The sequence below is a fragment of the Phyllobates terribilis genome, unplaced genomic scaffold, assembly GCF_046119375.1.
Source record: "Phyllobates terribilis strain yellow unplaced genomic scaffold, ASM4611937v1 Scaffold_766__1_contigs__length_700159, whole genome shotgun sequence".
In the NCBI taxonomy this organism is placed as follows: Eukaryota; Metazoa; Chordata; class Amphibia; order Anura; family Dendrobatidae; genus Phyllobates; species Phyllobates terribilis.
In genome coordinates, this window is record NW_027363526.1 from 525,569 (window position 1) to 597,657 (window position 72,089).

A 72,089-nucleotide genomic window follows, 5' to 3' on the forward strand; every position below is an offset into this window, starting at 1 on the left:
TCACCTGAAAAAAACACAATCAGACTGCAGATATGGGGATAATCTCCAGATTAACCCTGCTCTGAACTTTATTTCTCCCGGCATCCATTGGATTCAGTCACCGCTCTGTGTATAGTGAGAAGTGGCAGCAAACACTCCCCCTGCACTGACTTACAGCAGCTCAGCAGTAGGGCCGGCTGTCAATCACTGCCGGGGACGAGGTTACAGCCGCCGCTCTCTATACAGAGAACGGTGACTGAACCCGCGCCGGCGCCGCCCGTGACTGAAACCAGAATGCTAAAAGGAGGAATAAAGATCATTTCCTCATGACAGTAGGGGTCTAAGTGCTGGGCAGGTTGAGAACGCTATTAATCTGCAGATTAACCCCATATATGCAGAAAAATAGCTTCTTTCATGTCACAGGTTCCCTTTAAGGAAAGAAAAAGTAATATTACATCAGTTGAGACCCTAGAAAGACCTAGGTGCATTCTGACCATAGGAAGAATCACCAAATACCAAGGTTCAGGAAGAACCAAATAGAGGACAATATACAGTAGGTACAGAAAGTATTCAGACCCCTTTAAATTTTTCACTCTTTGTTTCATTGCAGCCATTTGGTAAATTCTAAAAAGTTCCTTTTTTTCTCATTAAAGTGCACTCTGCATTCCATCTTGACTGAAAAAAAAACAGAAATGTAGAAATTTTTGCAAATTTATTAAACAAGAAAAACTGAAATATCACATGGTCATAAATATTCAGCCCCTTTGCTCGGTATTGAGTAGAAGCACCCTTTTGAGCTAGTACAGCCATGAGTCTTCTTGGGAATGATGCAACAAGTTTTTCACACCTGGATTTGGGGATCCTCTGCCATTCTTCCTTTCTCCAGTTCTGTCAGGTTGGATGGTGAACGTTAGTAGACAGCCATTTTCAGGTCTCTCCAGAGATGCTCAATTGGGTTTAGGCCAGAGCTCTGGCTGGACCAGTCAAGAATGGTCACAGAGTTGTTCTGAAGCCACGCCTTTGTCATTATAGCTGTGTGCTTAGGGTCATTGTCTTGTTCGAAGGTGAACCTTCGGCCAAGTCTGAGGTCCAAAGCACTCTGGTAGAGGTTTTCATCCAGGATATCTCTGTACTTGGCCACATTCATGTTTCCTTCAATTGCAACCAGTCGTCATGTCCCTGCAGCTGAAAAAGACCCCCATAGCATGATGCTGCCACCACCATGTTTCACTGTTGGGATTGTATTGGGCAGGTGATGAGCAGTGCCTGGTTTTCTCCACACATACCGCTTAGAATTATCACCAAAAAGTTCTATCTTCGTCTCATCGGTCCAGAGAATCTTATTTCTCATAGTCTGGAGTCCTTCATGTGTTTTTCAGCAAACTCTATGCAGGCTTTCATATTTCTTGCACTGAGGAGAGGCTTCCATCGGGCCATTCTGCCAAAAAGGCCCAACTGGTGGAGGGCTACAGTGATAGTTGACTTTGTGGAACTTTCTCCCATCTCCCTACTGCATCTCTGGAGCTCAGCCACAGTGATTTTGGGGTTCTTCTTTACCTTTCTCACCAAGGCTCTTCTCCCATGATTGCTCTGTTTGGCTGGACGGCCAGGTCTAGGAAGACTTCTGATGGTTCCAAACTTCTTCCATTTAAAGATTATGGAGGCCACTTTGCTTTTAGGAACCTTGGGTAATGCAGAAATTCATTTGCAACCTTAGCCAGATCTGTGTCTTGCCACAATTCTGTCTCTGAGCTCCTTGGGCAGTTCCTTTGAGCTCATGATTCTCATTTGGTCTGACATGCACTGTGAGCTGTGAGGTCTTATACAGACAGGTGTGTGCCTTTTCAAATCAAGTCCTATCAGTTTAATTAAACACAGCTGGACTCCAATGAAGAAGTAGAACCATCTCAAGGAGGATCACAAGGAAATGGACAGCATGTGACTTAAATATGAGTGTCTGAGCAAAGGGTCTGAATACTTATGACCATATGATATTTCAGTTTTTATTTTTTAATAAATTTGCAAAAATGTCTATGTAGCGCCCCGAGGGTTCGGCCGCTACAGGGGTATTGCACCTCAGACCAGAGGTGTGATATTCCACTCCCAGGTAAGGATGGAGTATGGACCAGGGCTCAGTTAGCTGCATACAGCACACACACACCATTTCCGAGGGACAGCTCAACGGTGCTCCCACTAGACAGAAGTGCAGGCACGCCCGACTATGTCCCTGCCTGGAGTGGGGAGGGGGGTGGAACACCCAGTGCTGTAGGGGCAGATAGGGGTTGGTTCCTGAGCGTAGGAAGGAGCTCATTGGTTGCTGGTCACCTGGGCTCATGGTCAGAGGGAGGTATAAAAGGTGGGCACCATCTTAGATCTAGGTTCGTTCAACCAGAGGAGAAGACCGGGAGTGGAGGCTCTGTAGGAGCTCCACTCTGGAGCGGGCCTAGAGAGAGGCCGAGGGAGAGAGAGAGAGGAGGTGAAAGGGAGCTGTGATTAAGTCTCATCCCAGCTCCATGAGAAAGGAACAGAAAGGAACAGAGAAAGAGAAGAAGAGAGAGAGAAACAGAAGGGCTCAGGAACAAGAAGGTGGAAGGGACCCTAAGAACCCACGAGAATCCAGGGTGAAGGGTCAGGCAGATTAAGGGTACCGGATCCCAAGTTGGTGGAGGAGAAACTACCCTCAGCCAAAGACCGGTCGTCGTGATCATTTATTGGTGCTACACCTCATCAAACCTGCTAGGAAGGCACCATATAGGACAGCGGAGGACGGGGCCACGTTTAACCGCACAGGTCCACGGCAGCTGGACAAAAGCGGGTCACTGGTGAGGCAGGCCAGAGAAAGGATTAAAGGGGGTCCTGTGCCATGCTCCTGAACTGCCTGGGAGTTGACCGAGCCCCTCACCTGGTGGACGCAGCACGGCTCGGGCGGTCAGTGCCGAAGGAAGTGACCCGAAACAAACGAACTGTGAGTAAAGACCCTGGACTGTAACTTGTTGTCCGTGTGCTCCTTCGCTCCTCCGGCACTACCGGTACTGGGACTCTCACCACCATCACCCCCTACATCCACTACACTGCCCTGGGGCCGCACTCTTCCCGTGGGGAATCACACCATCCCAGCTGCACACATCATCAGCCCCAGCGGTCTGCCTTGCAGTGGCGGTACCTAATGACCGCAAATCCACGGGTGGCGTAGTCGGACATCATCTGAAGCACGTAGCAGACTACCATTGGTCTGACCACCCTGAGCCGCGGGATCGGGCCGCCACTACTACCCCCATCGTCTCCCTATCGCCCGGATCCGCGTGCCCCACGGCCCAGGGGGCGAGTCAGCTTTGGTGTATTTCGTGCCCGCTAACAACGGGTACTGCGCGCCTGAAAAGAGACTGTTTAGTTGTACTAAAGATGGCGCCCGCCCTAGAAGAACGAGCGCCATAATGTGCGCGCCAAAAGACCACAGGAGGCCGCCTCCCATCGTGGGCCGAGTCCCAGAATGGCGCCAAAGAGGAAGGGGCTGCCCCTGAGAGTGATTGTCAGCAGAATACCCCAGGACCACCCCCCATGGGGGCGGAAAGAGAAGAAAACTGCGGGGCAGGGGGTGGTCTGGATCAGTTTGGCCAGGCCACACCCAGAGATGGAGAAAGAAATCAGCTCCAGTACTTTGGCTAGGGGCCTGCTGCAAGCTACACCACCATGCAGCCTCACCGAGCTGCTAGCCCATCTCCCCAAGGAGGACCCCGAATATACGCTGGAGGAGCTGGACCGGAGGATGGTCCGGGCGCAGCAGGACGTGATCGCCGGGTGGAAAGAGGAAGTGGCTCGGCGGGCTGTGGCCCTGCAGCAGGAGGCGCCAGCGACATCCAGCGGTACACCAGCCACCGAGGGCAGTGAAGACAGAGCGGAGGCTGAAGACGACGCCGCGGAGGAAGCCGCGACAGCAGAGGCAGGTAACGGAGACGCCCCTACCCCGAACCCTGGGGCCGCTGATCTGCCCCTGCACCCCGCTGCGGAGCCCAACACACCTGGACCCGCCGTCGACACTGTGCCTCCACCGCCATCAACCGGCCTCCAGGCCGTCGACACTGCCAGTGAGCCCCGCCCCACGCCGTGCCCTCTGACCCCGGGCGTGCTCGGCCAACCGCCATCGCAGGCCCGGCCGCAAGGCCCAGCGCCCCCGGGCGCCGCTGCCCTGACGGAACCCCCTGCACCCGCTGTACCACCCCTGGGAGCAACAAGGAAACAACCAGCACGGGCCTGGTCGCAAGGCCACGTGCCCCCGGGCGCCGCCAACCCGCTTGCACCCCCTGCTGCTGCAGTACCACCACTGGGCGCAGATCTCTTCGCCCAACACACCAGTCCGGATGGGCTGTCTTTCATCTGGCCCCCCGAATTTGTCAACCCCCGCTTTCGGAGGAGCCCGCCCGCGGAGGTTGAAGTACCATCTGAGCCCCTTATACCTGCTCCGGCGCCTCAGGAAATACCCCAGCTACCATTGGAGGACGCCCAGTTTGAATGGGACCCCACCGGGGAGGACCTAATGGGGTTCACAAGGGAGACACGAGCGGGCGCAGCCGAACGGCGGGAGGCCTGCCGCCAACAGCTGGAAATGTTTGAGAAGGAGCAGCGAGAGCGGCGGGTGAAGCAAGAGAAGCTGCAGGTCCAGAGCGCGGAGCAGAAAATGAAGGCCCGGCGAGATCCCCGAACTGCCCGCAGTCCCCGAGTCACCGGGACTGTTGTGAAGTTCCAGATGGAGCGCGGCTGGGGTTTCATCCGAGACCCTGAGACCATCAGCGATGTATTTGTGACAAGGAGGGATGTGGAGAGTCACCTGCCGGAAGGCCATCGTGGGCGGGATCTATTTCCAGGTGATATGGTGTCTTACACCCGACACCAAGGCGTGAAGGGATGGTACGCCCTCCACGTCCACAGAGTAGTAGAGGAGGAGGAACAGCACTACTCGGACGCTGAGTACCCAGAGGACCCGGATGGGCCTGAAGACAACGAGAAGGAGCAAGGCGCATATGGAGGACGACGATAGAAAGTAAGAAGAAGCGCCAATGTAAATAGTTACCCGTCAGGGTACAAAGGAACTGTGTGGGACTGTTTTAAATTGAGTGTGGTCCCCGTTGGGACTGATATAGGACTGTTTGACTGTTACCCTATCCCCTAAGTAACCAGGCTGAGGACTGAGAACAGCCATCCCTCTTCCCTTTACCAGGCTGAAGACTGTGAGTAGCCATTTCCCTTCCCAAAACTGGCCGAGGACTGAGAGCGGCCAATCCCCTTGTATATAGTTGCGCTTCCTAAAGCGCCCCCTACTGGTTTTATAAAAAGACTGCAACGTCTACCTCAAGACAAGTTTACTGGACTGTTGCACCTTTAAGAAGAAAGAACACCTGGTCGCAAGTTGCACCGCGACCATGAACCAAGAATTCAAGAATGTGCTTTACTTAAAAATGTTTTATATGAAGAGTTTAATATGCTGCTAGAAAATGTTTTACATAATCTTGAAACCGTTTTATATGATAAGTGACAAAAGAGTTCCAGAAGTATTAGCATGTGTTTTATAATAGTATAATAGTGTGACAAGAAAAGAAAAGTGTGTCCCATAAAGGAAGTTGAACAATGTCGTCCGTTTCTAAATGTAAAAAGTTATTAAAAAAGTTTTGCATGTCCTGTAATCAACTGTTTTTGCTCTTTTCCAGCCCGAGGACGTGCTGTGCTTTACCAGGGGGGAATGTAGCGACCCGAGGGTTCAGCCGCTACAGGGGTATTGCACCTCAGACCAGAGGTGTGATATTCCACTCCCAGGTAAGGATGGAGTATGGACCAGGGCTCAGTTAGCTGCATACAGCACACACACCCCATTTCCGAGGGACAGCTCAACGGTGCTCCCACTAGACAGAAGTGCAGGCACGACCGACTATGTCCCTGCCTGGAGTGGGGAGGGGGGTGGAACACCCAGTGCTGTAGGGGCAGATAGGGGTTGGTTCCTGAGCGTAGGAAGGAGCTCATTGGTTGCTGGTCACCTGGGCTCATGGTCAGAGGGAGGTATAAAAGGTGGGCACCATCTTAGATCTAGGTTCGTTCAGCCAGAGGAGAAGACCGGGAGTGGAGGCTCTGTAGGAGCTCCACTCTGGAGCGGGCCTAGAGAGAGGCCGAGGGAGAGAGAGAGAGGAGGTGAAAGGGAGCTGTGATTAAGTCTCATCCCAGCTCCACGAGAAAGGAACAGAAAGGAACAGAGAAAGAGAAGAAGAGAGAGAGAAACAGAAGGGCTCAGGAACAAGAAGGTGGAAGGGACCCTAAGAACCCACGAGAATCCAGGGTGAAGGGTCAGGCAGATTAAGGGTACCGGATCCCAAGTTGGTGGAGGAGAAACTACCCTCAGCCAAAGACCGGTCGTCGTGATCATTTATTGGTGCGACACCTCATCAAACCTGCTAGGAAGGCACCATATAGGACAGCGGAGGACGGGGCCCACGTTTAACCGCACAGATCCACGGCAGCTGGACAAAAGCGAGTCACTGGTGAGGCAGGCCAGAGAAAAGATTAAAGGGGGTCCTGTGCCATGCTCCTGAACTGCCTGGGAGTTGACCGAGCCCCTCACCTGGTGGACGCAGCACGGCTCGGGTAGTCACTGCCGACGGAAGTGACCCGGAACAAACGAACTGTGAGTAAAGACCCTGGACTGTAACTTGTTGTCCGTGTGCTCCTTCGCTCCTCCGGCACTACCGGTACTGGGACTCTCACCACCATCACCCCCTACATCCACTACACTGCCCTGGGGCCGCACTCTTCCCGTGGGGAGTCACACCATCCCAGCTGCACACATCATCAGCCCCAGCGGTCTGCCTTGCAGCGGCGGTACCTAATGACCGCAAATCCACGGGTGGCGTAGTCGGACATCATCTGAAGCACGTAGCAGACTACCATTGGTCTGACCACCCTGAGCCGCGGGACCGGGCCGCCACTACTACCCCCATCGTCTCCCTATCGCCCGGATCCGCGTGCCCCACGGCCCAGGGGGCGAGTCATCTATATTTCTGTTTTTTTTCAATCAAGATGGGGTGCAGAGTGTACTTTAATGAGAAAAAAAATGAACATTTTAGAATTTACCAAATGGCTACAATGAAAAAAAGTGACAAATTTAAAGGGGTCTGAATACTTTCCATACCCACGGTATTTGTTTGCACTTAGCAGTGAGAGATGTCACCAGTAGCAGAAGAGGAAGGATTGTGAAATCTGGAGACAGATCCACTTTAACCATTCACATACACATACATGAAACCAAGTAAATTTAAAGGGGTTGTCTGGTCAAAAGTGATAAGTCTGCAGTCACTCTATGTGACTTCAGACTTATGAATCCCAACCCCCAGCACAGGCACTGTGCGATGCGGGGATTTGCCAGTATGAGACCTGGTAATGGAGGGTATGCATGTGTTATACATACCCTTGGCCAGTGGACAGGCCTCACTCTCCATACACTTGTATTGAGCGAGGCTGCGTCTTCTAGTCGAAGCTCCTACTGGCAATCCACGGCACTAGACAGGGCCTGACCTCGCTCCATACAAGTGAACGAAGCGAGGCGGCGCTGACTGGCCAGGGGTATGTGTAACACATACATAGCCTCCGGTCCCGGGTCTCATATCGGCAAATCCCCATAGCGCAAAGTGCCTGTGCTAGGGGGATTCATGAGTCTGCAGTCACACAGTGTGACTGCAGACTTATCCATTTTGACCGGACAACCCCTGCAACATTTAGAACTTCAGGATATATGAGAAAAGAGGACAGCTTCTTGAGTAATAAATTACAAAGAGAAGAAAAAGTAACAGCACTGAAGGGGTTCACTATAAAGGGATGCTCATGTACAGTACCAATAAAAAGTTTGAACACAACAGTTGATGAAATAGTTTACCTTCATTTTATTGGAATGGGCTCATAGGTCGATTCACGGGTCACTCCCGGTCATGTCTCATGAGTAGTGTTGAGCATTCCGATACTGAAAAATCGGGTATAGACCGATATTCGCGGTATCGGAGTTCCGATACTGAGTTCCGATACTTTTAGAATATCGAATACCGGAATTGGAAGTTCCCATAATGCCTGCGCTCTGCAGTGTGTCTGAAGGATGACAAGCTGGATGGCAGCGTTCAGCTTACTGTACTTGTCATTTAGTGTAAAGGATTTATTAAAAAAAATAATAGTGTTTTCATGCACCGTCTCTTAAAAAAAAGCCGGCCGGCAATTCAGCAGCGGTACCCGACAATTTAGAATAGAAAGAATAGAGCATCACACATAGATTAGATACATAGAAACATGTCAGTCACATATATAAGAAGTACAGTGACAGTGTTGCTTACTGTACTTGTCATTTAGTGTAAAGGATTTATTTAAAAAAATAATAGTGTTTTCATGCACCGTCTCTTTAAAAAAGCCGGCCGGCAATTCAGCATCTGTACTCGACAATTTAAAATAGAAAGAATAGAGCATCACACATAGATTAGATACATAGAAACATGTCAGTCACATATATAAGAAGTACAGTGACAGTGTTGCTTACTGTACTTGTCATTTAGTGTAAAGGATTTATTTAAAAAAAATAATAGTGTTTTCATGCACCGTCTCTTTAAAAAAGCCGGCCGGCAATTCAGCAGCGGTACCCGACAATTTACAACAGAAAGAATAGAGCATCACACATAGATTAGAGAGATAGAAACATGTCAGTCACATATATAAGAAGTACAGCGACAGTGTTGCTTACTGTACTTGTCATTTAGTGTTAAAATAAAGGATTTATTTAAAAAAAAATTGGGGTGGGGTTCCCCGTAATTTTAGGCTCTAGCGGAGGTTAAGCAGACAGCTGGGGCAGATGTTTGAAGCCTGGGAAGGGGGTAATACCCACGGAGCTTCCCAGGCTACTAATATCAGCCCCCAGCTGAATACCTAGCCTTTACTAGCTATTAAAATGGGGGACCCCCCAAAAAAATGACTTGGGTTCCCCCCTATTTTAATAGCTAGCAAAGGCTAGGCAGACAGCTGGGGGCTGATATTAATAGCTCAGGAAGGGTGCCATGAATATTGGCCCCCTCCCAGGCTAGAAACACCAGCCGTCAGCCGCCTCAGAAATGGCGCATCCATAGGATGCGCCAATTCTGGCACTTAGCCTCGCTCTTCCCACTGCCCTGTAGCGGTGGCAGTGGGGTAATAGGGCTGGGGTTGATGTCAGCTTATAATGCCAGCTGACATCAAGCCCAGGTTAGTAATGGAGCATAGTCAAAGTAAAAAAAAAACCACAAACACCCTGAATAAAGTCCTTTAATTGAAATAAAGATGCAATTCTTTATTGTTCTAAATTAAACCATACTTACCATCACGCCCATTCCGGCTGAAGCCAACGATCTCCTGCAATAAAAGTAAAATAATAAAGCACATCATCCTTACCTTTCCATGGTTCCCACGACAGCTTCAGCTCTGCTACATTCACATGACAGGCTGGATCGCTGCAGAAAGCTGCCATCCAGCTTACCATGCAGCAGACACTGAGAAGCGCAGGCATGCTTGCGCTCCTCAGTGTCTGGCTGTGACGGCATCCAGATGAGCCGAGTTCATGTCCAATGAACTCAGCTCATCTCATGCACGTCACCGACAGCGTGGGAGAATTCTCCTGCTGAAGCGCTGAGTGCAGGAGAATTTTCCCACGCTATCAGTGACGTGCATGACGTGAGCTGAGTTCATTGGACATGAGCTCACCTCATGCACGTCACTGACAGCGTGGGAAAATTCTCCTGCACTCAGCGCTTCAGAGTGAGAATTTTCCCACGCTGTCAGTGACGTGCATGTCCAATGAACTCAGCTCAACTCATGCAGCGTGGGAGAATTCTGACGCTGAAGCGCTGAGTGCATGAGAATTTTCCCACGCCGTCAGTGACGTGCATGAGGTGAGCTGAGTTCATTGGACATGACCTCGGCTCATCTTTATGCCGTCACAGCCAGACACTGACGAGCGCAAGCATGCCTGAGCTTCTCAGTGTCTGCGTCATGGCAAGCTGGATGGCAGCTTTCGGCTGCGATCCAGCCTGTCATGTGAATGTAGCAGAGCTGAAGCTGTCCTGGGAACCATGGAAAGGTAACGGTGATGTTGCTTTATTATTTTACTTTTATTGCAGGAGATCGTTGGCTTCAGCTGGAATGGGCGTGATGGTAAGTATGGTTTAATTTAGAACAATAAAGAATTGTGTGTTTATTTCAATTAAAGGACTTTATTCTGGGTGTTGTGTTTTTTGAAATACTTTACTAGAAATTCATGGCGGTCATGTCTAATATTGGCATGACCCCATGAATTTCAGGCTTAGGGCCAGCTGATAATACCAAGCTGGCCCTAACCCCTTTATTACCCAGTGAGCCACCGCACCAGGGCCCTGGATGAGTTGGGTACAGCGCCAGAAGATGACGCTTCTATGAACGCGCCATTTTCCGGGGGTGGCTGCGGACTGCAATTTGCAGCGGGGGGGGGGGGGGGGGGGCAGAAAGCTTGGGCCTCCCTGCACTGCAGATTCCAGCCCCCAGCTGCCTAGTTGTACCTGGCTGGACACAAAAATAGTGCGAAGCACCACATATTTTTTTTTTAATTATTTCATGAAATTCATGAAACAATTAAGAAAAAAAGGGCTTAACTATATTGTTGTGTCCGGCCAGGTACAAATAGGCAGCTGGTGGTTGGGGGCAGCCCGTTCCTGCCTGCTGTACCTGGCTGGACACAAATATAGTGCGAAGCCCCATGTCAATTTTGAAAAAATTATTTCAGGAAATTCATGAAATAATTTAAACAAAAAAATACGTGGGGCTTCGCCCTATTTTTGTGTCCAGCCAGGTACAACTAGGCAGCTGGGGGCTGGTATCCGCAGCGCTGGGAGGCCCAATCTTTCTGCCTCCTCCCCCCCCACTGCAAATTGCAGTTCACAGTCACCTCGGAAAATGGCGCGTTCATAGAAGCGCCATCTTCTGGCGCTGTACTCAACTCATCCAGGGCCCTGGTGCGGTGGCTCACTGGGTAATAAAGGAGTTAGGGCCAGTTTGGCATTATCAGTTGGCCCTAAGCCCGAAATTCATGGGGTCACGCCACTATTAGACATGACCGCCATGAATTTCTAGTAAAGTATTTAAAAAAAACACAACACCCAGAAAAAAGTCCTTTAATTGAAATAAACACACAATTCTTTATTGTTCTACATTAAGCCATACATACCATCACGCCCATTCCAGCTGAAGCCAACGATCTCCTGCAATAAAAGAAAAATAATAAAGCAACATCATCCTTACCTTTCCATGGTTCCCACGACAGCTTCAGCTCTGCTACATCGAGATGACAGGCTGGACCGCAGCAGAAAGCTGCCATCAAGCCTGTCATCCCGCAGACACTGAGAAGAGCAGGCATGCTTGCGCTCTGCAGTGTCTGGCTGTGACGGCATCCAGATGAGCCGAGGTCATGTCCAATGAACTCAGCTCACCTCATGCACGTCACTGACAGCGTGGGAAAATTCTGCTGCGCTATGCGCTTCAGCGTGAGAATTCTCTCATGCTCACCGCATGCGCAGGAGAATTCTCCCACGCTGTCAGTAACGTGCATGAGGTGAGCTGAGTTCATTGTCGGCTCATCTGGATGCCGTCACAGCCAGAAACTGAGGAGCGCAAGCATACTTGCGCTTCTCAGTGTCTGCGGTATGTCAGGCTGGATGGCAGCTTTCTGCTGCGGTCCAGCCCGTCATCTCGATGTAGCAGAGCTGGAGCTGTCCTGGGAACCATGGAAAAGTAAGGATGATGTTGCATTATTATTTTTCTTTTATTGCAGGAGATCGTTGGCTTCAGCTGGAATGGGCGTGATGGTAAGTATGGTTTAATTTAGAACAATAAAGAATTGTGTGTTTATTTCAATTAAAGGACTTTATTCTGGGTGTTTGTGTTTTTTTGTAACTTTGACTATGGGGTTAGCAATGGGGGTGTCTTATAGACGCCTCTCCATTACTAACCTGGGCTTGATGTCAGCTGGCATTATAAGCTGACATCAACCCCAGCCCTATTACCCCACTGCCACCGCTACAGGGCAGTGGGAAGAGCGAGGCTAAGTGTCAGAATTGGCGCATCCTATGGATGCGCCATTTCTGGGGGCGGCTGACGGCTGGTGTTTCTAGCCTGGGAGGGTGCCAATATTCATGGCACCCTTCCTGGGCTATTAATATCAGCCCCCAGCTGTCTGCCTAGCCTTTGCTAGTTATTAAAATAAGGGGGACCCCACGTCATTTTTTTGGGGGGGTCCCCATTTTAATAGCTAGTAAAGGCTAGGTATTCAGCTGGGGGCTGATATTAGTAGCCTGGGAAGCTCCATGGGTATTACCCCCTTCCCAGACTTCAAACATCTGCCCCAGCCGTCTGCTTAACCTCCGCTAGAGCCTAAAATTACAGGGAACCCCAAGCCAATTTTTTTTTTAATAAATCCTTTATTTTAACACTAAATGACAAGTACAGTAACCAACACTGTCTCTGTACTTAGAAACATGTCAGTCACATACATAATATCTATCTAATCTATGTGTAATGCTCTATCTTTCTGTTCTAAATTGTCGGGTACCGCTGCTGAATTGCCGGCCGGCTTTTTTAAAGAGACCGTGCATGAAAACACTATTATCTTTTTAAATAAATCCTTTACACTAAATGACAAGTACAGTAAGCAACACTGTCACTGTACTTCTTACATATGTGACTGACATGTTTCTATCTATCTAATCTATGTGTGAAGCTCTATTCTTTCTATTATAAATTGTCGGGTACCGGTGTATGCCGCTGCTGAATTGCCGGCTTTTCATGTTTCACTGTGAGCACTGTTCCCATCGATTTGGGCAACCCCCTCCCCCAATACATTCTACATTATTGTTAGTTGTTTTCCTTCATGTGGAATTAACCTACAAGGAAAGAAAGGGTTTATTTTCATTCCGATATTTGTGTCCCATTGACTTGCATTGGTTTCCGGATTCGGAATCGGCGATATCCGATACTTTTTGAGTATCGGCCCGATCCAATCCGATCCGATATTTCCTGATATCGGAAGGTATCACTCAACACTACTCATGAGCGATGACATTACTAAGTTACTGACGTTATCGGTTGTGAGACATAACCGGGAGTGACCTATGAAGCATGGTTCTCAAAACGACGCTCCATAGCTTGCTGTACAGAATCGTTAGATGTCGTGGGAACCCCAATGGGTCACGTCGCAGGTGCAGAGATTGTAATTTAAAAATAAATTGGCGAATGAGCGAGAGTTTCTTCCTTTTATTTATTTAACTTTCCTTTTATGTCTTTCAGGTTCCCATTTTTGGACTTCTTCTGATTGGCTGGATTACGTTGGATCTTCATGGGTTTTTTTTTGCTTTTTAATAAATAGGTGAACGAGGTGTGGGGGAGTGTTCTTTAAAATAAACTATGTTTTCCTGTGTGTGTGTGTGTGTGCTTTTGTTTTTTTTTTATTACTGGGTTAGTAATGGGGATGTCTGATAGACACCACTCCATTACTAACCCTTGGTTTTGATGCCAGCTGACATTACAAGGCTTAAAATGACGAATCCCGTCACTCACGTGGTTGATGAAAAGTTCTTTTTAATGGAGGTCCACATACAAAACATTTCAGCCCATCCCAGACTTTTGTCAATCATTACATTACAAAGCTGACATCAACCTGATAAAACTACTACCCCAATTGCCACTGCACCATCGCAATCAGGAAAAGCCAGCAAAGAGCCTGAGTTGGCGCATCTCATTGATGCGCCAATTCTGGGGTAACTGCAGGCTTTTATTTTTAGGCTGGGAAAGGGCCAATATCTATGGACCTTCCTATCTTGTTAATACAAGAGCACACCTCTGTTCTTTACAAAGGCTGGTTATAAAAAGTAGGGGGGAACCCACATCATTTTTTTTATATGCATGTGTTTTTGGGTGCATTTGCGCTGTGAAAACACACGTTACAAAGTGTGTTCTTTTTTTACTGCAGTGCTGTGGGAAAGTTCTCACCGCACATGCGTTAATGTCAGTGAGGTGAACAGAGTTCATTGGATAAGGACTCCGATGACCTTTCTGCCAGCACACTGAGGTGCGCAAGCTTGCACAGCTAATTGTCTCTGCAGGATGGCAGACTGTATAGTCGTATCTTGCGACAATACAGCCTGCCATCTTGATGTAGCAGACCTAGACCTGTCGCGCAACAAATGGATGATTTTATTCACGTCAGGGACAGGTGAGGATGATGATGCTTTATTATTTTATTTCAATTGACATCGGCTTCAATGGAATGGGTGTTATGTTATTAGTTAAATTTAGATTTATTAAAGGAGTCTGTGTGTTTCTTTCAAATAAATTAACTGATTCTGGGTATTTAAAAATTGAACGGCACTCGCAAGGTCCGAGAGCCGTGTGATTTTATTTTTCTCGCACCCATTGACTTGCGATTTTTTTTCTAAGTCCGATTTCAGCTGTGAAAAAAATTACAGATGAGCGGTAACTCATAGATTAATATTGGTCAAAGTAGAATCCAATTTTTTATCGGATTGCACTCGTTCGTTTTCCTTGAAAATGAATGTGAGATAAAACATTTCCCTGCCTGTTTTTAAAAAATGTTTTACCTCAAAGAAAGAATTTTTTGTGATCCAGTCCTGTAATGTCTGTAGACTCTTTTGCGTCTCCCCCTTCCCAGGAGCTGTGGAATTATCTGTCCATGTCCCTGCACCGTCAGACAAAGCCATTACACAGTACACAGCAGGGGCCCATTTATAAGATTATCTCAGCACAGGAACATTTTATTTAAACACATCCAATTGTGGAATTTATTATTATCAAGATCTATTGATTAAAATGAACTTTGCGGGTAAACCCTTTAAGTTTTACTTTGGCTGTGTTCACACATGTTGTGTTTTTCAGCTTCAGAAAACTGCATCAAAGCACAATCTCTGGCAGGAAATTAGCTGCGTCAAAAACGTTTTGCTGCGTTTTTTGATGCATTTTTTGTGAGTTTTTTCAGCGATTTTTTTCACTGTCCTGTCTCTATTTATGCATGTACATAAAGTTCTGTTAAAAAAGAACCCCATTCTATTTCACCATCAAAAACGCTGCTGCAAATTTTGGTGCATTTTTTCAGCGTTTTTTTCACCACTGTATAAGGATGTGATTTTCCTCCAAAATATCAGTAATTAATGGGGGCACTCTCCTACACCTCTACTGAGGTCCGATATTAACTATTAACATCAAACTTGACTATTAATAATTAATTTCCACTAACGTTATCTGTGCCTTATACTATATACCAACTGAGACAAAACCGTGTGCTAATAAAAGGTATTTATTACACAAAAGTCTACAGTTAATATACTACTAGGTATCACACTAACACAGTACACAAAACGGATTCACAATTCCCAATTACCTAATATATTTTCCACCCACGTTTGCTAATCACTCATGCAATATCGGCCCACCCAAATATACCAACTTTGCCTATATATATCTATCAATATCTAGGAGGGTTAGTACAGGGTATGTAGGGCTAGTAAGTAAAGAAGTTACAGGGGAAGAGAGATACTCAGCCATGTGTTGTTATGTCCATCTTCAAGAGTCTAAGGGGCCTTAGCACATGTGCATTCTGGGTTTTTAAGTCCAGCCAGTGTCCAGCTTCATGTCACAGGAAATGATGTATTATTCCCCGCCCACTGGCTAAGATCTTTGTTCATGTCCAACCATACTCGCAAAACCTGATTTAGCACATGGCTGGACATTCTATTGAAACCTCCTCCAGCAGCAAACAGACTGAAACACATGGGGAGATGTGGGGCCAATATATACATGTATACTTATCTGCAAGCATGGCTAGCATGCAGATACGTATATACATGTACAACCTGGGACACTTCCCTTTACAACCACCCATTATTTCCCATGGGTGAAAAAACACTGACAAAAATGCTGAAAGAAGTGACATGCTCTATTTTCCAAAAACCCAACCAAGGCACAAAATACACAACAACAAAAAAGCATGATGTGTGAACAGAGAATTCTGGTTTCTCATAGACTTTGCTGGTACTGCAAAACACAACTGAAAATTTGCATAAAAATCTGCAGCAAAAAATGCTAAAAAAACACAACATGTGTGAACATAGCTTTTAAGTGAAGTTTAACTTGAACTTATTATATGTTGTCAAAATTACTCATAAAACGTCACTTTCAAAAGCCACAAAAGACGACGGAGGGGTTTCCTCATTTCTTATGAATTTCTTTCTGTAGAAACATACAAATCAAGGTCTGTGTTAAGAGTCAAAGTGAAAAGAAAAATACTATTTTAAATGATAAAACCATCAAGGTAGAGGGAGTTGTACTTGCAAATGTGGAGTGAAGAAATGTTCATTGTTCTCATGGGTCTTAATTCACCAACAACTACTTGGATATTGCATTTTACCTAACCAGGAGGGTGTCAAAAAGGGCAGATAGACACCTACACCATCACAAGACCCTACAATTACCATGAAAGGCAGCACCCACCACTTCCTCACTGATACCTCAGATGACGCTCCTAGATAAGAGCAGTCTATGCGGTATGCAATGTATCGTCCTTCAGGGAGCACTTCTTCCCAGACCATTTCAAGGTCTCTATCATATCCAACTCCTTTTGAGTACCAGCCTACTGCTCCAATCATGCATTCCCCGTCACCTCTTTTGCCATACTTACGGATGCAAAGTCTGCTTCCAATATCACGGGCTGGAGTGACTTGTAAGTTTCGTAATAGTGAGATCACAGATGTCTGTGGAAGCACCGTGTAAAGCATGTTACACAAGTCTTGAATGGTAGCTCAAAAAAAGATGAAGAAGCATCGACTTCAATATCATCATAAGAAGCGTCGACACAAGTTTGCAAAAAGGTATGAAAAGTGAACTGTAGAAGATAGGAAACGGGTGGTTTGGAGCTATGGGACAAAAGTCAATAGACTAGGCTATGATGGATGAAAATGGGTCTGGAAGAAACAAAGGAAAATGGGGCTAAAGGATGGAGAAATTGAAGGAACTGTCAAGTTCGGTGAAGGAAGCCTGATGATATGGGGTTGTTTCACAGCTAAAGGCGTTGGATACTTTACCAGAATCGATGGTGGTCTCAATGCTGAGCTATATGTGAGTATCCTACAAGACAAATTACTTTGTACACTCGAGTACCATCGGTATGAAAAGGACAACATAGTGTTCCAGCAGGACAACGACCCAAAGCATATGTTGAGATTGGCAAATAAATGGTTCAATGACAATGAAGTCGAAGTGCTGGATTGGCCCCCACAGACCTCAGACCTTAATCCAATTTAACACTTGTGGGTAGAATGGAATAAAAAACTATATACATATCCAAGCGAGTCGAAGAGCATGCACCAACTGGGAACATGTAAAAGAGACCCGGAATTAGATGTCGGTCAAGACATGTTTGAATCTGATCGAGAGCATGCCCAGAAGGATTCAGGCAGTGTTGAAAGCTAAAGGTGGATTTACAAAATACTAATAAAATAATAAAAAATTGTATTTAGATTTTTAGGAGCAAAACAGTAACAGTGCAGTGACATGACAAGAATCTGCATAATTAATCATATGCCAAATAGTTGCAACTCAAGTTTATATATGAGATAGACAAGATGATTGTCTATAAAATGAGGGTAGTCTCACAATAAAATAAGTAGTGGATGGTGAGATATGGAGCCTGAAAGTCAAAAGTTCAAAAGATTGATACTCTTTTGCTCTTCACTGTATTCATGTGCAGTTGGTGGTTCTGGCGATGTATTCAATTAATAATGATGGTCCCAGTGCTATATTCAATTACCGATTATGGTTCTAATAATGAATTAGTGTATTAATGGTTATTTTGGTGCTGTATCTAAGTACTGATGAGGATGCTGGTGCCATTCATGTACTGATGGAATGTTCTGGTGATGTATTCATTTAATGATCATGGATCTGGTGCGGTCTTCCCTCATTAAACACAAATTAAACAATTAAAGAAAATTTGGTATGTCCACATCCTTAAAAGTCTGATCTATCAAAATATAAAAAGAACTAACATATGCAGTAAAGAGAAAAAAAAATAGAAGAACTACTTTTTTTTGTCACCACACCTCTTACAGCAAAAAGCCATCCAAATGTATGCACCCTGAATTGATAGCAATAAATATTTCAACTTACTGTGCAAAAAACAGCCCTCACATAGCTTCATAGATATATTTTTATTGTTCTAACAGGTCCTTAAAAAAGCATCACAAGCTAAATGTTGGGTTTTTTTTTACAAAAATAAGAATCTCTGAAAGTTTGGGATTACTGTAATCACAAAGACCTGGAGAATCATGTTCACACGTCACTTTTACCACATAATGAATATCTTAAAAGCAAAACCTAAAAAACAATGATGGGATTGTGTTTATTCACTGCAGGTATACCATGAACTGCTGGGAGGGGTGCCACTTGAATTTTCGCCTTGGGCACCAAAAAAAAAAGCTAGAATCAGGCCTGTCCCCACAGATGTTAGGAAGCTAACCGATTCAAGCCAAAATCACCGGGTTTAGCCAACTTCTATCTCATGAGTCTGAGGGCATTTAGAATTAAATAACTTTTTGATCGCTGGGCATCAAAACAGCTCAGACCCCAAGTGATAAAGTCACAATATGATGCTGTTTTTCAGTTACAGTATGGTGGTTCTAAAATCATGTTATAAAAGTATAATTTAGTAACTATATGGCAGTATTAGTTACGGTATTAACCACACATGGTATAGAGAGATTCAGTAATGCTATGGTGGTATATGGTGGTACTGTTCAATCAATACAATCAGTATAGTTGAGGATTTCTGTCCTTTAACCCTTTCACGACGTTGGGATTTTCCGTTTTTCGCTCCCCTTTTTCCCAGAGGCATAACTTTTTTATTTTTTAATATGTCCCTGTGATGGTTTATTTTTTCTGGGACGAATAGTAATTTTGAACGACATCATTGGTTTTACAATGTCGTGTACTGGAGAAAAAGGAAAAAATTCAAAAGTGCGTCAAAATTGCAAAAAAAGTATAATTCTACACTTGTCTCTTGGTTGTTTTTTTTTTTTACCATGTTCACTAAATGCTAAAACTGACCTGCAATTATGATTCTCCAGGTCATTATGTGTTTGCAGATACCAAACATGAATAGGTTATTTTTTTTAAAGTGGTGAAATAAATTCTAAAGTTTGTAAAAAAAATTATAATGGCGCCATATTCCGAGACCCGTAGCGTCTCCCTTTTTCAGGATCTGGGGCTGGGTGAGGGCTTATTTTTCGCACGCTGAGCTGAAGGTTTTATTGATAATATTTTTAGGTAGATATATATATATATATGTTTTAATCGCTTGTGATTGCGTTTTATTGCGATGTTGCAGCGACCAAAAAAACTTAATTCTGGTGTTTTGATTTTTTTTCTCGTTACACCGTTTACCATTTGGATTAATTCTTTTTATATCTTGATAGATCGGGCGATTCAGAATGCAGCAATATACAGTTATATGAAAAAGTTTGGGCACCCCTATTAATCTTAAGCTTAATGTTTTATAAAAATTGGTGTTTTTGCAACAGCTATTTCAGTTTGATATATGTAATAACTGTTGGACACAGTAATGTTTCTGCCTTGAAATGAGGTTTATTGTACTAACAGAAAATGTGCAATCTGCATTCAAACAAAATTTGACAGGTGCATAAGTATGGGCACCCTTATCATTTTCTTGTTTTAAACACTCCTACCTACTTTTTACTGACTTACTAAAGCACTTTTTTTGGTTTTGTAACCTCATTGAGCTTTGAACTTCATAGCCAGGTGTATGCAATCATGAGAAAAGCTACTTAAAGTGGCCACTTGCAAGTTGTTCTCCTGTTTGAATCTCCTCTGAAGAGTGGCATCATGGGCTCCTCAAAACAACTGTCAAATGATCTGAAAACAAAGATTATTCAACATAGTTATTCAGGGGAAGGATACAAAAAGCTGTCTCAGAGATTTAACCTGTCAGTTTCCACTGTGAGGAACATAGTAAGGAAATGGAAGAACACAGGGACAGTTCTTGTTAAGGCCAGAAGTGGCAGGCCAAGAAAAACATCAGAAAAGCAGAGGAGAAGAATGGTGATATCAGTCAAGGACAATCCTCAGACCACCTCCAGAGAGCTGCAGCATCAAATTGCTGCAGATGGTGTCACTGTGCATCGGTCAACTATACAACGCACTTTGCACAAGGAGAAGCTGTATGGGAGAGTGATGCGAAAGAAGCCGTTTCTACAAGCACGCCACAAACAGAGTCGGCTGAGGTATGCAAAAGCACATTTGGAGAAGCCAATTTCTTTTTGGAAGAAGGTCCTGTGGACTGATGAAACCAAGATTGAGTTGTTTGGTCATACAAAAAGGCGTTATGCATGGCGGCAAAAAACCACAGCATTCCAAGAAAAATACTTGCTACCCACAGTAAAATTTGGTGGAGGTTCCATCATGCTTTGGGGCTGTGTGGCCAATGCCGGCACCGGGAATCTTGTTAAAGTTGAGGGACGCATGGATTCCACTCAGTATCAGCAGATTCTTGACAATAATGTTCAAGAATCAGTGATAAAGTTGAAGTTACGCAGGGGATGGATCTTTCAGCAAGACAATGATCCAAAACACCGCTCCAAATCTACTCAGGCATTCATGCAGAGGAACAATTACAATGTTCTGGAATGGCCATCCCAGTCCCCAGACCTGAATATCATTGAACATCTGTGGGATCATTTGAAGAAGGCTGTCGATGCTCGGCGACCATCAAACTTAACTGAACTGGAATTGTTTTGTAAAGAGGAATGGTCAAAAATACCTTCATCCAGGATCCAGGAACTCATTAAAAGCTACAGGAAGCGACTAGAGGCTGTTATTTTTGCAAAAAGAGGATCTACTAAATATTAATGTCACTTTTCTGGTGAGGTGCCCATACTTATGCACCTGTCAAATTTTGTTTGAATGCAGATTGCACATTTTCTGTTAGTACAATAAACCTCATTTCAAGGCAGAAACATTACTGTGTCCAACAGTTATTACATATATCAAACTGAAATAGCTCTTGCAAAAACACCAATTTTTAAAAAACATTAAGCTTAAGATTAATAGGGGTGCCCAAACTTTTTCATATAACTGTACATCCCTGGTACTAAGAATGTTAAGGCGGATGCCTTGTCTCGCAGTTTTTCTCCCATAGTCGGTGCTGAGAAAGAGGAGAACATTTTACAAGAAGGTGTTGTGATAGCTGCTTTGGACTCCGTTTTGGAAAATGAGATTCTTAAAGCACAGGAGAATGCCCCTTCTAACACTCCTCATGGGAGGTTGTTTGTGCCTGGGACCTTTAGGAGAGATTTGTTTGTTGAGTGTCACGAATCTCGGTTGGCAGGTCATCCCGGAATCTCTGAGACCAAGAGACTTGTGGGTCGCAGTTTTTGGTGGCCTGGATGGCAGAAGGAAGTCATTAAGTGGGTGCGTCAATGTACTATATGTGCTAGATCTAAGTCCTCACATACTCCTGCTGCGGGGTTGCTTTGTCCTTTGGAGGTTCCCAGTGCTCCTTGGACACATTTGGCTATGGACTTTATAACTGACCTTCCCCCCTCTGAGGGTTTTACTGTCATCTGGGTGGTCGTGGACCGTTTTAGCAAGATGTGTCACTTGGTTCCCTTTGTCAAACTGCCCTGCGCTAAAACTCTCGCTAAGGCCTTTGTCAAGGAAATTGTCAGACTTCATGGCGTTCCTACTGACATTGTTTCTGATAGGGGTCCTCAGTTCGTGGCTCGTTTTTGGCGTGCCTTTTGTGACAGGTTGGGAGTTCATTTATCGTTCTCGTCCGGATATCATCCTGAATCTAATGGCCAGACAGAAAGGAAAAACCAGGATGTTGAGCAGTTCTTGCGTTGTTTTGTGACAGACAATCAAGAGGGGTGGTCTGAGTTTCTGCCACTTGCTGAATTTGCTCTGAACAATCATACATCTTCTTCTGCTGGTTGTTCGCCTTTTTTTTGTTGTTCTGGGAGACATCCGTCGTTTGGGTCGTTCTCCAAGTTGGGATCTGCCGTGCCTGAGGAGGAGAATTTTTCCGGTGATTTGGAGAGAGTTTGGACGGATGTGCGTGGTAATCTTCAGGAGGCCAACAGAAAATCGAAGGACTACTTTGATAGGAAACGACAGGAGGTTTTGTTCGCTGTTGGTGACATGGTTTGGTTGTCCTCTAGGAATCTGCGGTTGAGGATTCCTTCTAAGAAATTGGGTCCCAAGTTTGTAGGGCCCTTTAAGGTGCTTCAGGTTGTCAACCAATCTACTGTTAGGTTGGAGGTTCCTACCTCCTGGAGAATTAATCCGGTATTTCATGTCTCTCTGTTGAAAAAAGCTGTTGTTTCGGATTGTGACGCCTCTGCCTCTGTTCCTCCGGTGGTGGAGGACGGGGAATATGAAATTTCTCGCATCCTTAACTCTAGACTGTATAGAGGTAGTTTGCAGTATCTAGTGGCCTGGAAAGGTTTCGGACCCGAGGATAACTCTTGGGTGAGGTCGGATGATGTTTCCGCGTCCAGACTTATCAGAGCGTTTCACAGGAGATTTCCTGATAAGCCTGGTCCTAGGGGATCCGGAGGATCCTCTTAGAAGGGGGGGTACTGTTAGAACCTTGCTCTTAGTTTTTTTTTCCTTTGCTGGTCACATGACCTTGTTGGCCTATTTAAGCCTGCTCCGCCCTTCTGGCTTTGCTGGACTTCATTGTATATCTACTTTCTAGCTAGCCTGTGCTCTGTGTCTTGCTCTGTTAGTTTGCTTGGTCTACTGACCTCTATGTTCTATATATTTTGTTTGTTCGTCTGTCTGCTACTATTTCTGTTAGGAGGTGTCCCATATTCCTCCCAGTCCTTAGTACTTGTAGGGATTCCTTCCCCACATCTATAGGTCTCCGTACAGACTAGCTTAGGACTTTAGCAGGTCTGATCGCAGGATCAGGTCCCCTGTTACATCGTAGGGATTAAGCTGAGTTCTATCGTAGGGACAGATCTCCTCTCTTTCCTTAGCTCTGGTAGCAGAACATAACACATGCTCACTCATCAGGTCTTATGAGTGGAGGCTGACCTGAATATCAATGGGCGTGTTGAAGCTGGTACTCAACAACTGCCCTCTGCTGCCCACAAATCATTCCCAACATATGCAACCAATGTGTGGTGACATCACTTACCAGTTGGTGAGCTGGAAGCTGCAAACGCTGCTTAAGTACGGCAAGGGCTGCGGAAACTGTTGCTGACTTTCTGAAATGGGCACACATGTGCGTACTTTCACAAGCAGCTCAGGCAGATCCAGGTAGGTTTTGCAAAACTGCTGAACTACTATGTTGAGCATATGGGCCAGGCATGGTATGTGTGCGAGGTTGCCAAGCCTCAGAGCAGCCACCAGGTTCCGGCCATTGTTACACACGACCATGCCTGGCTGTAGGTTCAGTGGTGAGAACCACAGATCATCCTGCTGTTACAGCTTTCAACAACTCTGCAGAGGTGTGTGCTTGTCAACTAAGCATACTGTCCAGCTCATTGTTATTGTAACCCCAAAAAGATACAGCAAATTATGTGCTCTCAAATCCAAATGACCCAATCCCTTCTGAGCCCCACAGTGTGACTAAACCACATATAGCATCCATGTTTTTGGCAGGGGTATAATTTACAAAATTGGGTCACTGGAGTTGGAATTCTTCTCTTCTAATACTTAGGGGCTTTGTACATGAAGTAAGCAAACAATTCAAAGAATATCAGCGCTCGAAGAGGCAAATAGCGCTCCTTCTCTTCCGATTCTCACCGTGTGGCTATGCAGTACTGTACAGCCACATCTGGGGTATTGCCACATTCAGCAGAAATAGTGTGACAAATTTTGGTGCCAATTTTACCCATTTCCTCTTTTTAAAATGTAAAATCTGGGGTTGAAACAAAATTTTTGTGTTAAAAATGTTATTATTCTTTCTTCACCACCGAACGGTATAAATTTTTGTGAGGCTCATATGGCGTCAATATGATCAGTGCACCCCTAGATGAAATAATTGAAAAGTGTAGCATGTAAAATGACATCACTTATAGGGTTGTTCTACTGTTCTGACACCTCAGGGGCTCTGCCAATGTGACATGGCACCCTCAAACTATTCCAGCAAAATCTGTTGTGCAATTTCTCATGCATGTGCCAATATGGCGCTCCTTCCCTTCTGAGCTTTGCACCTTGCCTCAAAAGTAGTTTTGCCCCGCACATGGGGTATTGGCAAATGCATGAGAAATTGCACAGCAAATTTAGGGTCCATTTTCTCCTGCTACCCTTGTGAATAAAAAAATTGGGGCTAAAAGATAATTTTTGTGGAAAAAATTTGATTTTATTTATTTTCTCTGTTCTACGTCATAAACTTCTGTGAAGCATCTGGGGGTTCAAGGTGCTCACCACACATCTTCATAAGTTCCTTGTGGGGTTTAGTTTCCAAAATGGGGTCAACTGTGGGGGCTATGCACTGTTTAAGCACATAAGGGGCAATCCAAGTGCACCATGGCGTCCACTCTCAATTCCAGCAAATTTTGCATTCAAAAAGTCAAATGTTGCTCCTTCCTTTCCGATCCCTGCAGCGTACTCAGGAAAAATTGCACAACAATTTTTGGGGTACATTATCTCTTGTTACAATGTTAAAATAAAAAGATTGGGTCTAATGTATTTTTTTTGTGAAAGAGTAAAAAGTTAATTTTTTCCTTCCACATTGCTTCAGTTCCTGTGAAGCACCTGAAGGGTTAATAAACTTCTTGAATGTGGTTTTGAGCACCTTGAGGGGTGCAGTTTTTAGAATGCTGTCACTTTTGGGTATTTCTGTCATACAAACCTCTCAAACTCACTTTAAATGAGATGCGGTCCCTAAAAAAATAGTTTTATAAATTTTGTTGGAAAAATTAGAAATCGCTCATCAACTTTTAACCCTTATAACTTCCTAACAAAAAAAAAATTCTATTTCAAAAATTGTGCTGATGTAAAGTAGACATATGGGAAATGCTATTTATTAACTATTTTGCATGACACAAGGGCTCTTTCACACGTCAGTGTCTCCAGTGTGTGTAGTGACAGCTTTCACACGCATCGGAGACACATACACAAGCAGATGACCAAATGAATGGGTCTGCGCACATGTCAGTGTTTCCACAGACCGTGACCGTGGTCAAAACACATTGACATGTCCGTTTTTTTTCGCGCTGCACAGACCACAAAACGTCCCACACTGATAAGGATGACATCAGTACTGGCGCCTGGGAATCAGTGTACAGTTAGTGCTATTCTCAAGCACCGGATGCTGAATGCTGTCCTCATCATAGTTCCCTGCTTGTGCTGCGAGATACGCCAGCAGGGGACAATGATGAGTGTAGTATTCTGTTCCCTCTGTGTCCTGGTGTAAAAAATAAAATAAAAAATCCTTATACTCACAGAGATGTCCCCCACTGTAATTCATGTGTCCGCTCATGCCAAGGAGTCAAGGTAAATGACTCGCTCCAGTGAGCAGGCCCCGGTCCTTAAGGGGTTAAAGGGAATCTGTCACCAGTAGGGATGAGCGAGCACTAAAATGCTCATTGCTCGGGTTCAGCAAATTGTAATGCTCAGGAGCTTGACCCGGGCAATGGGTCCAATGTATGTCTATGGGAAACTGAAGCATTTTTCCAGAGGTCTGCAGGGAGCCTAAAAATTCCCCAAATCTATGGGAACAGCATGGGGAAGACCCCTGGAAGCATCTCTGACTCCCAGGTTACTGCTGTGAACAATGTTGTCAGAGTATTTTGCCACTTTTACAGGGTCACAATAAAACATACAAAAACTAAACCAAAGTGGATTTTCATGGGAAAAATGTTAAAGATCATCCTTTCCATTATAATGACTTGTATATAAAGTAAAATACACTGCTCAAAAAAATAAAGGGAACACTCAAATAACACATCCTAGATCCGAATGAATGAAATATTCTCATTGAATACTTTGTTCTGTACAAAGTTGAATGTGCTAACAACAAAATCACACAAAAATCACCAATGGAAATCAAATTTATTAACCAATGGCGGCATGGATTTCGAGTCACCCCCAAAATTAAAGTGGAAAAACACACTATAGGCTTATCCGACTTTGATGTAATGTCCTTAAAACAAGTCAAAATGAGGCTCAGTATTGTGTGTGGCCTCCACTTGCCTGTGTGACCTCCCTACAACACCTGGGCATGCTCCTGATGAGGTTGCGGTTGGTCTCCTGTGGGATCTCCCCCCAGACCTGGACTAAAGCATCCGCCAACTCCTGGACAGTCTGTGGTGCAACGTGACATTGGTGCATGGAGCGAGACATTATGTACCAGATGTACTCAATCGGATTCAGGTCTGGGGAACAGGCGGGCCAGTCCATAGCTTCAATACCTTCATCTTGCAGGAACTGCTGACACACTCCAGCCACATGAGGTCTGGCATTGTCCTGCATTAGGAGGAACCCAGGGCCAACCTCACCAGCATATGGTCTCACAAGGGTTCTTCATCATCCACCACCTCGTCTTCGATTTCCGCACTCTGGTCCTCCTGCTGACTTTCTGGCAATTGTGTCTCATCATCATCCTCCTCTTGTGACAGTAATTGCACTCTCCCACCGTCGCCTTCGTGTGACCGTGGCTGCTTAAATATGTGGGCATCGCTACATGCGATCTCCTCTTGCCCGCTTGAAGCTGGCCGGAAGAGAGGCCCGAATCTATAAATGGAAAAGTGAACAGCTCTTCAGAGTGTCCAAGTGTGAGATCATTTGTCTTCGGTCACTCGGCATGGTGGGAGGAAGGAGGATCAGGGTGAGGAATTTGCGGTCTCACTACTGAGACTTGACCATGTGGAAGAGAGGATGGTGGTGGTGGCAAAGTCACTGAAAGCATTATCTGCTATCCAACCAACAACCTTTTGACACTGCTCTGGGTTCAATAGTGGAGTGCTGCAGTACCCTAGTAATTGGGACAGGAAGGTCGGGAAACAAGATTCATATCCCGTGAACTTTTCCACATTTTTTTCACATCTCCCCCACAAAATTAAATATATTTTATTTGCATTTTATATGCTATACCAACACAAAGTAGAAAGTATTTGTGAAGTGCAAGGGAATGTGCACACGTTAAGTATTTGGAGCAGAAATTTCTGCACCTCTTGGCAGGAAAGACACGTCATCAAAGACTTGCTTTTTTGCGGTGTTTTTTACATGAATTTTTTGGTGCAGATTTTTTCCAAACTCAGTAGAATGAGTGAAATCTGCAGCAAAAAGCTGAAAGAATTGACATGCTGCAGATTTAAATCTGCCCCGATCTCTGCAAGTCACAAATACGGTGGCATGTAAAAGTTTGGGCACCACTGGTCAAAATTACTGTTTTTGTGAACAGTTAAGCAAGTTGAAGATGAAATGATCTCTAAAATGCCTAAAGTTAAAGATGATGGATTTCCTTTGTTTTTTAGGCAAAATATATATTATCATATTTTACATTTTAAAAATTACAAAAAGGTAAATGGTCCAATGTAAAAGTTAGGGCACTCTGAATGGTTAGTACCTAGTAGCACCCCCTTTTGCAAGTATCACAGCTTGAAAACGCTTTTTGTAGCCAGTTAAGAGTCTTTCAATTCTTGTTTGAGGGATTTTCATCAATTCTTCCTTGGAAAATTCTTCCAGTTCTGTGAGATTCCTGGGTTGTCTTGCCTGCACTGCTATTTTAAGGTCTAACCACATATTTTCAATGATGTTCAGATCAGGGGATTGTGATACCTTCAGCTTGCGCCTTTTGAGGTAGTCTATTATGGATTTTACCCTGTGTTTAGAATCATTATCCATTTGTAGAAGAAATCCTCTTTTCAACTTTAGCTTTATTACAAATGGTGTTATGTTTGCATCATGAATTTGTTGAAATTTCATTGAATCCATTTTTCCCTCTAACCGTGAACTGTTCCTCGTACCATTGGTGTATGGTGCACAGGGCAGTAGTCATGGGTGAGGGGCTGCTGTGTTCACACACCCTGGCACCCTACAAATAAACAGTGTCCTGATTCACCTGTGCTATGCGTGTGGTGCGTAACACTCACATTTTGGTCACAGGCCTCTGCTGTCTCCGGTTCTTCAACTTCAGAAACCTTCGCACACACATTAGGGGACATCAAATTCATATTATAATAAAGAAGTTTCCTTAACTCTCCATTTTCATCATATTGAAACAGTATTGGGCACAAACTTTTCTGTTTTCAAAGTCCATAGCACAGCACGTTCTGATGTCCACTGTTCGCTTGCCCTGAGCTAACCCTTTCCTGTCTGGCATCTCTGACCTCTGGGAATCTCTGACCGGTTCTGCATCTTTCATGAGTCCAGTCCCAAGTCCCCTAGGCATTTACCCCTACGACTGCCTCTCATAGGAAGATATTCAGACACACTTCTCAGTGCCTCAGTTCGATTGCAGGCCCCCGGATGTTCCAGGAATGTCCGCTCTAAATTTATGGCTGACGTTCTCTTGCTGCTAAACAACCCGTGTTCCTCGTGCCCTCAGACCTCCAAATACTGCTCTCTCCATTTAATCTCCTACTCTTGACTGTGTAACATTGCACCAGGTGGTAGTTGTAGGCACGTGTCATGACTTTGACACTCCGGCATGCTACTGAAAACAGTGGTCTGTTTCCAGTGTGTCTGTTGCTGTTGTGGCTGTGGACACTTCTTGCCCACTCTGGTCTGCCTTAGCGTGGCTGTGATTTCCCGCGACCCCACAAATGGGAGACCACCACAGTGTACAGGAACATTTTAAACTTTACACAAAGTACAGCAGGAGACATCTTTCTTTAGGTTGCAGTACAGAGACAAACTATTGGAATTAGTAGCTTTCAAGCTTCCTAGACAGCCTCTTTGGCTGCTTCTTCCTACTTTCTCAAGCTTAAGCCACATTCAAGAACCACGTAAAGAAAGAGTCTGTGGCTAACTTCTTAACTGTATGTGCCCCCAATCTCGCTAACTAGTCTCTTCTTAGACCCACAGCTCTCAAGCTTTGGCTGACCCTTAGCATTCACGGAGTCCCATAGGATCTCTCCTAAGTTGCTGAATCAGAGTTCACTTCCCCAACTCGCCTACAAGGAGTATTCCACAGTCACCACTCAAGCTCTTCTTAGTCGCTTTCCTTCTCTGTCTGTCTGCTTCTCTGTTTTCCTCTTCCACACATACACTCACCGCTGCAGATCACCTTGACCAGAGGGTGTCCTGACTTCTTTCCTTGTCTGCGTTCACTCTTAGGCTATGTGCACACTGTACATTTTTTATGTGTTTTTGCAGCGTTTTTTCCATGCGGAAATGCACCAAAAGTGCTAGGTAATCGGTGTGCCAGCTAATGCAACGACAATCCTGTCAGAATTATCACTGCGTATAGATTGGCAGCTTGTCAATTCTTTGTGCGTTTTTGCGGCATTGTTCACCCATAGACTTGAATTGAGTCAGTCAAGTCCGCAGCAAAAATGCAGGTATAAAAATATTTGTGGATTTGCTGCGGAGGTTTGCTTCATATTTGACTGACTCAATTTAAGTCAATGAGTCAAAACTGTGGCATAAAAGCACAAAGAATTGCCTGGGGGAGGCTACTCCTCCCATGATCCGACGGCCGCTCCCGTTGACAATAGCGTGATCAGGTGCGGCTGAGGGGATGAGTAGTCTGTGTAAAAAAATAAAATAAATCAATATTAAAATAAAAACACCTGTCTGCTATACCCAGGGTGTACTACGGCAATCTGATCATCCGGCGATACACTGACGGGAGCGTGATCGCTCCCGGCAGTGTACAGCGCTGCTGGAACTGAGTTCACCGGAGTTCATCAGCTGAAAACCAGCTGACGAGCTCCGGAGACCTCACTTGTGGCACCGATGCTGCGTGTGAATTTTGTCACGCAACACTGATGCAGTAAGTGAGGTCACTGGAGCTCTCAGCTAATCATCGGCTGATTGAACTCCAGCGACCTCTATCCTGCAGCACAGCAATGTACACTGTGAATACACTCCTGTCAGTGTATTGCAGCGCTGTCTTCTACAACAGCCACATTGGTGATTGCTCATGTGGCTGCTGTAGAAGTGACCCGGATCATTGTGGGACACTGTTGATTACATCATCATGGCGGGTTAGGGTGTTTTTTTATTTTTGCTTTCTTACAGGAGATGAGGGCATCAGCAATTAGGAGTTAAGTGAGTATACAGTGTTTTTTTATTTTTAAATAAAAGATTAAAAACCGTGTGGAATTTTATTTAAAATAAAAGACTTCATTCTGGCCGTGTCTATTTAAAAAATGTCAAAAACTGTACTACGGGGTTATTAAGGGGGTGTCTTATAGACACCATCCATTATTAACCTGGGCTTCATGTCAGCTGCCAATACACGGCCTACATGAACCTCAACCATATTACTACACTTGCCACCGCACCAGGGCAAGTTGGCGAGCATAGACTAAGCGCCAGATTTGGTGCATCTCATGGACGTGTCAGTAGTGGGGCTGCTGAGAGCTGATATTATTAGCCTCAGCGGGGACTAGTATACATGGCCCCTTCTCTCGCTATTAAAATCAGCTCACAGCTGTCTGCTGGTTAGATTCTATAGGGGTACCCTATGTCAATTTTATTCTGGGGTCCTCTGTAATCTAGCCAGTAAAGACGGATTTTGGTAAGACCTTACCTGTAAAATCCTTTTCAGCGAAGGAAGGAAGGGAGACACAGATCCATTACTAGTGGATAGGCGGAGCCCCACAGGATAGTTCACCTCAGATTTATAAAAAGTGACGACCGGCCCCTCCAGCTTAGGCTCCTCCTACTCCCATGTTCTTCAGTCCGTACACAAGCTAAGGAAGAGCAGACAACACCAGCGGAACAACACCACCCCTTCCGAAAATTCAGAAATGCAAGAGAACAGGTTATGCATATAACAGAAAAAAAACACACAGTCCCAGGCACTACTCACTGGACCTGACAACTGCGATGAGCTGGCAATACTGGAACAGAGCCCTAGCGCGCCGACCCCAGCCCAGATGACCGCCATCAGAGAGGAGTCGCGCCGCATCTGGAAAACAATAATGCACTTCTGCCATGGGAGGGTGCTGTGTCTCCCTTCCTTCCTTCGCTGAAAAGGATTTTACAGGTAAGGTCTTACCAAAATCCGTCTTTCAGCAGCAGAAGGGAAGGAAGGGAGACACAGATTCATTACTAGTGGGACGTCCCAAAGCAGTCCAGAACTCAAGGGTGGGAAACAGTGGCAGAATCGCCAACACCCCAACAACTTAGTAAAGCGAGCAACAAGCGCCAAAACTAGATAAAGAGATAACCTAAACCACCGCCGCCTGCAGGACCCTGCGTCCCAAGGCCGCATCGGCGGAAGCACTCACGTCCACTTTATAAAATTTAGTAAAGGTGTGAATGGAGCGCCAGGTAGCCGCCCGGCAGAGCTGCGCTGCCGAGGCCCCCTGATGAAAAGCCCACGACGAACCAACAGCTCTCGTGGAATGAGCTCGAACCTTAACCGGACAAGGCTTGCCCTTGAGCCGGTACGCTTCCAGGATAGCCGAATGTATCCACTAAGCTATAGTGTCCTTGGAGGCCCGCTGACCACGCCGACGACCAGCAGAAATCACAAAAAGAGAGTCCGACTTCCGAAACCGTTGTGTGATTGAAAGATAGAACTTCAAAGCCCGCACCAAATCCAACGAGTGCAAGGCTCGCTCCTTTGGACTTTTCGGATTCGGACAGAGGGAGGGCAACACGATGTCCTGATTGACGTGGAAACGCGACACCACTTTAGGCAGAAAATCGCCACGGGTACGAAGCACCACGCAATCCGAGTGGAACTCGAGAAAAGGGGGCGAGCAAGACAGTGCCGCCAACTCAGAAACCCTTCTGAAAAGAGGTGACCGCCATCAGGAAGGCCACCTTCCAAGAAAGCAAGTAAAGCGTAGTTGAATCCATAGGCTCAAACAGCCCATGCTGAAGAGCCTCCAAGACTAGATTGAGCTGCCAAGGAGCCACAAACGCCCTCCGAGGCGGAAACTGACGTGCTACCCCACGAAAAAAAGAGCGCACATCCCTGCGCGAGGCAATCGCCTTCCGAAAAAGCAAGATACCTGACCCCGCAAGGTACCAACCGCCAGACCCTTGGCCAAACCGCATTGCAGAAAAGCCAAGAAGTTGGGAATGGAAAAAACCCTCGGGTTCCTTGACAATCCAGAACACCATGAATAGAAGGCCTCCCAAGTTCTGTGATAAATCCTAGTCGTAGCTGGACCTCTGGCTGCCCGCAAGGTGGCAATGACCTCGGCCAAAAACCCACGACGGGTCAAGATCTCGGTCTCAAGTGCCACGCCGTCAAACAAAGCGACTTCAGGTCCGGATGACAAATGGGCCCTTGGGTTAACAGGTCCGGGCGAAGAGGCAGTGGAAACAGAGGCGCCGCCAGGAGAGACACCAGCGTTGAATACCACGCCCTCCGTGGACAATCCGGCGCCACCAAAATTGACGGAATTCGTTCGAGTTTGATCCGCCGGATGACCAGAGGAAGTAAGGATACCGGCGGAATCAGTTCGAACTGGTCCCACGGGGCCACTAGAGCATCTACCGCCACAGCCTCCGGGTCCCTGTACCTGGACATGAACGTCGGAATCCTGGCGTTCAGCCTGGATGCCATCAAGTCCCCCAACGGGAGCACAGCAGTGCAAAAACATCCGGATGAAGACTCCATTTTCCGGGATCCACCTGCTCGCGACTGAGGAAGTCCGTCATGGTATTCAGCACTCCTGGGATTTGAATCGCGGAAATGGCTGGAACCCTGGACTCAGCCCAAACCAGGATCCGAGAGACCTCCATCATGAGTCTGGAACTCCTCGTCCCGCCCTGATGGTTGATATACGCGACAGCTGTCGCATTGTCTGTCTGAATCCGGACCGGCAGACCGCTCAAAGGGACCGTCCAATGTCGGAGGCAGAGAAATATCGCTTTCAACTCCAGGATGTTGATCGGCAGAGAAGACTCCTCTGACGACCAGACCCCCTGAACCCAGAGATCGTTCCAAACCCCCCCCAGCCAGTCAGGCTGGCATCGGTGGTAATGACCGACATCCGTGGGAGGAGGAAGGATTTCCCCAGGGATAAAGCCTCCGGACGTAAACACCATCCAAGAGATTCTCGCACCCTGCGGGAGATACCGATACAGCGATCCAGCGATCAATCCCAACGGGTCAGAATAAGATCTTGGAGACCCCGGGAATGAAATTGTGCAAACGGTACCGCTTTCATTGCCGCCACCATCAGACCCAGAAGGCGCATACACTTCCGAAGGGACATCGCCATCGCCGACCTCATAGCCTGGACATGGTGACGCAGGTTCGCTTGTTTGTCCGGAGGCAGGGACACCACTGCCCCTAAAGTGTCGAAATGCATCCCCAAGAACAGGATTGACTGCGACGGCTCCAATGACGACTTCTTCCAATTGACCAGCCACCCGAAGTCCTCCAGGTGCTGAAGGGAGAGATCGCGAGCTGTCACCGCCTCCTCCGCTGTGGGCGACACAATTAACAGGTCGTCCAGGTAGGGGAGAATCGTAACTCCTTGCCTTCGAAGGAGCGCCATGAGCGGCGCCAGAATCTTTGTAAAAACCCTGGGAACCGAGGCCAACCCGAATGGTAGGGCCACAAATTGGTAATGGGCCTGAACTATGGCGAAACGTAGGAAGCGCTGGTGAGCCCTGCCGATAGGGACATGCAAATAGGCGTCGAGGATGTCGATCGACACCAAGAAATCGTACTGTGACAGGGCCGCCACGAACAGAGCGAAGAGACTCCATACGGAATTTCCGGGTCCATACATGAACATTCAATTCTTTTAGGTCCAGAATGGGGCGAAACTTGTACTCCTTTTTGGGAACCACAAAAAGGTTGGAGTAAAACCCCCTTCCCTGGTCCTCCGGTGGAACCGGAACCACCACACCCTGCTGCAGAAGAGAGTCGACCTCCCGCAGCAGTGCGGCAGCTAGCTTGGGCTCGGACGGGATACATGACTGACGAAACCTGTCCGGGGGTCGAGAATGAAACTCTATGAAATAGCCTGCCAACATAACCCGCGTCACCCAGGCGTCCGATACGTGGGACGCCCAAATCGACCCGAATTGTAGCAGACGACCTCCCACCCGAGAGCCTTCGAGAGGGTTCCTGGCGTCAGTCCGCCTTAGCGGGCTTTTTGTCAACCTCCCGTTTGTCCTGACGGAAATGTTGTTTCCAGGGAGTACGGGATTTCTGGGTGGTCTTTTTCCCGGAAGACGAGGGACGACCCGATCTCCAAGAGGGCTGACCGAACCGTCCCCTGGGCCGAAAGGACCAATGACCACTACCGGAACTTGACTTGCCAGACGTAGAAACCGCTGCTTTCCGCTGCGGCAAAGCCGAATCCTTGGCCTTGGCCTTAGCAATCAGCTCCATGAGGTCCGAACCAAAAAGCTGACCGCCCTTGTACGCCAGACTCAGCAGACCTTGTTTGGATACTGCATCTCCAGTCCACTGTTTAAGCCACAGTGCTCTCCTGACTGTGACGGCCGAGGATTGAGTCCTGGACAGAACCGAAGTAGTATCCAGCACTGCGTCCCTGCCATATCAGGCCGCCTCTTCCAACAGCTGGAAAAGCCTTTCCACCTCAGACAGCGGAGTCCCATCTTGCCACGCCGTCCGCAGCTGAGCCAACCACCGCAGAGAAGCCTCACTAGCCCACATGGCCCCCAAGGCCGCTCGAAATCCATGACCCGCGGCCTCGTAGATGGACTTCGCCGCTAACTCCGTCCTTCTGTCCAGCGGTTCCTGTAGACTCGCCTTCCCTTTAACAGGAAGCAAAGAGGATTTGCTCAGCTGAGACAATGGCACGTCCACTTCCGGAGAGGGGACCCAATTAGCGATCGTCTCCGTGGAGCAGGGATACACGGCATCAAAACACCGCATCCCCTGGAAGCGTTTATCCGGACACAGGCGTTCCTTCTCCACCACCTCGTTAAGTTCGTCGTGCGCTGGCAGCATCGAGCGAGCCCGACACGACTCCTGATACAGCCGGGCCGACTTGCCAGGGCGCCTCTTCAGACAGCTGTAACGCTTCCCGCATAGCTCCAATAAAGGCGTCCACGCGGCCCGAAAGCGAAGCAGAGCGACCCTGCCGATCCTCTTCATCAGAATCGGAGATCTCACCAGCAAAGTCTGTCAGTGATTCCGTAGCCTCCGACGCACTGCGCGGAGGAGACAGCGCCACCACAGGCCTGTGGCGCTTCTTGCCTCGTGACGTCGGTTGGGACTTAGCTGATACCCAATGACCCAGGAGGTCAGACTGTCAATGGAGCGAGTGAGCGCCTCCACTTTAACATCACTGAGACCCCCGACCAGTGTCGAACCTGACGCCGAAGACCCCGGCGTATCAGTTACGCGTGACCGATCCTGAAGCGGGCCGGGAGAGAGGTCCGCGCCCCCTGATCCGACATGCCGCCACACAGTTGCGAGCGTCGCGGATAAGGCGGTAATAACCCCTTACAATGGGTACAGGAACCGAGGATGTGTGATTCTGCTACCACAGCTGGGTCAGCTCCAGCGCGCGCTTTCCTGGCACTTCCTGTCTGAGGCTATGATGACAGGCAGCAGAGAGGCGCGAAGCCACGCCCCCTGCTGCCGCTACTAACGGAGCCCGCGCTCCTCTGTCCCCGCTCCCCTGCCGATAACACAAACGCCTGCAGCGGAGATATCCTCCTGCAGGGACAAAAAAAGCAGTCACCACATGAAACAGTAACAGCGGCTGCCGCAGCAGCCGCTGAAGCCCTCAGACCACAGAGAGCACTTACCCAGCTGAGCGCCACAGGGACCCCCAGGGATGTGTGGATCCGTGGCCCTTTGCTCCCCCCCACGGCGGAGCGCGCAGGGACCCCACAGAAGCGGTGTGCGTCTCCGCCAGGGAGCGCCCTGTATCCCCCGGGGCCGGCAGGCTTCTGCGGGGACCTCCTTAGGGGGTACACAGATCTGCCAGGGGAGGGTCAGGGGTCCCAGCAGCACCGAGACCCCCTGAGACCTCTAGACCACGGGGAGTCCAGGTCTCCGGAGTAAAATAAAAAATTCTTCTGAGGAGCTGCAAAGGCAGCGACTATCCTCTGCGACCTCAAATTTTAGACTGAAGAACATGGGAGTAGGAGGAGCCTAAGCTGGAGGGGCCGGTCGTCACTTTTTCTAATCTGAGGGGAACTATCCTGTGGGGCTCCGCCTACCCACTAGTAATGGATCTGTGTCTCCCTTTCTTCCCTTCTGCTGCTGAAAGGCTAAGCAAATAGCTGTGGGCTGTTATTAATAGCCAGGGAACATTTTTGGCTAATGGCCCCTTTCCCGGCTACTAATATCAGCTCCCAGCAGTCGGCTTTCCCTCTACTGGCTATGAAAATGTGGGAGCACAAGTCATTTCTTTTAATTTTAGGCTATGTGCCCACGATCCAGACATGGCAGCGCTTTGGACGCAGCATATTTTTTTGTGTCCAAAATGCTGCGTTCTAGTGAACACAGATAAATCTGCATGTGTTCACGGATGCAGATTTACAGCATTCAATACATTAAAGTTGCTAAATTTCTGTTGCAGAGATTAGCGACTCGGCAAGTAAATTTTACATGCTGTGGTCCTGAGAGACACGAGCACGTCAGTTTCCACGGGTGCTCCGCAGCCTCAGATGCATGCATAGTGGACATGGAATTTACAGAAATTCCATCCACTATGTTGTAACATCTGGCCGCTGCAGAACTGATGCTGCATCTTCAAACTTGCAGCATTTCCTGATCATGGGCACATACCCAAACTCACTCACAGCAGATCAATTTCTGTAGCGGAGACGTTACTCTCCACTGCAGATTATGACTGATTGAAATGTCATTACATGCGGTGGATCCGCATGTATTGACAAAACAATATGCAGCATAATAACACAGCTTTTTGGATGCAGCAAAAATATGCTGCATCCAAAGTGCTGCTGGTTGCTAATCATGGGGATAGTGGCTGAACATGTTTGCCTTCCTAGGTTAAAAATAGCAGCTCGCAGCTGCCCCAGAAATGACATTTGTATTCAGCCCCCCTGAGTCAATACTTTGTAGGATGCAATTACTGTTACAAGTCGTTTGGGGTAGTTCTCTACCAGCATTGAACATTTAGAGACTATGTTTGCCCATTCTTTGCAAACTAGCTCTAGCTCATGGAAGGAGAACAAAAAGGTGTGCGGCACTTCCATCCAGCGATTTACTAAAATGGGAACTTTATTGAAAAACTTTGCAACCCAAATCACATGTTAAAAGTCCGATGCGTTTCTGGTGCACAGTGGCCGTAGTCTGGAAACGCATCAGGAATTTAACATGTGATTTGGATTCCAAAGTTTTAATGTTATTTCAATAAAATTTCCATTTTACTAAATCGTTAGTTGGAAGTGCCGCACTCTTTCAATTCTCCTGCCATTGGCTGTGCTCTACTAGCAGTATCAGGCACCCTCCACACAGTCTACAACCGGGATATAGTGACTACACAGAGTGGTGAGCTCTTCCCCCTCTTTCCTTCCTTACTAGCTCTAGCTCAGTGAGATTGGATGGAGAGTGTTTGTGAACAGAAATTTACACATCTTGCCTTAGATTCTCAATGGGATGTAGGTCTGGACTTTGACTGGGCCATTCACACACAAGAATATGCTTAGATCTAAACCATACCATTGTAAGTCTGGCAGTATGTTTAGGATCGTTGTCCTGCTGGAAAGTGAACCTACGCCTCAGTATCAAGTGTTTTTCACCTTGAAACAGGTTTTCCTCCAGGATTGTTCTGTATTTAACTCCATCCATCTTCTCTCCCTGCTGAAAAAAAGCCTCTTTCCACTCCACATCATAATGCTGCCACCATCATGTTTGATAGTGGGGATGGTGTTTACAGGGTGATGTGTAGTGTTAGTTTTCCACCTCGCAGTGATTTGAATTTAGCCCAACATTTTCTACTTTGATCTCATCTGCCCAGAGCACCTTCTTACATATGCTAGCTGTGGCACCTACATGACTTTTTGCAAACTGTAAATGGGATTTCTTATGGTTTGCTTTCAAAAATGGCTTTCTTTTTACAGTAGAACACAGGCAAGAAATTGTGAAGTTAATGCTGGATAAAGGTGGCCATAGTTACTATTTATGGAGTTCTACTATGTCCTCTGTGGTCTATTTGTATACACCTGTATAGGATGTGATTAACATCAGCGTGTGATATTGGGCGGATATAAAGGGACGTGTTTTGGATGACGAGAGGTAGTAACTGCACATGTGCATTATGTATACTGAGATTATTTGTAAAATACACATGGGTACAGGGTGTATGGGAGTCCTAAGGTGTCTTACATATAGATAGTATTCCTCTGCCAAGTATTTGGGTGGTGCATGCATAAGGAGTATGTCACAGATTGGAAAGTGGTGTTCGTATCGAGAATATGACTTTTAGAGGTAGAAGAGGAAGGGAGAGGAATATATGGATGCATTAAACAGAGAAATAAAAAAAGAGAGGATAGAGGAGAAAGATTATAAGTTGAAAGATAAAAAGGCCCATATTGTAAAGAAAGGGGAAATAAGGAAAAAAGATAATGAGGAATAGAAACTGTTATAAGGAAAGGAATATACCAATAATATGGATGATCTGTGTCCTAGCCATTCTGTAGAAAGAGGGATGTGAGTAAACCCATATAGTAATCAATTTATAAGCGATGGGAAAAAATTTGTGTATAAAACTGGAAATGTGATACTCCCCATAAGACCCTTAGGGTGAAGAGTTTGTAACCGATGGATCTATAATGCTTCCTTTCGCTTTAAATCCTGTTGATAATTACCAACTCGTCTAAGCGTTGTGTTGTGAATGTGTTCCAATACCTGAAATCTAAATTGAGCAATGGTGTAATTAGCTTGATGGAAATGGCATAGAGCTGAAAGACCTTTTTACCGGGAGTCTATAGGCAGCACAGTATGGGAAAACGTGCTGGCGACGGACTATATGAAAATTGCATCTATTCTTTTTTTTTGCAACTTTTGCAGGATATGCAGTCCCTTATGTGTTAGGTACTTAATAAATCTGTTATCATTTATAAATCAGTCCACATAGATATTTTATGGCATATAACAAAAAGGATGATTCACATGTGAAGCATTCTTTTATTGGGATGCCCTCCCGTGTGTGTGGATGGCACATTTTGTCACTTTTCATGATGTTGTTACACTGGACAAAATTTACTATCCACTGAAAGGTGGCTAATGGTCGCATAGTCGATGGGAGGTATGTGTCATAGAGATGGCTGCCCTACGTGATGCAGCCCGGAGTGTTTCTCTAGTGCACGTAAGCACTAAGAAGATTATTTGGTGCACCTGGGACCGGGTTATTGGTAGCTATGAGAGTTGGACGGGTCTAGCTACCGACATACCTCACCTCTAGGTGTGGTCAACAGCCTATATAATGGAGGCTGTTGTTTGGCACATTGTCTGTGTATCTGGAGGGAGAAGGCCTCCTGTGTGTGGTTGTTTCCCGACTGAGCTGTGTACTGGATGCTATCCAGCCTGTGTGACCACAGGACCGGTTTACTAGAGACTTTTCTTAAAGTACTGTTTTCTTTGTTTTTGCCTACACTAAAGGCTTTTTGTTTGCATTTTGCTTTTGACCGGTTTATGAAGTAAATAAACCGCTATGGACATTTAAATGAAAACGCTTCCTGTTTGCCTTCGACGCTCCCAAGTGGGTAACATCCCTTCACCACACATAGAGGTTCAGGCCAAAAACTGTTACTACATTTTCTGTAAGGAGATATTACAGCTGATGGTACAACAAGAATACCTGTGTTCCCAATATAAGGCTGACCCAATATATCTAGTTTATTAAGCAATAACACTTTGACATTTTTGTACTAAAAAAAGGCCAAAAAAAGTGAAATCTCTGTTTCTAGCTTGGCTGATTGGATTAGAATTCAATGAGGGTCCTCATAGCTATTGGAGGGATAACCCGTAGTTGGTGTAGCTTTTGGGGGGAGAGAGGGGGGTTTGCAAAGTTAGAAGTTGCTGTCAGGCCCTCCTACCATATAAGAAGACATCAACATTAGGCTATGCTCACACAGTGCGTTTTTTTTTCTGCAGCAAAGCCTGATCTCTTGTCAGGAAGGTTTGTTCAGGATTTTGCTACAGAAAGCTGCTGAGACCATGCCCACAGTATGGTCTCAGTAGCTTTCACTATAGGTATAATGCATTACAATCTAGTGCACTGCAATACATTGTACCTGTGATCAAAGGAAAAAAAGTGAAAGTCCCATAAAGATACAAAGTAAAAAAGTAAAAAAAATATTACAAAATAATAATAATAAAAATATTACACTAATAAATACACATTTTTAAGTAAAAAATAAATAAATAAATGAAATACAAATATTTGGTATCGCCACTTCCAGAACGACCCAACCTATAAAAGTGTCACACTAGTTAACCCCTTCAGTGAACGCCGAAAAAAAAAAAAAAAAAAAACAAAGAGGCAAACAATGCTTTATCATCATACCATTGGAAAAAAAGTGGAATAAAACGAGATAAAAAAACGAATATAATACAATGTTGGTGAAAATGTCATCTTGTCCCGCAAATAACAAGCTGCCATACAGCTCCATCATCTGAAAAATGAAAAAGTTATAGCTCTCAGAATAAAGCGATGCAAAAAAAAAAAAATTTTTTATAAAAGGTTTTATTGTGTAAAAGCGCCAAAACATAAAAAAAGCTATAAATGTGGTACCCATGTAATCGCACCAACCTGAAAAATGAAGCTGCCTGATCAATTTTACCACACGCAGAACAGCATAAAAAAAAAACAATTCCTGAATTGCCGGTTTTTGTTCATTCTCCCTCCTTAAAATTTGGAATAGGAAGCGATCAAAAAATGTCATGTGCCCGAAAATGGTACAAATAAAAACATCAACTCATTCCGCAAAAAACAAGCCTTCACACGACTGTCCCCAAGGAAGATTCCCTATAATGAGGCAGATGGAGGCACTGTGTACTCCGTCTGACCTGTGATCCGGCGGCGTCTGTCTTTATGCGTGCATGAAAACGCGGTCGGCCACAGTTTTGGGCACCTCTGAAAAGAAGGACAACGCTGAACAGAGGCCAGACAGAGTCCAGAGTAACTCTGCTACCTCGTTAGAGTGAATGGATCCCTGCAGGGGTGTTATTTGAATCACGTCACTCAGAGATTAGGATGGAAGCCCCAAAGCAATTGCCCAGCATAGAGCGCAGGATAAATGTGATCCCAAATGTTATGTAAAATGTTCCCAATAAAAGCTTCAACTCAATCCACAAAAAATCCATCTATAAATGGAAACACAGGGGGCTTCCACGTCACTGGTAGCACAAAGGATCTGGAAAAGTGAAATTGCCCCCAAAAGAAATTCAGCAAATTCTGCACTCTGAAATTCTAATCCCCCCCCCACTTCTGAGCTCCAGTGTGTGCCTAAACCACAGTTAGCATCCACATGTTTGGCAGGGGTATAATTTCCAAAATAGGGTCACCTGAGGGGGGGATTCTGCTCTTCTAGCATTTAGGGGCTCTGTATATTGAGTCCGCAAACTATTCTAGGAAAATCTACACTCCAGCAGGCAGATAGCGTTCCGTCCCTCCCGAGTGTCGCCGTGTGGCTAAGCAGTACTGTACAGCCACATATGGGGGGGTATTGCCAAGTTCAGAAGAAATTGTGGTACACACTTTGGTGCCAGTTTTATCCATTAAAATGTAAAATCTGGGGCTAAAGCAAAACTTTTGCGATAAAAATGTAATTATTTTTTGATCACTGCCCAATGGTATAAAATTCTGTGACATCTGTGGTGTCAATATGATCATAGTTTGTAAAATGGGGTCACTTACGGGTAATTCTGCTGTTATGGCACCTCAAGGAATCTCCCAGTGGGTGATGGCACCTGCAAACCATAACAGTAAAATCTGCACTACAATATAATGCTCCTTCCATTCTGACCTTTGCACTATGCCTCAAAATTAGTTCCTAATTACATGTAGGGTATTGGCAAACTCAGAAGAAATTGCACAACAAAATGAGAGGTCCATTTTCTTCTGTTACCCTTGTGAAAATAAAAAATTTGGGGCTAAACATTTTTGTTGGTGGAAAAAAAATGATCTTTTCATTTTCATGGCTCTATGTCATAAAGTTCTGTGAAGCACCTGGGGGTTCAAAGTGCTCACCACACATTTAGATAAGTTCCTTGAGCGGTGTAGTCTCCAAAATGGGGTCACTTGTGGGGGGTTTCCACTGTTTAGGCGCATTAGGGGCTCTCCAAAATGTGACATGGGGTCTGCTCTCAATTCCAGCCAATTTTGCGATCAAAAAGTCAAACGGTGCTCCTTCCATTCCGAGCCTTGTGGTGTGCCCAAACAGTGATTTTCCCCCACATATGGGGTATCAGCGTACTCGGGAGAAATTGCACAACTTTTTCAGTCAATTTTCTCCTGGTATGCTTGTGAAAATAAAAATATTGGACCTAATTACATGTAGGGTATTGGCAAACTCAGAAGAAATTGCACAACAAAATGAGAGGTCCATTTTCTTCTGTTACCCTTGTGAAAATAAAAAATTTGGGGCTAAACATTTTTGTTGATGGAAAAAATTAGATTTTTTATTTTCACGGCTTTACGTTACAAACTTCTGTGAAGCACCTGGGAGTTCAAAGTGCTCACCACACATCTAGATAAGTTTATTGAGGGGTCTAGTTTCCAAAATGGGGTCACATGTGGGGGTTTTCCACGGTTTTGGCACATCAGGACCTCTCCAAATGCGACATGGTGTCGACTAATTATTCCAGCAAATTTTGAATTCAAAAAGTCAAATGGCACTTCGTCCCCTCCAAGCCCTGCCGTGTGCCCAAACAGAGGTTTTCCCTCACATATGGGGTATCAGTGTGCTCAGGAGAAATGACACAATACATTTTGGGGTCCATTTTTATCTGTTACCCTTGTGAAAATAAAAAAAATTGGGTCTAAATTCAATTTTTTGTGAGAAAAAGTTAAGTGTTCATTTTTTTCTTCCTCATTGCTTTAGTTCCTGTGAAGCACCTGAAGGGTTAATAAACTTCTTGATTGTGGTTTTGAGCTCCATGAGGGGTGCAGTTTTTAGAATGGTGTCACTTTTGGGTATTTTCTGTCATAAACGCCCCTCAAAGTCACTTCAAATGTGATGTGGTCCCTAAAAATTGGTTTTATAAATTTTGTTGGAAAAATGAGAAATCGCTGGTCAACTTTTAACCCTTATAACTTTATAACGAAAAAAATTTTGGTTCCAAAATTGTGCTGATGTAAAGTAGACATGTGGGAAATGTTATTTATTAACTATTTTGTGTGACATATCGCTCTGATTTAACGGTATAACAATTCTAAATTTGAAAATTTCCATTTTTTCACAAATGAACGCAAGTCATATCTAATAAATTTTACAACTATCATGAAGTACAATATGTCACGAAAAAACAATCTCAGAATAAGTGGGATCCGTTGAAGAGTTCTAGAGTCATTAACTCATAAAGTGACAGTGGTCAGATTTAAAAAAATAAGGCCTGGTCATTAACCTACAAAGTGGCTTGGTCCTTAAGGGGTTAACCATAATTTCAAATGTAAAAGTGGGGGAGGTGAATTGTTTAAGAATAGTTTAACTAAAACACTGGCAGTGCATTGAGTTTGTATGATACTATTTATTTTCACATTATGATCTGTCAATGAATTGCTCAGGCATTATTCAATTTCACACGTATACTGTGAAAATTTACATGGGCCACAGGAATAGTTCAATCTTACACCTAGCTGAGCCAATGTTTACGCATCACTAATTTAATTAAACTGTACAATCCAAACTGCCATCTCAGGTGACCAAGACAAGATGGTAAAACCACAAAAATAAATGAGTTTCACATACTGCTCTACTTGCTTTTTTCACTAAAAACGCAGAAAAACCTGATAGCTATGTTCACACTAGGTGTTTTTTCAGCACCCATTAGTTCCAATGGATGAAAAATGCTGAAAAAACGCTGAAAGTAGTGACATGCTCTGTTCTCAAAAAAAAAAAACATGCAAAGCACAATATACTGATCAAACAAAAAACAAGGTGTGTGCACGAGATTTCTGGAATCTTACAGACTTTGCTGGTACTGTAAAATACAGCATAAAAAAACTCTTAAAAAATGCCATGTGTGAACATAGCCTTATAGGTACCACAAGTGAAGCACACAGTTCCAGATTTCCCATTGGTGCTCATGTCACTTATGTTTGTCTCTTCTCAGTGAGAGGATTGTTTAGTATATTCTTCAGCAGGTCCTTCCTCCATACCGGGGTACTCCCGTACCTCGGTTATCACTGTATCTGTCTGCACGGCTCAGCTATGGAGTAGTGTGTTCATCACCGACAATGTAACCTGCTTATAGGTAAGACAGCTTTGTACTTTGCACACTGTATGCCACATAATATTACTCATGTATTATAGACATCATAGACATCTACTTCATCCCACATTTTGTTCGGTTGAACTTCTATTGTGTGTCACTTGAATTACAGTTCTATGTAAATATGTAGGCATCTCTGGTAAAATTGTGCTATCGATTTTCACAATGTAAAGCATACAACACAACCAGCACACAACAGTGGCCCATGAGTCGCAGCCCATCGGTATCATATTTACATGACTTCTTCATAAATTAGAGGTAACAAGGTTATTGGGATTCAGCTATGCAATTACAGATAAATGTTGCTGTCTGTACCAGTGCAATCATGTAGGTGAACAGAGGTCAGTGATAAAGGATCAATATAACTAGTTATCTTAGCTGTTAAACATCAGCATGTACTCAGTGTGAGGCTGGGGAGAAAAATGCTCCAATTTTGCTAATCAGAGTGGGATCTGATTTTCTCAGAGGTGGAGAGAAAACTAAAGTTTCTACACCTTCACCAGTATGTTAGTCTGGATAATCTGAGTCCGGTCCCATTTTTTTCACAGACGCATAGACTAGAATGGTCAACCGCCATCCGATTTTCTGTGGCAAATCATGCGTGCTGCCAACATGGGAATGAGTGCTAGCCTTCAAAACCACAGACAGCGCTCGTTTCATTTAAACAGTTGTGTGCATGAGCCCTAAAGGTGGTCATAAGTATAGTAGTGTTACACCTGACCATTGTAATCCATGATTCTGCAAAGCGGTAACTCTGAATAGCTTTTTGTGTTTTTTTCAAACTTACTCACTTGGACAAGATATCAATGCACGCCTGAACTCTAGAACATGAAAAATGGTCATAGAGTGAAATATCACATATTAGGGCTCATGCAGACAAATGTGGATCACGAACCACAATGCACGGACTGGTCAAAGTTCCAGCTTCATATATTTCTGTTCTGGTTGGTAGACCCGTGGCCAGTCCGTGCATTGTGGTCCGTGATCGGACTGATATCCACAGACGTCTGCATGAACCCTTATGCTGTATGTAACATCTGATGCTCATCCAGTATACAGGAGAATATGTGTCTGGTGTATGATATACTGACACCCCATGTCACATACAGGATAATATGTGATTGTATATAAAGGCATAGAATATGAGATATTCTACCAGCTGCATTTTATCCTGAATATAACCTCTGTAGTCCGTATATCATGCACCAGCCACAATATACCACATACAGTGCACAGGATAATATGTGACTGGTATATGATATAATATGATGGTGTACTAATATGATGATATACAAATATCAGATGTGATAGAGTATAGTATCTGATGGTATATATTATACTAAGAGTACAGAACATCAGATATTATACCAGCCACATCTTATTTAGTATATGCAACCTGATGTCAGTACACATAATATATTCCAATAGAGAGAAGATGATGAAAAGCTGCACTCGCCGTTTATGTAAAAATAAGAGTCCTTTATTTCATATTCCGATAAAATGAATGGAAAGCAGGGAGTGCGGGGAGGAGGTGGAGGACAGCTGTGTCACATGGACCCGCAGAAGCGCTAGTCAGAGCGTGAAACAGCTGTCCTCCACCTCCTCCCCGCACTCCCTGCTTTCCATTCATTTTATTTGAATATGAAATAAAGGACTCTTATTTTTACATAAACGGTGAGTGTAGCTTTTCATCATCTTCTCTCTATTGGACTATTGTTTCTGCATTTTAAAGCTGGCACCGCAGGTTTATGCGATGTGAATTTGCCGTTAAGATTCAGGTGCGGTCATTATGCGCTTAGAAGGTGGTGCAGGCTCATTCTCCATTTAGCTACACATAATATATTACATACAGGAGAATAATATGTGACTGGTATATGTCATAATGTGGCTACAGCCATCACACAGTATAATATACAATAGTCACATATTATCCTATGATTACAGACATCATATATTACACCAGCCACATTTTATCCTCTATATAACAGGATGTCTGTGCACGTCCAGTATATGGAACAATATGTCACTGGTATATCATATACTGTGGCTACCGACATCAGACGGCATATACAGGATAAGATGTGATGGCATATATCAGGGGTGGGCATTTAATTTTCCTGAGGGTCCACATGAGAGACTGTGACTGATCTTGATGGCCAAACCAATAGGCTGGAATTAATTATGCTCAATATTAATATTAACATATTAATTATAATTATATTAATATTCTCCCTTAATATTGAGCAGAATTAAGTATGCGGAAAACCCCCTACATCCCACATGAGCCTCCACACGGCCTCTTGAATACAGTATGAGCCCCCATATAGCCCCTCTGTATACAGTATGAGCACTCACATAGCCCCTTTATACACAGTACAAGCACAAACATAACCCACTTTATTCAGTATGAGCCCCACACAGCCTCATAAACAATATGAACCCCCACATAGCCCCACTATATAAAGTATAAGCATCTACATAGCCCCTCTATATACCACATAAGCACCCACACAACCCTCTATATTTAGTATGATCCCTACATAGTCCCCTATATACAGCATGAGCCCTGCATAGCCTCCTATATACAGTATGAGCCCCCACATAGCCTCCTATATACAGTATGAGCCCCCACATAGCCTCCTATATACACTGCTCAAAAAAATAAAGGGAACACTTAAACAACACAATGTAACTCCAAGTCAATAACACTTCTGTGAAATCTACCTGTCCAGTTATGAAGCCACACCGATTGTGAATCAATTTTTCCTGCTGTTGTGCAAATGGAGCAGACAACTGGTGGAAATGATAAGCAATTAGCAAGATACCCCCTATAAAGGAGTGGTTCTGCAGGTGGTGACCACAGACCATTTCTCTGTTCTCATCCTTTTTGGCTGTTGTTTTGGTCACTTTTTTCATTTTTCTCACCCCTAGATGTACAGTAGCATTAGGTGGTGTCTACAGTACAACCCACAGAAGTTGCTCAGGTAGTGAAGTTCATCCAGGATGGCACATCAGTGTGAGCTGTGGCAAGAAGGGTAGCTGTGTGTGTCAGCACAGTGTCCAGAGCATGGAGCAGATACCAGGAGATGTGGAGGGAGCCATAGGAGGGCAACAACCCAGCAGCAGGACCGTTACCTCCGCCTGTTGCACAGCCAATAAGCATGCGGGGATTGCCTGTGAGTCACTGTAATGCTGTAGCGATCTTGGTTGTGGCATTACTGTGATTGGCTAGCCATCTAACACCATTAGGCATTATAAAAGGACAGGCGGTGCCCGGCACACTGACACCATTGCACAGACACACTGAGAAGCTCTTTACAACATGATTTCTTGATTGTGGCCTCTCAACCTGCATGTTCCAAGAGGGACATGCTGTTTAGTGATGCACTTACCTTACAGCAGTCATGGCCACAAAAAATGACCCTGGATTTGGGATAAGTAGGAAGATGATGATGAGACACAGTAGCTGTTAAGTCTTGTTGTTAAGTCACGATATTAAGAGAACCAAGGTGCAATGCTGGAAGTCGAGGTGGTGGATGACAAAGTCATCATCCTTACCTAGGAAGCTGGCATGCACAGCGAGGCCAGCAACGCTGAGGGAGAGAGATTGGCAACATTGAAACAGACAGGAAGAGGCAGTGGGGTGACCAGAGGGAGAAGGCGGGCAACTGTTCCGCAGAACACCGACACTTCTGAATTTCTCCGTCAAAGACTTAGGTGTTCCCCAGTCTGGGACTCTTTTTAAAGAGTTCTAAGACAAACAAAATGGCCATTTGCAACCTATGACATGCAAAGATCAGCAGGGGCCTAACCACTAAAAATGTAACCACCACCAGCATGATCAGGCACATGTCATCTAAGCACCTGACTCGGTGGGCCGACACCTGGGTGACACCTCTGCCTCTTCCCTTATGCTAGGCGATTCCCAATCCCCTGTCCAAAACACTGACCTATCTTTGCACTTTGTGACTTATAATAAACAGGCACTTCCAAATCTTTCTCCCAGCCTAGCGTTTAGCTGTCCCTACCTCAGTGCTTGGAACGAAAATGAAAGTTTCTAGTGTTGCCATTTCGGCTGGCAGACACGGAGGATTTACGCCAATTTATGGCGGTGGTCGTTCCTTGGTTCCCAGCCGCCAATTTTTCTTTCAATTTGGCGTCCCCGCCTTGCATCAGCATGTGTACAGGAACATCAACTGCGCCCTTACCAACGTACTTACTAACATTGTCCACTTAATGACCGACATGTGGACATGCGCTTGTGGCCAGGGATGCTATATTTTCGTAACAGCCTACTGGGTGAACATTGTGAAGGCTGGGGCCAAGTCACACCTTGGCACGGCGCATGTGCTCCCAATCCCGAGGATTGCTGGCCCTACTTCTCTCAGGGTTTCCTCCACCTTCTACACCAGTTCCTGCATCCCCTCCTACTCCTTCTCATCCTCCACCTCTGATGTGCTATCTCAGAGCACATCATCCACATATCAGCAGGAAGCTCTGTAGCACTGCCTCTGCAAAACAGCAACAGCCTCTGCTGAAGCTAGTTTGTCTAGGAAACAAACCGCACACTGCGGCAGAGTTACTTAAAGGAATAACAGACCAGACAGATCTGTGGTTTTTGAAGCTGAACCGTCAAACAGGCACGGTCGTATGTGATAATGTGCACAACTTGGTGGCAGGTGTGAAGCTTGGCAAGCTCACACATGTACCATGCTTGGCACACATGCTCAACGTGGTAGTTCAGCGGTTTCTGAAAACATACCCAGATTTGCCAGAGCTTCTGGTCAAGGTAAACCGCGTCAGCGCCCGTTTATGCAAGTCATATATAGCTGCCACCTCTCTGGCAGTTCTGCAGCAGTGCATGGAAGTGCCAGCTCATTGACTGGTTTGCAATGTGCCCACTTGCTGGAACTCCGTACTGCACTTGCTGGCAAGGCTTTGTGAGCAGCAGAGACTAGTGGTTGAGTACCAGCTCCAACACTCCCATTGTTATTCTGGTTAGCCTCCACACATAATAACTGAAGAGTAGGCATGGATGTCTGACAGATGTGCAGTTCTCCAAGACTTTGAGGACTCCACAAAGATGGTGAGCAGCGATGACGCCATAGTCAGTGCAACAATCCCGCTTCTGTGCCTACTTAAACAGTCGCTGCTCACAATTACACATGAAGCTATACATGCAGATCATTGAGTGACAGGACACAGCTCAGTGAGCTCAGCGCAGTTCAGGGGCCCGCTCGCTGTAGCGAATCATTCTACTCAGCTCCTCAGCGTGTGCGGCCGCCTCACGGCGCCGATCACACTGATGAAATGTCAGTCAGATGGATTACAGGGTGGCACACTTATTTAATCTTCAGACAGGTGAGTATAAGGATTTTTTTATTTTATTCTTATTTTTACACTTGGAGTCAGCGGGAGCAGAATATTACTCTCAACATTGTCTGTTGCTAGCGCTGATCGCTCCCCAACCAGGGGACTATGATGAGACGTGCCTTCAACACCCAGCGCTTGGGAACAGCGGGAACTGTACCACTGATTCCTAGGCGCGGGTAAGTGTCACACTGATGACACAAGGATGCCATCAGTGTGTCATCAATGTGCACAGGTGTGGGACATTTTGCGGCCCGTGCTGCATGTAAAAAACGGACATGTCAGTGTGTTTTGCCCACGGACACATGGTCCGTGAAAACACACTGACATGTGCAAAGACCCATTCATTTGAATGGTTCTAGATGTGTAAGTACCTCCAGTACGTGTGAAAACTGGCACCACACGTACTGGAGATACCAACGTGGGAATGATGCCTAAGATAGGGTATACGCCACCAGGCAGATATCGCACTTAATTTTTTCACCTGTGGTCAAGCCTCCTAGTGGAAGGAGGTACAATCATGATCCTGTGTCCCCAATGCTAACATAGAGAAACATACAATTAGATAAAAAAAATATTTTCTGTGCCTTCATATTCTGAGAGTCATATCTTATATATATTTTAGTCTACAGAGCTGTGCAAGGCTATGTTCACTAGATGCGTTTTGATGTGTTTCTTTCTGCAGGAAAAACCTGCTCTATTGGCAGTAAAGAAGCAAGTAAAAAAAAGCAGGTTTTGCTGAGTTTTTGACAGCATTTTCTGTGGCGTTTTTGTCAGTGTACATTTGTTTCTTCTGCATGCTGATAAAGTTTAGTGCATAAAAAAATAATTGACTCAAAGTCATGAGGTTTTGGCACCAAAAAACGAAGCAAAACCTGATACTTGCGTTTTTTGCTCTACCCATTTCTTTCAACTAAGTAAAAAACGCGGCAAAAACGCTGAAAGAAGTGACATGCTACATTTTGCAAAAACGCATTTCTTTGACAAAACAGTCAGGAAAAAAAACAAGGTGTGTGCATGGGATTTCTGAAATCTCATAGACTTTGCTGGTACTGTAAAAAAAAAGCTGAAAATTTGCACTAAAAAAAGCATAAAAAACGCTGCAAAAATGCGTGAACATAGCCTAAGGGATTTTTTAGCATAATGAACTGTAGATTTAATTGACACCATTGTGTATTGTTCCGTATAGCAGACATGTTATATCTATTCTGCTGGACAATGTCATTTTTTTATTATCTTTATTTGGTCACCGGCTTAATACACTGTGTTCCAAATTATTATGCAAATAATATTTTCTCAGATTTTCCCAAATTACCTATATGAATTGCAGTCATTGTAATTTTCCAGTCAAATAACTATTAGAGTACAATTGAAAGGTTTTTGTACAAACTGCCTATGATAACAGTATAGTTTTAAAAAAATAAAAAACTCAAACTGCACTCAAAGCTTATAGCAGCCAGAGATGCAGATGTGTTATGTGCAGCATGAGACGGGGCATTATCATGCATTGAATGATCTCGATGGTCCAGATGGATGGAGTGGAGGATGGCTGGTTGATGGACACCCCATGCAAACACGGCTACGGCGCTAACAAGGAGGAGGTGGAGTAATGTTTTGGGCTGGAATCATGGGGAGAGAGATTGTCGGCCCCTTTTAGGATCCCTGAAGGGGTAAAGATAAACTCCATAATGTATGTTGAGTTTCTCAAACAGCACTTCCTTCCATGGTTCAAGAAGAAGAACCGTGCATTCCGCAGGAACATCATTTTCATGCATGATAATGCCCCGTCTCATGCTGCACATAACACATCTGCATCTCTGGCTGCTATGGGCATAAAAGGGGACAAACTTATGGTGTGGCACCCATGCTCCCCAGACCTCAACCCCATTGAGAGCCTCTGGAGCATCATCAAAAGGAGTGTCTATGATGGCGGGAGGCAGTTCACATCTAAGTAACAGCTCTGGGAGGGTATTCTGTCCTCATGCAAAACAATTGGAAGCAGAAACCATCCAAAACCTGACAAATTCAATGGACGAGAGAGTTCAGAAGCTCCTTGCGAACAAGGGGTCCTATGAGCAAATGTAACATCACCTAGAATAAAGTTTTGAGTTGAAAACTGTTTTATTTCAGTTTGTAATAACCTGCTAATGCTTATAATTTCAAAAATGACCATTTTTTTGTTCTTTATTAAAATGAAAAGTTTGAAAACTCTGCTGTGCATAATAATTTGGAACATGCATTTTGAGTGCAGTTGAGTTTTTTATTTTTTAAAACTATACTGTTATCATAGGCAGTTTGTACAAAAACCTTTCAATTGTACTCTAAGGCTGAGTTCACACGATGCATTTTTCATGCGTTTCCGCGGCGTTTTTGCAGTTGCGTAAACGCCGCGGAAACGCATGAAAAACGCATGGTAGAAGGGCAGCAATGTTCCCCAATGGAAATCCGCATGTGCTGTCAATTAATTTTGCGGAAACGCTGCTCTTTTGCCGCCATTGACTTGCATTAGACCACATGGAATCCGCATCACTGTATATGTTGATGCGCTTTTCATGCGGTCTAATGTGCGGATGGTACCCGGGTGTGGATGAGAGGACTCTCATCCAGACCCAGGTACCATTAAAAAAAAAAGAATAAAATAAAAAATATATATATTCTCACCTTCTGACGGCCCGCGCTGCGTCCTGCTGGCTTCCCGGGCACTTCGCGGTTGAATGAAGGACCTTCGCTGACGTCAGAGTCATGTGACGGTTCACGTGACGCTGACGTCGGAAGGTCCTAAAGTCTTCACTGCCGGCAGCCGGGACCGATGAAGCAGGACACCGGGGGCCATCAGAGGGTAAAGTATAGATTTATTTTTTATTTTTTGACATTCACACACTATATAAATCCATGCCGGTTGCATGGATTTATATAGTGTGAAGTTGACAAGCACTTTCCAAGTGATGCTAAAATCTCTTGGGAAGCGCTTGTCAACCCGCATGCGGAAATGCATGTGAAGAACGCTTCATTTCCGCATGTCCCTGGCAGGAAACCGCATGTACAATCCGCATGCGTTTTTTCCTGCCAGAGAGATGCAGAAACGCTCAGGAAAAAATCCTGAGCATTTCTGCATCGTGTGCACATACCCTAATAGTTATTTGACTGGAAAATTACAATGACTGCAATTCATATAGGTAATTTGGGAAAATCTGAGAAAATATTATTTGCACAATAATTTGGAACACAGTGTATTTGCCGAATAGGATAATAATAATCTTTATTTTTATATAGCGCTAACATATTCCACAGTGTTTTACATACATTATCATCACTGTGCCCATCAGGGTTCACAATCTACATTCCCTTTCAGTATGTCTTTAGAGCATAGGAGGAAACTGGAGAACCCGGAGGAAACCCACGCAAACACGGGGAGAACATACAAACTCCTTGGTGGGATCTGAACCCAGGACCCCAGCGCTGCAAGGCTGCAGTACTAAACACCGAGCCAGTGTGCTGTATGTATTTTTTACTAGTATTTTGGGGTATTTTCTCATTTTTAATCAATTTTGTTAGCAAGGATGAACAAAACAAAGAATAAATGTGCAATTGTTCTTAATGTTTATTGTGTTCACCATGCAGTATAATGTTCATGCTATTATTTTGGTTCAATATGATTACGGAGACACTCAATTTACACTGTCTTTTTTGTTGTTTTCATTGTGTGGGATAAATAATGACATTATTATCTATCAAGTCATTACAGATGCAGCAACATACTTTTTTAAAAACATTTTATGGAGTTTTTCTCCAAAAGTGACCCACATTAAGTTAAAGGGGCTCTAAATCCCTCTTACAGTTATATGAAAAAGTTTGGGCACCCCTATTAATCTTAAGCTTAATGTTTTATAAAAATTGGTGTTTTTGCAACAGCTATTTCAGTTTGATATATGTAATAACTGTTGGACACAGTAATGTTTCTGCCTTGAAATGAGGTTTATTGTACTGTTGTAAGTTCTCTCATGCGAGAGAATCGGGCTGATTATGCTAAGGACACTCGGCTCACACTCTGTCATTTTGATCTGGGTGTCATGTTAGTGTGATCCCATTCTCTCACATGAGAGAATCTCAGCACAGGTGTGGAGAAGACGGAGAACTTAATTTCTCAATCTTCTCCATTGTCTCTGTGCGCATACATCACACTGCACTCAGATTAAGTCCGAGTGCAGTCCGATATTTCACACACACCCATTGACTCGTAGCGAAATCATAGTGAAATCATAGTGATTTGCCCTGTGATTCACGGTCCAGGAATACCTGTCCTTTCATCTCTGGATACACTTGCAGATACACCTGATTCAGAACATGAAGAGCAGGATTCTGACGAAGGTTTCATACTAGTCCCAATGAGCCACAGCTTTTTCTTCACACTTTGAATAAAATGATTTAGTCAAGGACTTCCTAAATATTCTGCACAACTTTTAGGCTCTAGACTAAAGGAAAAGAACCCACTATTCCTGTTAACTGTTAATTCTTGGTACAGAAGCAGAGAAAAGGAATTCCTTCCATACTTTACTCAAGACGGTGCTCTAGTGTATTGCAGTGATATTCCTAGGCTGATGGAAAAATGTAACATTGAGTACAATGTGAGCAAGTGGAGATTCTTTATTGATTCATGAAAAAGTATGAAAGCTGTGCTACTGCACAATGGCAGCAAGTATGCTTTAGTGCCTGTAGAGCATTCTATGCACTTGAAGAAATGCTATGAGAATTTTGACTTTATTCTAAAGAAACTTAAAGAAGTTGTCCACTACTTTCACATTGATGCCCGTAGGAAAGGGCATCCATGTATGATCGGCCGGGGAACCCTCGCCGACCAGCTGTTATCGGTCCCAGCCGAAAGTCCTTACCTGCAGTGCTTGGCTGTCCATCTGTAGTGGCCGCCGGGGGGTACTGCACATTCAATTGAATGGGAGGTGGATGAGCAGTAACAAGCGCCAGCCACTACAACTTGACTGCCAAGCACCGCAGGTAAGGACTTCCGAAAGGCACCGATATCAGCTGATCGACGGGGGTGCCGCGTTCAGGACCCCAGCCGATCATACATTCATGCCCTATCCTAAAGATAGGGTATCAATGTGAAAGTAGTGGACAACCGCTTTAATTACAAGGATCAAGGAAGGTCAATATGTGGTGATCTGAAAGTTCCTGCTCCTTAAGCAGCAAGAAGGATGCGTGAAGTACCAATGCTTTTGTGAGAATGGCACAGCCGGGATAGGACTCATTACTGGAGCCAAAACAGTGGGTCAATAAGAACATCTTTGCAATCTGGGATTCAAGAACATAGTTGCGGAATGTTTAGTTAATTCCACTAAAGTTCTCCTGCCACCACTCCACATTAACATGGAGAGGAGAACTGAAGAGAAAAAGAAAAGGAATAAGAATTAATTTGCAATAAAGTTGCAGAATGAATGTTCAATAAATTTAAATTATAATATTGTTTGCATTTTTGCCTACAGTAAAAATTTTCCTTGTTCATCTCACTTGTAGGTAATTTCATGCGCATTTTGTGCATTATCCATATGTGATGGTTAAATTTATTAAAACAGTCATTGAATTTGAAAACATTTTCATAAACCCAATCGCTGCATACCTGTGCAGGCTGCAATTGTTTTTTCATACTGAATTGGCATGAGAAAATAGTCGGTGCTATGTACTGCCCCTTAGTATAATATTGGGTTGAGTGCTATTCGATAAAATATTGGATAGCTCAAGGCCGTGTTTTACGCCAGTGTGAGTGAGCCCTAAACATTACTCCCCGATGCAGCACTTCATAGGAAAACATACGTACAAACGTGTACAACAAAACACACACAAATATACACCTTACCATCAGTAAAATAGTAGTCGGGGTACTTCTCCTCAAACACGTAGATGGGTTTAGGCTTCCCTTTCAGCCTCTCGCTGACTCTCCTTACAAGCTCATACCTGCCAGCAAGCAAAATGCGAAATATAGTTACTAACATTTACTACATGTCTACTTTACGTCAGCAACATTTCTGACATCCCTTTTCTTAACATGTTTAAATGTTCAGCAGCATTTTTTCAATAACATTTCCAAATCTTTTTTTTTTTTTTTTTTAGAATGGATCACTTCGGTTCTGAAGTGACTGAGGGGCCTATATTTCAGAAACCCCACAATCAAGACCACATTTTAATAACGGCACCCTTCAAGGTATTAAAAACCACATTCAAAAGTTTGTTAACCTTTCAAGTATAGAAATTGGAGCCCAAAATTTGTTGTGCAATTTCTCCTGCATATGCCGGCACCCGATGTGTGGCCGGAAACTACTGTTTGGGCACACCATAACCATAGGGCTCGGAAGAAAAGGAGGGCTACTTGACTTCTGATGCAGAATTTTGGCAAAAATGCTTTGAGACTGCCATGTAACATTTGAGAAGCCTCGAGGTTGCCAAAACAGCAGAAACCTGCTGCAAGTGAAGCCATTTTGGAAATTACACCCTCTCAGTTGCGGTTGGACTGCACAGGTGTTCTCCAGAAATCAGAATGCAATTGGTGTTGCAGAGTGAAATCTGTATATTTCAACTGCATGATGATGAAACTGAGTGAAAACTTGTTTTTTGTGAGTTGAGTGGCAGCTTTTCTTGGTACCATTTTGCAGTAGATAACATTTTGCTTTTAAGGCTAAGTTCACAATTATCCCATGCTCTGCGCTGAGCACTTATGTCACAGCTTCCATTTAACAGACTTTACTTTAACCCCTTCACGACCTTCGATGTATCCATAAGTCCAGGTTGGTAAGTACTTCCAGATTTGTCACGCACAGACTCTGTGGGAGCACGAACACCGCCGGGTGTTCAGCGATTCTGACAGCTGACACCCAGCTCTCACTGAAGGGCAGTTTAACCCCCTACACACTGCGATCAATATCGATCGCGGCATTTACAAGGCAGGGGCCGATCATTGCCATGGTGACTCGACGTTGTCATGATGACATCTGGGTCACGAGTGCTAGCAAGCCAATTAGATCAAGAGCAGTGCATGATCTAACTAGCACTGACAGTTTATAAATCACTGCAATGCTTGTGCATTGCTATGCTTTAGAATCTTTATTATGGTGATCAGAGCTGCGAAAGTCCCATAGAGAGATTAAGTAAAAAGGTTTAAAAAAATATTGTAAATTATTTTTTATTCCCTTCACCCAGAACCTGTTTTCACCTTCCTAACCAGGCCATTTTTTTCAATTCTGACCATTGTCACTTTATGAGGTAATAACCTTGGAACGCTTCAACGGATCCCACTGATTCTCAGATTCTTTTTTTCATGACATATTCTGCTTTATAATAATGTTAAAATTTCTTCGATATGACTTGTATTTATTTGAGAGAAAAAAATCTGAAAACTGGCGAAAATTTTGCAATTTTTAAAATTGTAATTTTTATACCTTTAAATCAGAGCGATATGTCACACAAAACATTTAATAAATAACATTTCCCACATGTCTACTTTACATCTGCATCATTTTTAAAACATATTTTTTTTCTGTTTGAAAGTTAGAAAAGTTAAAAGTTGACCAGCGATTTCTCATTTTTAGGGACCACATCAGATTTGAAGTGACTTTGAGAGGTCTATATGACAGAAAATACCTAAAAGTGACACCATTCTAAAAACTGCACCCCTCAAGGTGCTCAAAACCACATTCAAGTATATTAACCCTTCCTTCAGTTGTTTCACAGGAACTAAAGGAATGTGGAAGGAAAAAATTAACATTTAACTATTTTCACAAAAAATTTACTTTAGACCCAAATGTTTTTATTTTCACAAGGGTAACAGGAGAAAATGGACCCCAAACACTGTAAAATTTCCCAAGAGTACAACATAGATGGGGGAAAACTACTGTGTGGGCGCACAGCAGGGCTCAGAACGGAAGGAGTGCTATTTAACTTTTGAAATGCAAAATGTGCTGAAATCATTGGAGGACATCATGTCACATTTGGAGAGCCCCTGATGTGCCTACAGAGTGGAAACCCACCACAAGAGACCCCATTTTGCTAACTAGACCCCTTAAGGAATTTATCTAGATGTGTGTTGAGCACCTTGAACCCCCAGGTACTTCACTGAATTTTTCAACACTGATCTGTGAAAATTAAAAAAAATATATATATTTTTCTCACAAAAATATTGCTTTAACCGCAAGTTTTTTCATTTTTACAAGGATAGCAGGAGAGAATGGACCCCAAAATGTGTTGTGCAATTTCTCCTGAGTACGCAGATACCCTATATGTGGTCCAAAACTACTTTTGAGGCACAGTGCAAAGCTCTGAAGGGAAATTTATACCGTAAATTTATCACTTAAACATGAGCCATGTATGAGGGTGTCAGAGCCGGAGTCGTGGAGTCGAAGGTGGAGTCGGTGTCATGGAAATTGAGGAGTCGAAGGTTTGGCTTACCGACTCCACATACCATTGGGCAGTGAAGAAAAATAATTAAATTTTTACCACCAAAATTTTGTTTTAGCCCCAGATTTTACACTTTCACACTGGGCAAAAATGGCACAAAAAAAATTGTCCCACAATTTTAGCTGAATGTAGAAATACCCCATATGGGTCATTTTCTGTCAAGTGATCCAAATCTGAATATTTTTTTTACCTAATGTCTTCGGATTTTTTTTTTCTTTGTTTTTTTTTCAGTGCTAATTTAGTGAATTTCAAAATAAGGTAGTTAATTTTATATAGATTTCTAAAGTTTTGAAAAAGTTAGAATTTTGGGCTTGCATAATGATAAATTTTTGATATGTCATATCTCGGGTTAGAAATAAGATAAAGAGATCTCCCACCGTTCTGTTTAGAAAGGTACAAGCTTTAATTTGACATGTCACAAGATTATGTTTGCTAATATTTTGTTTTTGAGGAGTCAAATTAAAAAGGAGCCATTACAGGTAAGAGGAGTGTATGGCGCCGGAGATCGCGGTAAGCGTAAGCACTGAACGCATACCGCGATCTAGGGCGCCATACTTTCATACTTACCTAACCGGGAGGTGTGTTGCCCCGGCGCCTCTGTTCTGGCCGGAGACTGGGTCAGGAATGCGGGGTCGGAACCGGCGCATGCACATAGCGCGCTATCCGGCGCCATTTTACTGAAGACACATTTGCCATGCATACCAGGACTGGGGATGAGGGGTACCATACATACCAGGATACGGATGAGGGGTACCATACATACCAGGATTGAGGATGAGGGATACCATACATACCAGGATTGGTGATGAGGGGTGCCATGAATACCAGGATTGGGAATGAGGGGTATCATGCATACCAGGATGAGGGATGGGATGCCATGCATTCCAGGATGGGGATGAGGGGTACCATGCATACCAGCATAAGGCTGAGGGGCCATACATACAAGGATTGGGGATGAGGGAGCCATGCATACCAGAATTGATATGAGGGGTGCCAAGCATACCAGGATTGGAGATGAGGGGTGCCATGCTTACCAGGACTGAGGATGAGGGGAACATACATACCAGGATTGGGGATGAGGGGGGCCATGCATACCAGGATTGGGGATGAGGGGTCCCAAGTATACCAGGATTGAAGATGAGGGGTGGCACGCATACCAGGATAGGGATGAGGGGATACCATGCATACAAGGATAGGGATGAAGGGGTACCATGCATACCAGGATAGGGATGAGGGGCCATGCATACCAGGATACGAATGAGGGGCCATGCATACCAGGATAGGGATGAAGGGGTACCATGCATACCAGGATAGGGATGAGGGGCCATGCATACCAGGATACGAATGAGGGGCCATGCATACCAGGATGGGGATGAGGGGGTACCATACATACCAAGATAGGGATGAGGGATGGGGTACCATGCATACCAGGATAGGGATGAGGGGTACCAAGCACACCAGGATGAGGGATGGTGTGCCATGAATACCAAGATTGGGGATGAGGAGTGCCATGCATACCAGGATGGGGGTAAGGGGCCCATGCATGCCAGGATAAGGCTAAGGAGGCCATACATACCAGCATTGGGGATGAGGGAGCCATGCATACCAAGATGAGGGATGGGGTGCCATGTATACCAGGATTGGGATGAGGGGTGCCATGCATACCAGGATTGGTATAAGGGCTGCCATGCATACCAGGATTGGGGATGAGGGGTGCCATTCATACCAGGATAGGGATGAGGGGTACCATGCATACCAGGATAGGGATGAGGGGGTACCATGCATACCAGGATAGGGATGAGGGGTATCATGCATACCAGGATAAGATGGGGCAGCACATAACAGGATGGGGGAACAGGATTGGGTAGCACAAATACCAAAATGGGGAGCCACAAATACCAGGATGGGGGCTGCACAAATACCAGGATGGGAACAGCACAAATATCAGGATGGGGACAGCACATAACAGGATGGGGGCGCAGAATAGGGGCAGCACATAACAGGATGGGGGACCATATACCAATAAAAATGCTCGCCACCCGGGCGTAGAACAGGTTCAATAGCTACTATGTTATAAAAAATTTTAAATAGGTATAAGTGTTACCTGTGTTTTTGGTTACATTTGTACAAGGACTCAAGTTGGGATCTCTCCTTGGGACAATACTTTTATATGTTTAATACTAAAGTAAAAGAAGCAATATTAACCCCTTTAAAGGCTGTTTGCACGTTAATGACCAGGCTAATTTTTACAATTCTGACCAGTGTCACTTTACGAGGTAATAACTCTGGAACGCTTTAACGGATCCCACTGATTCTGAGAAAGTGTCTGGCTGTGACGGCATAAAGATGAGCTGAGGTCATGTCCAATGAACTCAGCTCACCTCATGCACGTCACTGACAGCGTGGGAGAATTCTACTGCGCATGCGGTGAGCGTGAGAGAATTCTCCCATGCTGTCAGTGACGTGCATGAGGTGAGCTCATGTCCAATGAACTCAGCTCACCTCATGCACGTCATTGACAGCGTGGGAGAATTCTCCTGCACTCAGCTCTTGAGCAGGAGAATTCTCCCACGCTGGGATGGCATTGAGATGACAGGCTGGATCGCAGCTGAACGCTGCCATCCAGCTTTTCATCCTTCAGAGACACTGCAGAGTGCAAGCATGCCTGCGCTCTGCAGTGTCTATGAAGGATGGCATGCTGGATGGCAGCGCTCAGCAGCGATCCAGCCTGTCATCTCAATGCCATCCCAGCATGGGAGAATTCTCCTGCTCAAGCGCTGAGTGCAGGAGAATTCTCCCACGCTGTCAATGACGTGCATGAGGTGAGCTGAGTTCATTGGACATGAGCTCACCTCATGCACGTCACTGACACCTTGGGAGAATTCTCTCACGCTCACCGCATGCGCAGTAGAATTCTCCGACGCTGTCAGTGACGTGCATGAGGTGAGCTGAGTTCATTGGACATGACCTCGGCTCATCTTTATGCCGTCACAGCCAGACACTGAGGAGCGCAAGCATGCCTGCGCTTCTCAGTGTCTGCGGCATGGCAAGCTGGATGGCAGCTTTCGGCTGCGATCCAGCCTGTCATGTGAATGTAGCAGAGCTGGAGCCATCCTGGGAACCATCGAAAGGTAAGGATGAAGTTGCTTTATTATTTTACTTTTATTGCAGGAGATCGTTGGCTTTAGCTGGAATGGGCGTGATGGTAAGTATGGTTTTATAAATTTTGTTGGAAAAATGAGAAATCGCTGGTCAACTTTTAACCCTTATAACTTTATAACGAAAAAAATTTTGGTTCCAAAATTGTGCTGATGTAAAGTAGACATGTGGGAAATGTTATTTATTAACTATTTTGTGTGACATATCGCTCTGATTTAACGGTATAACAATTCTAAATTTGAAAATTTCCATTTTTTCACAAATGAACGCAAGTCATATCTAATAAATTTTACAACTATCATGAAGTACAATATGTCACGAAAAAACAATCTCAGAATAAGTGGGATCCGTTGAAGAGTTCTAGAGTCATTAACTCATAAAGTGACAGTGGTCAGATTTAAAAAAATAAGGCCTGGTCATTAACCTACAAAGTGGCTTGGTCCTTAAGGGGTTAACCATAATTTCAAATGTAAAAGTGGGGGAGGTGAATTGTTTAAGAATAGTTTAACTAAAACACTGGCAGTGCATTGAGTTTGTATGATACTATTTATTTTCACATTATGATCTGTCAATGAATTGCTCAGGCATTATTCAATTTCACACGTATACTGTGAAAATTTACATGGGCCACAGGAATAGTTCAATCTTACACCTAGCTGAGCCAATGTTTACGCATCACTAATTTAATTAAACTGTACAATCCAAACTGCCATCTCAGGTGACCAAGACAAGATGGTAAAACCACAAAAATAAATGAGTTTCACATACTGCTCTACTTGCTTTTTTCACTAAAAACGCAGAAAAACCTGATAGCTATGTTCACACTAGGTGTTTTTTCAGCACCCATTAGTTCCAATGGATGAAAAATGCTGAAAAAACGCTGAAAGTAGTGACATGCTCTGTTCTCAAAAAAAAAAAACATGCAAAGCACAATATACTGATCAAACAAAAAACAAGGTGTGTGCACGAGATTTCTGGAATCTTACAGACTTTGCTGGTACTGTAAAATACAGCATAAAAAAACTCTTAAAAAATGCCATGTGTGAACATAGCCTTATAGGTACCACAAGTGAAGCACACAGTTCCAGATTTCCCATTGGTGCTCATGTCACTTATGTTTGTCTCTTCTCAGTGAGAGGATTGTTTAGTATATTCTTCAGCAGGTCCTTCCTCCATACCGGGGTACTCCCGTACCTCGGTTATCACTGTATCTGTCTGCACGGCTCAGCTATGGAGTAGTGTGTTCATCACCGACAATGTAACCTGCTTATAGGTAAGACAGCTTTGTACTTTGCACACTGTATGCCACATAATATTACTCATGTATTATAGACATCATAGACATCTACTTCATCCCACATTTTGTTCGGTTGAACTTCTATTGTGTGTCACTTGAATTACAGTTCTATGTAAATATGTAGGCATCTCTGGTAAAATTGTGCTATCGATTTTCACAATGTAAAGCATACAACACAACCAGCACACAACAGTGGCCCATGAGTCGCAGCCCATCGGTATCATATTTACATGACTTCTTCATAAATTAGAGGTAACAAGGTTATTGGGATTCAGCTATGCAATTACAGATAAATGTTGCTGTCTGTACCAGTGCAATCATGTAGGTGAACAGAGGTCAGTGATAAAGGATCAATATAACTAGTTATCTTAGCTGTTAAACATCAGCATGTACTCAGTGTGAGGCTGGGGAGAAAAATGCTCCAATTTTGCTAATCAGAGTGGGATCTGATTTTCTCAGAGGTGGAGAGAAAACTAAAGTTTCTACACCTTCACCAGTATGTTAGTCTGGATAATCTGAGTCCGGTCCCATTTTTTTCACAGACGCATAGACTAGAATGGTCAACCGCCATCCGATTTTCTGTGGCAAATCATGCGTGCTGCCAACATGGGAATGAGTGCTAGCCTTCAAAACCACAGACAGCGCTCGTTTCATTTAAACAGTTGTGTGCATGAGCCCTAAAGGTGGTCATAAGTATAGTAGTGTTACACCTGACCATTGTAATCCATGATTCTGCAAAGCGGTAACTCTGAATAGCTTTTTGTGTTTTTTTCAAACTTACTCACTTGGACAAGATATCAATGCACGCCTGAACTCTAGAACATGAAAAATGGTCATAGAGTGAAATATCACATATTAGGGCTCATGCAGACAAATGTGGATCACGAACCACAATGCACGGACTGGTCAAAGTTCCAGCTTCATATATTTCTGTTCTGGTTGGTAGACCCGTGGCCAGTCCGTGCATTGTGGTCCGTGATCGGACTGATATCCACAGACGTCTGCATGAACCCTTATGCTGTATGTAACATCTGATGCTCATCCAGTATACAGGAGAATATGTGTCTGGTGTATGATATACTGACACCCCATGTCACATACAGGATAATATGTGATTGTATATAAAGGCATAGAATATGAGATATTCTACCAGCTGCATTTTATCCTGAATATAACCTCTGTAGTCCGTATATCATGCACCAGCCACAATATACCACATACAGTGCACAGGATAATATGTGACTGGTATATGATATAATATGATGGTGTACTAATATGATGATATACAAATATCAGATGTGATAGAGTATAGTATCTGATGGTATATATTATACTAAGAGTACAGAACATCAGATATTATACCAGCCACATCTTATTTAGTATATGCAACCTGATGTCAGTACACATAATATATTCCAATAGAGAGAAGATGATGAAAAGCTGCACTCGCCGTTTATGTAAAAATAAGAGTCCTTTATTTCATATTCCGATAAAATGAATGGAAAGCAGGGAGTGCGGGGAGGAGGTGGAGGACAGCTGTGTCACATGGACCCGCAGAAGCGCTAGTCAGAGCGTGAAACAGCTGTCCTCCACCTCCTCCCCGCACTCCCTGCTTTCCATTCATTTTATTTGAATATGAAATAAAGGACTCTTATTTTTACATAAACGGTGAGTGTAGCTTTTCATCATCTTCTCTCTATTGGACTATTGTTTCTGCATTTTAAAGCTGGCACCGCAGGTTTATGCGATGTGAATTTGCCGTTAAGATTCAGGTGCGGTCATTATGCGCTTAGAAGGTGGTGCAGGCTCATTCTCCATTTAGCTACACATAATATATTACATACAGGAGAATAATATGTGACTGGTATATGTCATAATGTGGCTACAGCCATCACACAGTATAATATACAATAGTCACATATTATCCTATGATTACAGACATCATATATTACACCAGCCACATTTTATCCTCTATATAACAGGATGTCTGTGCACGTCCAGTATATGGAACAATATGTCACTGGTATATCATATACTGTGGCTACCGACATCAGACGGCATATACAGGATAAGATGTGATGGCATATATCAGGGGTGGGCATTTAATTTTCCTGAGGGTCCACATGAGAGACTGTGACTGATCTTGATGGCCAAACCAATAGGCTGGAATTAATTATGCTCAATATTAATATTAACATATTAATTATAATTATATTAATATTCTCCCTTAATATTGAGCAGAATTAAGTATGCGGAAAACCCCCTACATCCCACATGAGCCTCCACACGGCCTCTTGAATACAGTATGAGCCCCCATATAGCCCCTCTGTATACAGTATGAGCACTCACATAGCCCCTTTATACACAGTACAAGCACAAACATAACCCACTTTATTCAGTATGAGCCCCACACAGCCTCATAAACAATATGAACCCCCACATAGCCCCACTATATAAAGTATAAGCATCTACATAGCCCCTCTATATACCACATAAGCACCCACACAACCCTCTATATTTAGTATGATCCCTACATAGTCCCCTATATACAGCATGAGCCCTGCATAGCCTCCTATATACAGTATGAGCCCCCACATAGCCTCCTATATACAGTATGAGCCCCCACATAGCCTCCTATATACACTGCTCAAAAAAATAAAGGGAACACTTAAACAACACAATGTAACTCCAAGTCAATAACACTTCTGTGAAATCTACCTGTCCAGTTATGAAGCCACACCGATTGTGAATCAATTTTTCCTGCTGTTGTGCAAATGGAGCAGACAACTGGTGGAAATGATAAGCAATTAGCAAGATACCCCCTATAAAGGAGTGGTTCTGCAGGTGGTGACCACAGACCATTTCTCTGTTCTCATCCTTTTTGGCTGTTGTTTTGGTCACTTTTTTCATTTTTCTCACCCCTAGATGTACAGTAGCATTAGGTGGTGTCTACAGTACAACCCACAGAAGTTGCTCAGGTAGTGAAGTTCATCCAGGATGGCACATCAGTGTGAGCTGTGGCAAGAAGGGTAGCTGTGTGTGTCAGCACAGTGTCCAGAGCATGGAGCAGATACCAGGAGATGTGGAGGGAGCCATAGGAGGGCAACAACCCAGCAGCAGGACCGTTACCTCCGCCTGTTGCACAGCCAATAAGCATGCGGGGATTGCCTGTGAGTCACTGTAATGCTGTAGCGATCTTGGTTGTGGCATTACTGTGATTGGCTAGCCATCTAACACCATTAGGCATTATAAAAGGACAGGCGGTGCCCGGCACACTGACACCATTGCACAGACACACTGAGAAGCTCTTTACAACATGATTTCTTGATTGTGGCCTCTCAACCTGCATGTTCCAAGAGGGACATGCTGTTTAGTGATGCACTTACCTTACAGCAGTCATGGCCACAAAAAATGACCCTGGATTTGGGATAAGTAGGAAGATGATGATGAGACACAGTAGCTGTTAAGTCTTGTTGTTAAGTCACGATATTAAGAGAACCAAGGTGCAATGCTGGAAGTCGAGGTGGTGGATGACAAAGTCATCATCCTTACCTAGGAAGCTGGCATGCACAGCGAGGCCAGCAACGCTGAGGGAGAGAGATTGGCAACATTGAAACAGACAGGAAGAGGCAGTGGGGTGACCAGAGGGAGAAGGCGGGCAACTGTTCCGCAGAACACCGACACTTCTGAATTTCTCCGTCAAAGACTTAGGTGTTCCCCAGTCTGGGACTCTTTTTAAAGAGTTCTAAGACAAACAAAATGGCCATTTGCAACCTATGACATGCAAAGATCAGCAGGGGCCTAACCACTAAAAATGTAACCACCACCAGCATGATCAGGCACATGTCATCTAAGCACCTGACTCGGTGGGCCGACACCTGGGTGACACCTCTGCCTCTTCCCTTATGCTAGGCGATTCCCAATCCCCTGTCCAAAACACTGACCTATCTTTGCACTTTGTGACTTATAATAAACAGGCACTTCCAAATCTTTCTCCCAGCCTAGCGTTTAGCTGTCCCTACCTCAGTGCTTGGAACGAAAATGAAAGTTTCTAGTGTTGCCATTTCGGCTGGCAGACACGGAGGATTTACGCCAATTTATGGCGGTGGTCGTTCCTTGGTTCCCAGCCGCCAATTTTTCTTTCAATTTGGCGTCCCCGCCTTGCATCAGCATGTGTACAGGAACATCAACTGCGCCCTTACCAACGTACTTACTAACATTGTCCACTTAATGACCGACATGTGGACATGCGCTTGTGGCCAGGGATGCTATATTTTCGTAACAGCCTACTGGGTGAACATTGTGAAGGCTGGGGCCAAGTCACACCTTGGCACGGCGCATGTGCTCCCAATCCCGAGGATTGCTGGCCCTACTTCTCTCAGGGTTTCCTCCACCTTCTACACCAGTTCCTGCATCCCCTCCTACTCCTTCTCATCCTCCACCTCTGATGTGCTATCTCAGAGCACATCATCCACATATCAGCAGGAAGCTCTGTAGCACTGCCTCTGCAAAACAGCAACAGCCTCTGCTGAAGCTAGTTTGTCTAGGAAACAAACCGCACACTGCGGCAGAGTTACTTAAAGGAATAACAGACCAGACAGATCTGTGGTTTTTGAAGCTGAACCGTCAAACAGGCACGGTCGTATGTGATAATGTGCACAACTTGGTGGCAGGTGTGAAGCTTGGCAAGCTCACACATGTACCATGCTTGGCACACATGCTCAACGTGGTAGTTCAGCGGTTTCTGAAAACATACCCAGATTTGCCAGAGCTTCTGGTCAAGGTAAACCGCGTCAGCGCCCGTTTATGCAAGTCATATATAGCTGCCACCTCTCTGGCAGTTCTGCAGCAGTGCATGGAAGTGCCAGCTCATTGACTGGTTTGCAATGTGCCCACTTGCTGGAACTCCGTACTGCACTTGCTGGCAAGGCTTTGTGAGCAGCAGAGACTAGTGGTTGAGTACCAGCTCCAACACTCCCATTGTTATTCTGGTTAGCCTCCACACATAATAACTGAAGAGTAGGCATGGATGTCTGACAGATGTGCAGTTCTCCAAGACTTTGAGGACTCCACAAAGATGGTGAGCAGCGATGACGCCATAGTCAGTGCAACAATCCCGCTTCTGTGCCTACTTAAACAGTCGCTGCTCACAATTACACATGAAGCTATACATGCAGATCATTGAGTGACAGGACACAGCTCAGTGAGCTCAGCGCAGTTCAGGGGCCCGCTCGCTGTAGCGAATCATTCTACTCAGCTCCTCAGCGTGTGCGGCCGCCTCACGGCGCCGATCACACTGATGAAATGTCAGTCAGATGGATTACAGGGTGGCACACTTATTTAATCTTCAGACAGGTGAGTATAAGGATTTTTTTATTTTATTCTTATTTTTACACTTGGAGTCAGCGGGAGCAGAATATTACTCTCAACATTGTCTGTTGCTAGCGCTGATCGCTCCCCAACCAGGGGACTATGATGAGACGTGCCTTCAACACCCAGCGCTTGGGAACAGCGGGAACTGTACCACTGATTCCTAGGCGCGGGTAAGTGTCACACTGATGACACAAGGATGCCATCAGTGTGTCATCAATGTGCACAGGTGTGGGACATTTTGCGGCCCGTGCTGCATGTAAAAAACGGACATGTCAGTGTGTTTTGCCCACGGACACATGGTCCGTGAAAACACACTGACATGTGCAAAGACCCATTCATTTGAATGGTTCTAGATGTGTAAGTACCTCCAGTACGTGTGAAAACTGGCACCACACGTACTGGAGATACCAACGTGGGAATGATGCCTAAGATAGGGTATACGCCACCAGGCAGATATCGCACTTAATTTTTTCACCTGTGGTCAAGCCTCCTAGTGGAAGGAGGTACAATCATGATCCTGTGTCCCCAATGCTAACATAGAGAAACATACAATTAGATAAAAAAAATATTTTCTGTGCCTTCATATTCTGAGAGTCATATCTTATATATATTTTAGTCTACAGAGCTGTGCAAGGCTATGTTCACTAGATGCGTTTTGATGTGTTTCTTTCTGCAGGAAAAACCTGCTCTATTGGCAGTAAAGAAGCAAGTAAAAAAAAGCAGGTTTTGCTGAGTTTTTGACAGCATTTTCTGTGGCGTTTTTGTCAGTGTACATTTGTTTCTTCTGCATGCTGATAAAGTTTAGTGCATAAAAAAATAATTGACTCAAAGTCATGAGGTTTTGGCACCAAAAAACGAAGCAAAACCTGATACTTGCGTTTTTTGCTCTACCCATTTCTTTCAACTAAGTAAAAAACGCGGCAAAAACGCTGAAAGAAGTGACATGCTACATTTTGCAAAAACGCATTTCTTTGACAAAACAGTCAGGAAAAAAAACAAGGTGTGTGCATGGGATTTCTGAAATCTCATAGACTTTGCTGGTACTGTAAAAAAAAAGCTGAAAATTTGCACTAAAAAAAGCATAAAAAACGCTGCAAAAATGCGTGAACATAGCCTAAGGGATTTTTTAGCATAATGAACTGTAGATTTAATTGACACCATTGTGTATTGTTCCGTATAGCAGACATGTTATATCTATTCTGCTGGACAATGTCATTTTTTTATTATCTTTATTTGGTCACCGGCTTAATACACTGTGTTCCAAATTATTATGCAAATAATATTTTCTCAGATTTTCCCAAATTACCTATATGAATTGCAGTCATTGTAATTTTCCAGTCAAATAACTATTAGAGTACAATTGAAAGGTTTTTGTACAAACTGCCTATGATAACAGTATAGTTTTAAAAAAATAAAAAACTCAAACTGCACTCAAAGCTTATAGCAGCCAGAGATGCAGATGTGTTATGTGCAGCATGAGACGGGGCATTATCATGCATTGAATGATCTCGATGGTCCAGATGGATGGAGTGGAGGATGGCTGGTTGATGGACACCCCATGCAAACACGGCTACGGCGCTAACAAGGAGGAGGTGGAGTAATGTTTTGGGCTGGAATCATGGGGAGAGAGATTGTCGGCCCCTTTTAGGATCCCTGAAGGGGTAAAGATAAACTCCATAATGTATGTTGAGTTTCTCAAACAGCACTTCCTTCCATGGTTCAAGAAGAAGAACCGTGCATTCCGCAGGAACATCATTTTCATGCATGATAATGCCCCGTCTCATGCTGCACATAACACATCTGCATCTCTGGCTGCTATGGGCATAAAAGGGGACAAACTTATGGTGTGGCACCCATGCTCCCCAGACCTCAACCCCATTGAGAGCCTCTGGAGCATCATCAAAAGGAGTGTCTATGATGGCGGGAGGCAGTTCACATCTAAGTAACAGCTCTGGGAGGGTATTCTGTCCTCATGCAAAACAATTGGAAGCAGAAACCATCCAAAACCTGACAAATTCAATGGACGAGAGAGTTCAGAAGCTCCTTGCGAACAAGGGGTCCTATGAGCAAATGTAACATCACCTAGAATAAAGTTTTGAGTTGAAAACTGTTTTATTTCAGTTTGTAATAACCTGCTAATGCTTATAATTTCAAAAATGACCATTTTTTTGTTCTTTATTAAAATGAAAAGTTTGAAAACTCTGCTGTGCATAATAATTTGGAACATGCATTTTGAGTGCAGTTGAGTTTTTTATTTTTTAAAACTATACTGTTATCATAGGCAGTTTGTACAAAAACCTTTCAATTGTACTCTAAGGCTGAGTTCACACGATGCATTTTTCATGCGTTTCCGCGGCGTTTTTGCAGTTGCGTAAACGCCGCGGAAACGCATGAAAAACGCATGGTAGAAGGGCAGCAATGTTCCCCAATGGAAATCCGCATGTGCTGTCAATTAATTTTGCGGAAACGCTGCTCTTTTGCCGCCATTGACTTGCATTAGACCACATGGAATCCGCATCACTGTATATGTTGATGCGCTTTTCATGCGGTCTAATGTGCGGATGGTACCCGGGTGTGGATGAGAGGACTCTCATCCAGACCCAGGTACCATTAAAAAAAAAAGAATAAAATAAAAAATATATATATTCTCACCTTCTGACGGCCCGCGCTGCGTCCTGCTGGCTTCCCGGGCACTTCGCGGTTGAATGAAGGACCTTCGCTGACGTCAGAGTCATGTGACGGTTCACGTGACGCTGACGTCGGAAGGTCCTAAAGTCTTCACTGCCGGCAGCCGGGACCGATGAAGCAGGACACCGGGGGCCATCAGAGGGTAAAGTATAGATTTATTTTTTATTTTTTGACATTCACACACTATATAAATCCATGCCGGTTGCATGGATTTATATAGTGTGAAGTTGACAAGCACTTTCCAAGTGATGCTAAAATCTCTTGGGAAGCGCTTGTCAACCCGCATGCGGAAATGCATGTGAAGAACGCTTCATTTCCGCATGTCCCTGGCAGGAAACCGCATGTACAATCCGCATGCGTTTTTTCCTGCCAGAGAGATGCAGAAACGCTCAGGAAAAAATCCTGAGCATTTCTGCATCGTGTGCACATACCCTAATAGTTATTTGACTGGAAAATTACAATGACTGCAATTCATATAGGTAATTTGGGAAAATCTGAGAAAATATTATTTGCACAATAATTTGGAACACAGTGTATTTGCCGAATAGGATAATAATAATCTTTATTTTTATATAGCGCTAACATATTCCACAGTGTTTTACATACATTATCATCACTGTGCCCATCAGGGTTCACAATCTACATTCCCTTTCAGTATGTCTTTAGAGCATAGGAGGAAACTGGAGAACCCGGAGGAAACCCACGCAAACACGGGGAGAACATACAAACTCCTTGGTGGGATCTGAACCCAGGACCCCAGCGCTGCAAGGCTGCAGTACTAAACACCGAGCCAGTGTGCTGTATGTATTTTTTACTAGTATTTTGGGGTATTTTCTCATTTTTAATCAATTTTGTTAGCAAGGATGAACAAAACAAAGAATAAATGTGCAATTGTTCTTAATGTTTATTGTGTTCACCATGCAGTATAATGTTCATGCTATTATTTTGGTTCAATATGATTACGGAGACACTCAATTTACACTGTCTTTTTTGTTGTTTTCATTGTGTGGGATAAATAATGACATTATTATCTATCAAGTCATTACAGATGCAGCAACATACTTTTTTAAAAACATTTTATGGAGTTTTTCTCCAAAAGTGACCCACATTAAGTTAAAGGGGCTC